General features: G+C 35.9%; 5 protein-coding genes across 5 annotated transcripts; 3 read left to right on the forward strand and 2 right to left on the reverse strand.

The window, feature by feature from the left end:
- Positions 1-7,622: 7,622 nt before the first annotated feature.
- On the reverse strand, positions 7,623-8,417 carry LOC143552765 (NDR1/HIN1-like protein 10). The gene has a single exon (XM_077042907.1). The coding sequence runs from the start codon at positions 8,415-8,417 to the stop codon at positions 7,623-7,625; it is 795 nt and encodes a 264-aa protein (XP_076899022.1).
- Positions 8,418-29,907: 21,490 nt separating this feature from the next.
- Positions 29,908-33,872, forward strand: LOC143552766 (receptor like protein kinase S.2-like). The gene is made up of 6 exons (XM_077042908.1): positions 29,908-30,810; positions 30,907-31,857; positions 31,919-32,038; positions 32,162-32,262; positions 32,362-32,706; positions 33,866-33,872. Exons 1-6 carry the CDS (start codon positions 29,908-29,910, stop codon positions 33,870-33,872), a joined length of 2,427 nt encoding a protein of 808 aa, XP_076899023.1.
- Positions 33,873-34,021: 149 nt separating this feature from the next.
- LOC143552768 (putative serine/threonine-protein kinase PBL25) lies at positions 34,022-35,878 on the forward strand. Its single transcript, XM_077042909.1, has 2 exons — positions 34,022-34,930; positions 35,018-35,878. The coding sequence occupies exons 1-2, from the start codon at positions 34,022-34,024 to the stop codon at positions 35,876-35,878; spliced, it is 1,770 nt and encodes a 589-aa protein (XP_076899024.1).
- Positions 35,879-35,943: 65 nt separating this feature from the next.
- On the forward strand, positions 35,944-38,834 carry LOC143552739 (uncharacterized). Its single transcript, XM_077042883.1, has 4 exons — positions 35,944-36,150; positions 36,254-36,373; positions 36,522-36,619; positions 38,381-38,834. Exons 1-4 carry the CDS (start codon positions 35,950-35,952, stop codon positions 38,736-38,738), a joined length of 777 nt encoding a protein of 258 aa, XP_076898998.1. The 5' UTR covers positions 35,944-35,949; the 3' UTR covers positions 38,739-38,834.
- A 14,966-nt stretch (positions 38,835-53,800) lies between these two features.
- On the reverse strand, positions 53,801-54,764 carry LOC143552769 (uncharacterized). The gene has a single exon (XM_077042910.1). The coding sequence runs from the start codon at positions 54,704-54,706 to the stop codon at positions 53,801-53,803; it is 906 nt and encodes a 301-aa protein (XP_076899025.1). The 5' UTR covers positions 54,707-54,764.
- Positions 54,765-72,089: the final 17,325 nt, after the last annotated feature.

Genomic DNA, 72,089 nt, shown 5'->3' on the forward strand with positions numbered 1-72,089 from the left:
TTCAGTATCACATCCTTTCTCTCATAATCATGATCAGTAACAGATTTCTTGTTGTGCATCGACTAACATATCTTAATAGTATTCTCATCTTCAAGGTTGTTTGAGTCATACAAACATACCTTAAGATTCACCTTCTTCTCTTATTTATCCGAAGAAATTCTTTCTTTTTCTTTAATTTCTAAATCAGCATGGAAAGTTTCTTCGTTCTCTGCAGCTTTCGGAGCTTCCTTCTAACGTGTTTGTTCTTCTTGAACAATGGCATCCAACCTTTCTTTCTTAGCGATCTCATCTAATCTTTCTTTATCAGCAGCTTCTTGAGCTACCATTTCATTTTCTAACTTTCGTACATAATAAATTCCAAAAAATCTCTTCAAAGCATGCCACACTTCCTTAGCATTCATGAGCATGCCAACTTGTACCAAGATGTCCTTTGGTAGGGTTTGACATATGAACCCCAATGCTGCGTACATCTTCCTTTACAGCTACGTCGTCTGTAGCTTCAGTAACTTCCCAAAAGCCATAACCTTTCAGAAAACCCTCCATCTTGGTCGACCATACTTTGTAATTCGATTTCGTTAATACTGGAAGTCCACCAATCACCATCGTGTCTTTCCTATCTGTACTTTATTTTCTGGTTTTCTCTTTCAGTTGGAATTGATTCCCGATACCGAAACCAATCTCAAATCAATAACCAAACACCACAAACTTTTCTTAATCTTTCAACTTGGGGCTATCTTTTCAATCTCGATCAACAAAAACAATAAACAATCGCAAAACCAATTGCAACATTCTTGCAATCTAGATAATGCTCTTGAATATCACAAAGGAATTAAATGTTTTTTATGTTGCTTTTGCATTATCAAACAAAGGAGCACACGATATTGGGGGGACAGCCCACGACTCTTTTCATATAATCAAACGAACTTCATGAAGATACAAGGAAAGATAATTCTTGGCACACAAAAAACAATAACCTAGACCTCTATTTATATATCTATAAACTTACTCTATAAGCCAACTACTTAACTTTTTTTTTAAGATGAAACCTTTCCTAAACCAATTATAATTTAATTAACTAAAATAAAACATAACAAAATAAACCCTCAACTTTAATAATAATTCAAGATTAACCTTCACTTACCGCCTCTAAAGAATTTTTAAAAAAGCATTAGGGTCCCGGGACCCCGACCCACAAAGTGTGGGTCCGCCCTTGATATGCGTACATAACATAGTTTGCCATTGTTTAGAGGAACCCTTCTTCAAAGGTTTGATCTAATGTAACTGATATAGTGATGTTTAACGAGCTTATCAAAAACGCACATAAACTAACTAAAACGTACCAACCTTGCGAGAAAATAAAACAAATGACAAATCGACCCATTATAACTTAATCCCAAAACTTGTTAAATAACATGTCGAGCATAATTTATTATGTGATATTTAGTATTTCAAAATTATTTAGGCAAATTGGAAATAAATAATCCCAACTTTTATGTATTGGCTGATAATAATCTTAACTTTAAAAATCACTACTAACTGTCATAACTTTCAACTATTTTTGTCTCAATGGATCTCCGTTTATAAACACTTAACGCCGTTTAGTTTTTTTCCGAGTTTCAAAACGATGTTTCAGGGCTTATGATCGGAGGAAAAAATACGAGGCAATTGATGCAAAACTTATCTCGAAACGGTGATCCAAGCGACGAAACAATGTTTCAATTCGGGTGTTTGAATTTATAATTAGCAAAAATCAAAGTCACTTGAATCGCCGTTTCGAGATAAGTTTTACATAAGTCGACTCGTATCGTTCCTCTGATCAAAGGCCCTAACACATCGTTTTGAAACTAGGAAAAAAAAATGGCGTTAAGGGTTTTTTAACGGAGGTCCATTTAGACAAAAATAGTTTAAAGTTGGGACCGTGGTAGTGATTTTTAAAGTTGGATAGTTATCGGCCAATACATAAAAGTTGGGATTATTTATTTCCTATTTTCCAATTATTTAATATTAAAAAAATTTACAGGGTTTTTTCACGCTACACAATTAAGCATAAAAATAACCAAAGATAAACCTATACACTACTAGGTCACTAGAGGGAACAACTAACCTTAATGTCATAATAACAATGACTTATACACTATTTACTTAAGGAGGTGTTTGCAATTGCTTATGAAAACTCCTTATAACTTATCAATAAATTAATAAGTTATAAAATTATAACTTATTAACTTATCACTCACACAACAAAAGCAAACGCAAACGCAAACACCTTATTACTTTTCAATAAATTAGTAAGTTATAAGTATGCTAAAATAAGCAATCCCAAACTCTATATATTGAAAATTAAGGCACAATATGTTGCCCTATCTTGCATTTTCCTTACTATGTTAAAAGTTTCATAACTTTTTGTTTTTCTTTTTTTATTTTTTGCAATGCGTCATTTCAATAAAAGGGTTTATATTGTTTTAAGCCCTACAAACTTTTATTACTAAAAAATCTACTTTCTTGTTATTTTATATGGTCTCTTCACCGTCTTTGCACCACCACCGTCATCAATTGACGTCACAATCTAACACAATTTTCGCTACCATCATTGTCAACAACCACCACCTGCTTGTTCATTCTCTTATTCCCTCTAGCTCAAACAATTTTATTAAACTAGTTTTTTAAAATAAAAGGTTAAAAATAAATCAAAAGAAAATTATCAAGTGTTGTGTGGAAAGGGGGTTCAGATAGTTGGGAATGGCTTGGAAACTCATTAGGGTAACTTTCGGTTAGATCGGTCAAGATGTTGATAAATAAGGATTTTTTCAAACAATATGATTTAGATTGGAGTAGGTGGGTGCCAATCAAGTTACGATTCATGCGTGGAAAGCTGAAATGGATAGGTTACCTACCCAGGAGGCGTTGGTGGAGAAAAACATCCCGATTCCGGATCGTTTGCGCTCACTTTGCAGTGAAGGTTGCGACAATGATGTGGGATCACATTAGTATATGGTGTAAAATCCCACCCATTTTCAGTTTTTCGGTTAGAGACACGTTGGAACTTCATAGATCTGTGGGGCTCGGACACAAGGAGAGAAAGGTGTTTCACGGGATCATTATCGTTGTTTGTTGAAGAATTTGGAAGGCGAGTGCGAAAAAAAAATTAATGGTAAAGAGGTTAGGATAAAAGAGTTGATTACAATAGTCGTTAGGCTAACCTTAGTTAAGAAATAGATCCAAAGTAAGTCTATCAATTGGTTGAATTGATGTAAGTTTGTTTTCATGCAGTTTTGTTGGTTGTGGCTCTCTTCCTGATTGTGGAGGGAGCTTTTGTTCCGCGTATGCCGGTTTACAAAAGTATACAATTCGTACAAAAAAATGAAAAACAAAACATAAGATAGAAAAATAGAAAAGGTGTTATCTAACAATTATAGCTTCTTAATAGATGATAAACTCATGATGATTACGATAGCTGGAAGTGCAAAACCAACTAATTTTTTCCCTTTATTTACTTATTTTGGGGCTCACTTGTTACATTTTACCCGGCGAATTATTTATGAACAAGCTATAGATTGATTCAACAATTTGAAAGGAAACTGATTTTCCCATGCATAGATGAACTTAAGGCTATCTCCAGGATTAATCCGTTGACCATCATTGACTATGCATACGTCGCCTTGCTTTAAGATGACTTTAGGATCAATTTCTTTATGGGATTGGAACCCTTTACAATCTAAGTATGCTTTTAGTATGACACAAGGGCTTGAGTTTTCTAGTGTCACGCTCCACTCTCCCGGTGCACCTACTGGCTCTTGATGGATGGTGAGGTTGTAATCTTGACCGTAAATATCTATAAAATTACAAACGATATATCAATGAAAATCCATGATCGAAACAAGAGAAATGAACACAACGTCAGTATTAATCGTAAGTATACCTCTATACATAAGGCAAAATGGTGAAAAGCAAACAAATGTGTTTCATGATGGTTCTCATAGTTCGGTGGATGATCTTTAATACTTATTTGAAGATGATCAAAACAACTAAGAAACTCATCTATATGTACTCAAGAAATTTGAAGGCTGCTTTCTGTTTTAGAAAGTGTATTAAATGTTTTTACGGTTTCAAATAAAAAATTATTTTCGGTTTAAAGTTTGAATTTAATGTTTTTAAGGTTTCAAATGAAGATTTATTGTATGCTTAAATTTTGAATTAAATGTTTTATAGTACATACAATAAATGAGAAAACCTGTTAAATGTCTAGCATAATTTTTAGTACTTAAAAGATACTTAAAAACTAAATTTTTTTACAACTTTTCTTTTCTTATTGAGCATGTTTTAAATAAATATGACAAATAGAACATAAGAAATAAATATATTATGAATGATTCATTTTTTATATATAACGTCAGATGACCATGTTGCTAGCAGGTATGTTACCGTCATGTTTTAATTTATTAAATTATATCAATAAAGAGATATGGAATTATTTTTTTATTATATACATACACCGACAAAATAAATTTTACTTAGATCTCAAAATTGCATAAAATAATTCTCCCACATGTGCTTCATATAATTGTATCATGCCCGAGGAACAATTGCCAAGACAGCATATCTTTCAGAGTCAATGTGTACACATGCACTTTATTTTCAAACCAAAATATTTTGGGATTTTAGAAATTAAACATAACATGATGTTTTCTTTTTGTCGTTCTTTTACCACGCTATTTCTTCATCAATTTATAACCCTTCCCAATCATCCCATGTATGTCACTACAATCAATGAACCAAACCCAGACACATCCATTCTATAGTCTATAGAGACGGGCTATCGCTCTTGATTCCTTGCCCAAAGACATTTGACCCTTGAAATATGAATGACGGTCTCCGCCAATTCATCACCAACAAATTCTCCTTTTCAACTTATCACTTTTAATCAACGCTTTTTCAACAGTTATCTACAACCAACGTTGTTTGACCATTTCATAAAACTTTCTAAGTCGTCTTCAACCAACCTTGTCTGATGTTGTTTTTTAAGTGATTAAATGTGCTTTGTTCTATTTGCAACTACATTGTAAATAGTTTTGTGAAGGTTTGGTGTTTTATACACTAGATATTTACCATGCGCGTTACGCAAGGAATTTTTGCCACGAACTCAAATATCAAAACGCACATACGACATATTATAACAGCTACAAGTCTGACGTAGAACCCAATACATAAATCATACCAAACGAGAGTAATAATATTGACAAAACAAAAGTAAACCCAACATATTTTATACCTAGCAAACATGCCAAATTAATGCAGCTACTCATGTTTTTCCATCTTCGACACATGGCTCGAGTTGTATTTTCGCATTTTCTAACGCATCTATTCGATATTTTGTTTATTTGTCCATGTCCCTTGCTAAGCTAATGTTAAGCGAAAACAAATTGAAAAAGAAAAAAAAAAGAAAAAAAAGTAAGAAAAAGATTGGTGAAAAAGAAATTGTTCCAAATAATATATCTAGAAAATCTGGCAATAAAGAGGTGAATCGATCATGCGCCAATTCAAAGTGTAAGTATAGCAAGCGTGTCAACTGCTGAACTAATCAATAGCCTTAATTACTGACAGAAAAATTAATTTATTTAGCAACATATTATTTTCGGTATAAACTTTAAACAAAACACATGAATAGAGAGACTGAGGGAGTGTTTGGGTGAACTGTTAAAAAATGTTTATTTGAATATTCACATATGAAAACTTCACTGTAGGAATTCATTGTTCAATTATTATATACTAGATTTTATCCCCTGTATTACGGGGGTTGTTTTACATTATGCGTTTTTGGATTTTAATTTTCTTTATTGTAAAAAAGTTAATAATATACTTAGGGTTTGATGATGAAATGGTTTCATACATAAATGATATGTTATAACCCGTTTAAAAACTATCTGGATTTGGTGACCCATGTCCCGTTTATGTTTTTACTATAAAATTGTTTATTAATTATAAATAATATCTTTTTCTTTTTAAATTGGATATAAAATTTTAATGTATCCTTATTTTATAGGATTTTCATATCAAATAATTGGTAAGATTAATTTTTAATTTAATGAGATGTTATAACCCGTTTAAGAGCTATCTGGTTATGGTAAGACCAATACCCATGAATTTGAGTTAAATCAATGAGAGGCCTTCATTTAAAAATCAAGCAATCTGATGGCTTCCATAAAAGGGGGAAGCGACCTCATCACGACACGTAGGATTTTGAGGGTTTCGTTTATATATATTATAGATAGTATAATGTTTCATGAAATTCGACTTATTAGCAAATGCTAATTGTTAATTATGGCTAAAGGTGTTAAATGCTAATTATATGGTGGTTCTTGATCAGGTTGAAGAGGAAGGGTTTTTAATTGAATAATTATCAATGTGGTTACTTTTAAAATATTGAAGGCAAGGCGATCAAAGATAGAAGACATTGTTGGAGGGCTTTTTTTTTTTCTTTTTAATTTACAAATATAGGTTAAATTGTAAGACCACGGTCTGAATTGTGTAAATTCAGTTTAATGTAAGTTCGTTTGGTGTGGCCTCTTGTGAAGAGGGGTGTCTTGTTTATAAAATTCTTACTTTAAGAAAAAGAGTGAACAAAAATAAAACAACGAGAAAGAAATTCATAAGATATTTGTAACTAAAAAAGCATAATTAGTTTATGTAATTCACTAAATATATATGAAAGAAAATAATAATTATCGGACTCTTTTATATTTAATTTTTGCAGTTTAGGAGCCTCTGAGATTAAAGTGAGTTTAAATACATTAAAATGCCATAAACAAATAGGAATGGCATACAAGTGTTAAAGTTGGCAATTAACTTTAATGACCATACTAGATATAAATCATAAGCATCACGTATTCAAATAGTCATACAGGAACGAAAGTCAACTTGGAGGCTGGAGCTGGTCCATTTGATAAAATCACATCTCTCTTACATGATCACACATTCAAACCTGATTATGATTAACAATGACAATAATTTAACATTATTGGTGTTAAGTAACATTAAAAGCATTTGTGAAAAAAAATATAGGAAAGAAAAATATAGCAACATGGCACATGTATATTTTTCTATTTTGAGCAACCAATAGCACACCTACCCAAAATGGAAATTTTAAAAGCAATATCAAACTTTAAAATTATTATAAATCACAGGAAAAAAGCAAGTAAATTGGATTGAAACGGTATGAAAATGAAACATGATGACAGAAATATAAAAAAAAAAATTAATTTTGATGAAAATGACAAAAGTGAGTACGTACTTTTCTTTATATCAAGTATAAAAATACAAACTAAATGGATTTTCTTAAGAAAGAACGTTTGAAGCAAAGAAAAAACAAATAATCATTAATTAATAATAATCATTTACAACGAATATTTCTTAGGTGAAAAAAACACACTCAATCAAATGAAAACAATTACAATAATTTCAGTATCATCACCAACGAGTAACGAAAAATTACATTTCCTTCAATCCTTCTTCTATCATCCTCTTATCTAATCTCATCAAATCATCATCAAGTCAATAATATTAATAACAAAAAAAAAAAAAAAAACAAAACAAATTAACCGTGTAACGAACTAACTAACAAACCCCTAACTCGAAAACGTCCATTTCCAAATCTTAACCCGCAGGTCAACATTACACTTGGCATCATTAACCGAAGCCGCCACCGTCGCATTCCTTCCCCCTTTCGGGACCAAGCTACGAATCCCATCACATTCGATCCGAATCCCAACTTTCTTACTTCTAAACGACTCAATCTTCACTTGGGTTTTCGTATCCAAATAAATCTTCAACCTCACTCCACCTTTCTTCAGATCCGATCTAACCCGATTCACAACACTCGACTCCAGTAACACATTCGCCCCGTTTAATCCAGCCCGAACCACCGTAATATTATTCGGGTCACTAACAAACGAATTCGCCACCGACCCGTTTCCGATCTGGGTATCCTGGGTTTGTAACAGTAACGAGACTGTGATCGGATCGTAGAAGAACGTGACACGTTTGTTGGGGTTTCTGGTGGACAAAGTGAGGTTAAGGTTTGACGTGAGGTGTGTGGTGCCATCGGAGTTTGTGGTGAGGTTGAACTGAGATGTTTTGAGTGATGTGATGGAGAATGTGGGACGGTGGGGCCGGTAGAGGAGGTAGAGGATGCAGCCGGCAATGGTGGCGATGAGTAAGAGGAGGATTATTATTAATATTGTCCAGAAGCAGCAGAGGCAGAAGTAGTTGCGGCGGCGGTTGCGGCGGTAGATGTTGGGGTTTGGACGGTATGGGTAGCGGTTGTAGGGGTTGGATTTGGTGGTGGGTGGTGGTGGTTTTACGGCGGCGGCGGTGGCGGTGGTGGTGGTGGTGGTGGCGGTGGGTTTTGTGGTGTCTGCCATGGGTTATGAAATCAAGGTGAGTAGAGGTGGGTTAAGTAGTTGAAAAAAGTGATTAATTAGTCAGAAAGTGCAAATCTAAAGGTGACAGGTGTAATTATTATTTTAATCATGGATCGTTTTTTATTTTTTTTATGGGAGGTATTGATTTAAAATTATAAATCATTATACATATTCTTTCCTTTTGAATAACGTTTACTCAATTACTCTTCAATTTTTCACCAATATGTGGACACTATGTCATTCGATATTAGTTTTTTCTAATGGCGTTGGAATTATCTAATTGAAACTTCATCTTTAAGTATCATATATTAGGGGAAGCAGACAGTTTACGAATAACTAACCGAACATAATTTTATGTTTGTGCTTGTTCATTAAGGAAATGAACTTGTTTGTAAACTGTGACGAACACATATAAGCACAAACAATGATTTAATAGATTCGGCTAAACGAAAATTGTCAGTGGCAACAGTTCTGTCTGGTTACCAAGTTTGTGTTCGTGTTTTTTTTAATATTCATATTTATATGTTGATTTTACATATAAATTAGTAACATAATGCATATCTATTTTTGGATTGTAAGTTAACATTTTTGTTTAAATGTATATGATAAGATTATAAAAGTCATTAAAGAGTATTAATAATCTTTAATGAACGAACATAAACAAACGTTAATGAATATGGACGAATACATTATCACACGTTTATTGAACGAACAAGGCATGTGTTCATGTTTATTCATTTAGTTTATCGAACGTGCTTCATGCCGAACCATTCATGAACGGTTCGCCAAAAATTTGTTTTGTTTACAACCTTAATCATGATAAAGTTTTAGACACTTTGGAGATCTGCTACAACTAATAATCATCATTCAAGCAATCGTTACTTCTTGAAAGTATTTCCATATCCCGTAAAGCTTTGAGGATATATACAAGTGTCAAAGTGGTCCTCCCTATATATGACCCTATAGTGTGTACATACAACTAGTAGGATTTGGCTGATAATGACGATATCAAGAGGTCATATTCTACATCATTTATCATACCATCCACTTTAGATAATTGACAATTTGACTAGTTAAAAGAGTTTATATGATAGTAGAAATCAAGTCTTTCTTCTAGAGTTCTAGTATCAACAAGCATATATTTATCTGTCTTTAGAGATAGTACATAGATGCTTACAAGTATATCCGGAAGACCCTTAATTCTCTTTAAAAATAAAATATTGTATTTTATTTTCATGAACCTATTTGATAGTACTATAACCATTCTTTTTGAATTATCTTCTAAACACCAATCCCTTTAGGTTATGTCTTGTAAACTTCACTAATGCATTATTGTACTAACACATCTTCAATCACCTTTTATCAACTTGTAAAATCTATCTTCATGTCAAATTCGGGATAAAAAAAAAGCTTTGGCATGTCACTACTCATCTTTTATTAGAGCAAAGTCAACCCCCTATAGCACTAAATGCCTATAAAGTTTTCTAAATTTAAAAAATTAACAAACAACATGAAACTGATAAAAAAAGGGGTCAATTTTGGCGGTGTTTTAGGTAGCGATGTGGTCAATAATGTAGGAATGATGCTCAATTTAACAACCTGAGATACAACGAGGCCAGTGTCATTAATAATTTAATATGATTAAAGAGGATCCTACTTTTTGGCTAAATATTACATCTTTTTGTAGTCAGGTTAGATGAATCTGTACAATGGGCGTAGCTAGGTGGACAACCATAGGTAGGAACTGCCGAACTGGTTCTGGATTTTATCAACAAAGTCAAGGACCGTGCTGGATAACTAGATCTGGGTATGGTTGAGTCTTTAACCGAGTTTTGACCGGTTTTACTGTGTTTTTATTGGGTGTTAACTGGGTCGGGTAAAAAAACGTAAAAGATTAATATGAAAACTTAAGCAAGTCATCAAACCCCGAAATTAGTAAAGGGAGAAAAAAGAAAAAGGCTAGTTAAAAGATAGTTAAGTAAGCAATTTTTTTAGTAAAAACATGAATAAATTAAGCATTTTATTAATTATTAATAATATATATATATTAAGTGTGGGTCCGCCCTTGATATGCGTACACAACAAAGCTTGTCATTGTTTAGAGACCTGAAGAAACACTAACCGGACCCCGGGCAGATTACGGGTAACCTGGGGATTAGATAGATGTTTCCCACGAGGGGTTAGACCCGGCAAAGATGGTTCTTCTAATAACCTGCAAAACAGACCGTGAGCTCGTCACTGAGAAGGGGGGGGGTTCCTCCTTGTGACCACCCTCCGGCGTGAGAATCAGACTAGATTGCTCTTTAAATATAAATGTATATTAAGAGATTGCTAGAGCAGATATCAGGTGTAATATGATGATAATATGATAAGATGAGATGATCATACCATTTGGGGTATTTATAGCCGAAGGTAGGTTTCCAAGGAGGTGTAGCCGGCTGAATAGTATTCCTGTTCTACCAACTGTGGCCTACGCACGTGCCCTGCTGGTAGTTGGTGGGTAGGCAGCGGCTGACAGTGACCAGGCCTGCTGTGTACTATTCCTTTTCCACCAACTGCAGGCTATGCACGTGGTATGACAGGAGTTGGTGAGTAGGCAGCGGCTAATAGTGACATACAGTACAAGAGCATGCTGCTCGCCATACTGTTGTCAATAAGATGTCGTATCTTTAGTCAGATCTTTTGCCCATACCTCGTCAGGTACAGTACAGAAGATCTTCCCGTATCGTACGGACTGGCTTTTGGGCGGGAGTATTCCCCCTCCCGCCTATGTGCGGGATTGTTCCCGGCTTTGCTCATTCCTTCAGGTGACACTGAATGAGAGCTAAGTGCCTTGTGCGTGTAGCCTTGCTGCGCGGGTGGCCTTCCCTGATGGCTTGTATCCGCAGCTGCGGGAACAGGCAGAGTACTTCACCATTGGGAGGCATTTCCTACGGGAACAGCTTGCGTACTGCGCGTAAGGACGTCACGTCTCTGAGCATGGTGGGTCCTGCGTATCCAGTTGGTTTCTGCGCAGACGTCTCTTTTGAAGGTGAGTCTTGCGGGTCCAACTGGGCTCTGCTGGGACCTACCTCTTCAAGTCCCCCCAGTCCAATGTTCTTCTCATGAATGTTTAATAAAGTGAGGTGAACTTTTGGACTTAAGCAAAGGGTTTTGAAAAGGGGTTTTTTAAGGTTTTCCATGGGGATTCTTCCCGCGGAAGTCCTTGTCACTTGCAGAAATTCCCGACTTTCCTGCTTGATCCTTGGGTATGATGCGGGTAGGTCTGTAACCTCCTCGCAAGTCAGGAGCGTTGAGTCCCACTTGTGTGGATTCTCCATGAGGTTTTGGTAGTTTTGAACATAGTGATCAATTATGTTAAAACCACCAATTCCGTCCTGGAGCTTCAAACAATGTAGTTCTCGACATTCCCGCTATGCGGGGATGTTATTTCCGTTTCCGCAAGCATTGCCCAGAAGATCCTTGGTTTCAATTTCCTGCGGAGCGCTAGGTATGTGAAGGGTTTTGCCTTAACACTGTACCCGCGCTCGTCTTACGGTTACTTTACTTCCAAGGTATTCCTGGCGTCAATTCCCTGCGGGTGCTAGGTATGTGAAGGGTTTTGCCTTAACACTGTACCCGTACCCGTCTTATGGTTACTTGGTTGCCAAGGTAAGGGGTATTTTCCCGCTTACTTTTGAATCTTTTTGAATTTTTTTTTTTTTTTTTTGAAATTCGAAGAGTTGGTGAAAGGATAAGAACAGTCCAAACCTCTGAAACGTCGTGCGACGGTTTCTTCTGACTGTGTCAGGACGTGCAGGAAGTTATGGTGACGTGACAGTACATGGTCATTCCAGACGCTTTTTCAGGCGCGTGGGCGCGATTTTTCGGGCGCGTGGCCGCGAAATTAATGGTACGCGTCCTTTCAACAGCTGTTGCCAGCTTGCTTTTTGCCACGTGCCATAGTTTCATTGCACCTTCGATTTCTCTCTCTTCCGCATTAAATTCATCGCATTAATTGCGATTAGTATATAAAGGGGGAGAGGGTTCTTTGTAATCCACACTTTCACTTTTCTCTTCATCTTCAAAACGATTTCCGGCGAATACTCACCTTTTCAGGCAAGCATTCTCTTGAAATCGTTTTTTTCTTTCATCTGCAAGATGTCTTCTCGTGATCTCGAATCTACAGCCCAGGAGGCTGGGGTGTTTGCCGATGACAAGAGTACTGCTGGCGAGTGCCAGTGTGCTCTGCCTGTCGATCTGTATCAGTACATCGTCAGGAAGTTCATGCTCGAGTCTCTCGAGCCTGAGTTTCCTGAACCCCATCAGACGGTGTATGATGCCCCCAGAGGCAAGATCGGGGTATATAATGCATTCTTTGTCTATGGGAATCTTAGGTTCCCGTTGACAGAGTTTGTGTACCGTGTCCTGGAGAGGCACGGCGTGCACCTGACCGAGGTGCATCCGATGGCGATCGCCAAGATTCGCCACTTCGAGTGGGTGTGCCGGATTCTGGGCATTGAGCCCTATGTCGACCGCCTGATGACCTTCTACACTTGGAGGTGCATCCAGGGGTGGTATACCCTGATAACCCGGATTAAGGGTTTGAAGAGTTGCGCAACCGAGCGCAGTCTTCGCTCGTGGAAGCGGGAGTTTTTCTACATCTCCGCTCGGGCCATCCCCCTTGCCATGAAATTCAAGAATGGGCAAGCACTTCCCAGCCTTCACGCCTCCAACTACCAGGAGGCGGAATGGTTTGTGAAGATATCCCGAGTCCAATCTCCGGTTTACCGGTTTGCGGAGTCCGGGATGGTGATGCTGGGGATGAGCCGGGTGTGGAAGGATGCGGATGCGCAAAAGATCCCAATCGTCCTTGAATACGGTTCGAACTCTGTTCCTTACGGTATGCTCTGTTTCTTTTTGTTAATTTAGAATCTCTTCTAACTTCTTTCCTGTTTATTTCAGAGGGGAACGACTTGCAGTCGCTCATGTACCCGCGGGAGGCTGACAGTCCCGCTCGGATGGGTACTCGCGCTCTAGACGAGAACGAGTTGCCCATCCTAGAACAAACGGCGGATCGGTTCGTGGAGGTCTACCCGCTAGGCCACGAGATCCTGAGCGCCAGGCGGCTAGGTAAGGCGCTATTCAACCCTCGACCCCTCAATGTTGAAACCTCTGCTGGAATTCCTCCAATCGTATGTTCTGATGAGGAATCCGCAGATGGTCCTCCGTTGGTGCGGAAGAAGAAGGCTGCCGGCGGGAAGGGGAAGGAGAAGGTGGCCTCCACTGCCGATCCGGTGCCTCGGTCTGATTCGGAGACCGAGAGCGAAGAGGTGGCGGGGAATCCCGGTGGTGATAAGACCACCGCTCCGGAGGCTGCGACAACTGTCACCTCCGGAGAGCCCAGGATGACAATGGTGAGCGGCGTGAAGAGGCCGGCTCCATCGGGTTCATCCCCGCCTGTCCGTACATTTAGGCTCAAGAAAACCCGTAGATGGAACATCCGCCGGGGAACAACCCTTCGCACGCCTGTGGAGTGCGTGGACTGGGCTCGTCACGCAGCTCCCAGTGGTGCGTTGGGGGAAGCCATGGCTAGCTACCAGGAGGGTAGGCTAACCAATAAGCTTCGGGTTCTCCTGGCCCGGATGCAGCCGCGTGTCGAGCTGCTTTGTCGTGAAAACGACAAGTTAAAAGCAGCTCGCATCCAAGAAGTAGCTCAGGCGCGGGCTGTCCGGGAGGAGAACTTAAGGCTTACCGCAGTGGCTGCGGAAAAGGAGAAGGCCTTCAAAGCCCTCGAGGTTGAAGTTCAGGCCCGGCTCGAGGCCCGTTCCAAGGCTGCCCAAGCTGTTAATGAACAGCTTCGGCTGGCTACGGAAACCGCACGGAACGCAACCGAGAGGGCCACCAAGGCTGAAGCTGTTGCTGAGCCTCTACGCGTGGAGAATGAGGAGCTTAAGGCCAAATTAGAGGCTCTCCAGCAGGCTCATGATGCCTTGGCGATGGAAGACGCCAAAAAGCTCCAGGAGATCTTGGACCAGAGGGGGGTGCTTGACCATACTGAGCGGAAGCTAAAGGGCGTCGAAGAGGCTGCGGCTAAAGAAGTGTTGCTTGCCAACCTCAATAAAAGTGAAGCCGAACGCGCCCGTAACGAAGCTCAAGCTGCCATCCAAGAAGCTCTGGTTGCCAAGGAATGGCTTCTTCGAGAAGCGTTGTCTCAGGTAAGCTTTTCATGTCTTTACGCTTTTCTTTGTAAATAGAAAAGGTTCTGATACTTGTATATTTTCTTTTTTGTAGGTTGTGCATCGGGTTTTCACGGAGACGTCTTATGACGATGCTATGAGCGCAGCCCTCAACGCTTCTCACGAGGATGGGGAAAAGGCCGGCTTCCTGCTTGGTCTAGGGTTCGTTGAGAAAGGCATCCCGCCTTCCAACTTCCCTTTGTATAATGTTGATACTGAAGCTGTTTACGACCAAGCAGTGAATCAGTATGCCGCCTTCCCGCATCCGGTGGTGGAGAAGGTGAACCAAGTTGCTACTGCTGATGATGGGCTAGCTATCCTTAAAGCTTTCCTTGAACCGTCACGTTCTACTGATGGTGCGGGTCCAAGTGGAAGTGGCCCTGAAGCTTGATCCTGAAGATCCCTTCCCACTGCTAGGATAGATTTAGCTTGTATAGATTTATATTCTTGTAGGCGGGTAGTTACCCGGCCATTCTTGTAATATTATGAAATATAAATCTTTGTGCGGGTAAGACCGCTACTTTCACTGGATTCCTTGCTTTATAAACGTTATATGACTTGCATACTTTAGTTTAAATTAGCAATTTTCCAAGTGTTTAGAATAAGTTAACCTTTGAACGTGGTAGATAATAGGTTGAAGTTTTGCTTCCTCTTTCGTGATTGTGCGGGTAGGACCGTCACTTGCACTTAGTAGGATGGCTAAACTTTACCTACATCTGACCTGCGTGGAGGTTTTCCTCATCTTTTTTGAAATTTCTAAGTGTTTAGGATAAGTTAACCTTTGAACGTGGTAGATAATAGGTTGAAGTTTTGCTTCCTCTTTCGTGATTGTGCGGGTAGGACCGTCACTTGCACTTAGTAGGATGGCTAAACTTTACCTACATCTGACCTGCGTGTAGGTTTTCCTCATCCTTTTGTTAGAAATTCTGTTTTAAATAAGTTTTCCGTTCGACGCGCGGTTGTCAATAGGTTCGGTTTCCTCTCATGACTTGTGCGGTTAGGACCAGCACTTTCATTTAGTTGACCAAAGTTTACCTATGACTGACCTGCGTGAAGGTTTGCCGTTTTTTGGGTTTATGCGGGTTTTGCTGCCTTCCCCACTCAACGACTTTCCACGTAATTATGCGGTGAAAACCGGCATCAGTGTTGAATTAACCGTTCGACGCGCGGTTGTTAATAGGTTAGTGTTCAGTTTCCTCTATCATGATTCATGCGGATAGACCGGCACTTTCATTTAGTGGGATGACTGAACTTTACCCTTAACTGACCTGCGTGAAAGTTTCCGTTTTTTGGGTTTATGCGGGTTTTGCCGCCTTCCCCACGCAACGACTTTCACACATGTATGCGGTGAAGACCGGCATATCCGTGTGGAAAGTTTAAAAGTATAAATGTAAAATTATCATCGTCGATGTTTTAAGGAGAATCATTTCCATTAGAAGTGGCTCTGGGCCTTTTCTTTACAAATTTGGAATTGATCTACATGCAAACTGTGTAATTGAGCTCCCTTCCACGTTGGGATGGGAGTGCCATCGAGCCGATATGCACCTGGTTCGGGATCTCGTTCTTTACGCAGCATGTAGTCTCCACATTGAAGCTGCAATTTTATTCGTGTTTTCCCCAGCTGGGGTTCTACACGCATCAGCCTGCTCAGCGTTCATTGCGCCACGAGGTGCGCAAGCGTCCCATATCTGAAAAATGCTTCGACCATGTCCTTTACGTCTATGCATTCTTCAGTGTTGTGGCCTTTTGTCCTGTGAAAATCACAGTATTTGCTCCGATCAGCATTGTGACGATGTCGGATTATTGGAGCCTTTGGCCATGGGAGCTCCTCAGTGGCGAATATCTCGGTGACGCTTTTGGTGAGTGGCGTCCATCTGGAGTTCTGGTTTGACTGTACGTTATCCCTTCCGCCTAACCGATGTTGCAAGCCGGATGAGGTGTCAAAGTTTACCCTTGACTGCCAAATGCCTAGCTTCCGCTTTTTGTTTAATCGGGCGGTAAGGACGTTGTCTTCTCTTGTTTTCTTGGTGTAGAGGTTTGTGCTCTGTGGGAGATCTCTACCCAGTTGCTTCTCCGTTTCCGCAAAGCGTTTTGCTGCTGTCATGATGGCGTCCCATGTGGATGGCATGCCATCTTTACCCGTTAAGGTGCGGATGAGCTCTGGGTCGTTCGCGCCCTGGATGAAGGCAGCGCGAACAAGATCTTCGCTGATATTACCCAGACTTAGCTTCTTTGAGTTAAGCGAGTGATGAAGTCTAGCAAAGATTCATCTTCCTCTCTAATGCATTTGAGGATTGTCCATTGCTCTTCGGTATACTTTCGTTGTTGGCTGAAGTGTTGGCTAAACTTCTGTTGGAAGTCTGCCCAGTCGTAGATGTGGTTGACCGGTAGACGATCGAACCACGCTCTAGCTGGCCCAACAAGCGTCATTTGGAACATGTAACACCACGTAGGTTCCGTCCAATTGCTGACGGTTGCCCCCGCTATGAATCTGTTCAAATGATCATCCGGGTCAGATATACCATCATATGTGCCTATGTTGGACATTTGTTTGGCACTTTTTGGGGCAATTGCTTCCGCAATGTCCCTTGCAAATTTGGACGTTCCCGCATTTGCAACAGTTGGTCTAAATGTTTTGGAGAAGTCACGTGGGCTTCCACCTGTGTTTTTTGGTTTGAAGGCTTCTCCAAAACGCCTTCTCGGTTGGTAGTCCGTTTCTTTACGCTTCCCTTTTGCCCTATGGCGAGGGTTCGCGTCGGTGTCGGATTCCTCCGAGTCATCGTCCAAGTATTCTTCGAATTCGTCAGCCTGTTGGACGGAACGCAATCGTTCGTCCAACTCAGCTTGGAATTCCTTCTGACGTGCCTCCGCCCATGCCTTAACTTCATCGAGTGTTTGGCGGGGGAGTCTTGTTCGTTTTTCTAACTGGGTATCGGTGAATCCCAGTGAGCGATTATTTACTGCACTTGCCCCAGCTTGGGTAACTGGGATAGTGTTCGTAAAATTTACTTCACTTGCTCCGGCTTGAGTAACCGGGGTAGTGTTTGTAAAAACTGTGTAGCCGGTATTTCCCCCAGTAGCTGGGGTTGTGGTTACCGGAGTTTCTTTAACCATCTTTCCAGAAGTTTGAAAAAACTGAAGAAATGAAGTTCTAGCTTTTATTCACGGATGGCGCCAATGAAGAAACACTAACCGGACCCCGGGCAGATTACGGGTAACCTGGGGGTTAGATAGATGTTTCCCACGAGGGGTTAGACCCGGCAAAGATGGTTCTTCTGATAACCTGTAAAACAGACCGTGAGCTCGTCACTGAGAAGGGGGGGGGGGGTTCCTCCTTGTGACCACCCTCCGGCGTGAGAATCAGACTAGATTGCTCTTTAAATATAAATGTATATTAAGAGATTGCTAGAGCAGATATCAGGTGTAATATGATGATAATATGATAAGATGAGATGATCATACCATTTGGGGTATTTATAGCCGAAGGTAGGTTTCCAAGGAGGTGTGGCCGGCTGAATAGTATTCCTGTTCTACCAACTGTGGCCTACGCACGTGCCCTGCTGGTAGTTGGTGGGTAGGCAGCGGCTGACAGTGACCAGGCCTGCTGTGTACTATTCCTTTTCCACCAACTGCCGGCTATGCACGTGGTATGACAGGAGTTGGTGAGTAGGCAGCGGCTAATAGTGACATACAGTACAAGAGCATGCTGCTCGCCATACTGTTGTCAATAAGCTGTCGTATCTTTAGTCAGATCTTTTGCCCATACCTCGTCAGGTACAGTACAGAAGATCTTCCCGTATCGTACGGACTGGCTTTTGGGCGGGAGTATTCCCCCTCCCGCCTATGTGCGGGATTGTTCCCGGCTTTGCTCATTCCTTCAGGTGACACTGAATGAGAGCTAAGTGCCTTGTGCGTGTAGCCTTGCTGCGCGGGTGGCCTTCCCTGATGGCTTGTATCCGCAGCTGCGGGAACAGGCAGAGTACTTCACCATTGGGAGGCATTTCCTACGGGAACAGCTTGCGTACTGCGCGTAAGGACGTCACGTCTCTGAGCATGGTGGGTCCTGCGTATCCAGTTGGTTTCTGCGCAGACGTCTCTTTTGAAGGTGAGTCTTGCGGGTCCAACTGGGCTCTGCTGGGACCTACCTCTTCAAGACCCTTCTTAAAAGGTTTGATCTAATGTAATTGACATGTTGACTTTTAATGCGCTTATAAAAAATGCACATAAACTAACTACAACGCACCAACCATGAGAGAAAATAAAACAAATGACAAATCGACTCTCTTTAATTTAATCTTCAAAATCTGTTAAAATAACACGTCGAGCATAATTTATTATGTGATAATTAGTGCTTCAAAATTATTTAAAATTCAAAAAATTTATAGGGTTTTTTTCACGTGACATGATTAAACTTTAAAATAACTAGAGATAAACCTATACACTATTAGGTCACTAGAGGGAAGAACCGACCTTAGTGTCATAATAACACTAGCTTATACGCTATTATTAAGCTATTTAAGAAGGTGTTTGGGATTCTTTATGAAAATTTCTTATAACTTATCAATAAGTTAATAAGTTATAAAATTATAACTTATTAACTTATCACACTCACACTAAAAGCAAACCTAAAAACACCTTATTACTTTTCAATAAATTAATAAGTTATAAGTATGCTAAAATAAGCAATCCAAAACACCCCCAATATTGAAAATTAAGGCACAATATATTGCCTTATCTTGCATTTTCCTTAATATGTTAACAGTTTCATAATTTTTTTTTATTTTTATTTTTTGAAAATGTGGCATTTCAATAAAAGGGTTGATAATGTTTTAAGCCCTTAAAACTTTTATTCATACAAAATCTACTTTCTTATTATTTTGTATGGTTGGATACGAATTCAACTAGACCAATTGTAATGTTGCAAGTGAAAAATATGATCATAGCCCATACAAACCGCTCATGAGATGAATATATGGTCTCTTCACCGTCTATGCACCACCACCGTCATCAATTGACGTCAAGATCCAACCACCACCGCTTGCTTGTTCATTCTCTTATTCTATCTAGCTCAAACAATTTTATTAAATTAGTTTTTTTAAATATAAGGGTTAAAAATAAATTAAAAGAAAATTATTAATTGTTGTGGTGTGGAAAGGGGTTCGGATTGGTGGGAATGGCTTGGAGACTCGTTAGTGGAACTTTCGATTAGCTCGGGCAAGAGGTTGATGCTGATAAATAAGGACTTTTCAAACAATTATGTTTTAGATTGGAGTAAGTGGGTGCCAATAAAGTTTAAGATTCATACGTGGAGAGCTGAAACTAATGTGTTACCTACCTAGGAGGCGTTGGTGGAGAGAAACATCCTGATTCCGGTTCTTTTGTGCTCGCTTTGTAGTGAGGGTTAGGACTTGGTGGTGTGGTTGCGACAATGGTGTGGGATCACATTAGCATATGGTGTAAAATACCACCCATTTTCAGTTTTCTGGTTAGAGACATGTTGGAACTTCTGTGGGGCACGAACACAAGAAGAGAAAGGTATTTCACAGGATCGTTATCGTTGTTTGTTGGAAATTTTGGAAGGCGAGAGACGAAAAAAAGTTGATGGTAAAGAGGTTAAGATAGAAGAGTTGATTACAATAGTCGTTAGGCTAACTTTAGTTCAAAAATAGATCCAAAGTAAGTCTACTAATTGGTTGAATTGGTGTAAGTTTGTTTTCATGCAGTTTTGTTTGTTGTGGCTCTCCTCCAGATTGTGGAGGGAGATTTTGTTCGGCGTGTGCCGGTTTATAAAAGTATACTGTTCGTAAAAAAAATGAAAAGCAAAACCTAAGATAGAAAAATGGTGTAAAATCCCACCCGTTTTCAGTTTTTCGGTTAGAGACATGTTGGAACTTCATAGATCTGTGGGGCTCGAACACAGGAGAGGAAGGTGTTTCACGGGATCATTATTGTTGTTTGTTGGAGAATTTGGAATACGAGAGACGAAAAAAATTGATGATGAAGAGATTAAGATAGAAGAGTTGATTACGATAGTCGTTAGGCTAACTTTAGTTTAAAATAGATTCAAAGTCTATTAATTGGTTGAATTGGTGTAAGTTTGTTTTCATGCAATTTTGTTGGTTGTGGCTCTCCTCCGAATTGTGGAAGGAGCTTTTGTTCGGCGTGTGCGGGTTTATAAAAGTATATTGCTTGTAAAAAAGAAGAAAAACAAAACCTAAGATAGAAAAATAGAGAAGGTATTATCTAAAAACATTCTTATAACTTCTTAATAGATGATAAACTCATGATGATTATAATAGTTGAAGTGCAAAACCAACTAATTTTTTCGCTTTATTTACTTATTTTGGGGCTCACTTGTTACATTTTACCCGGTGAATTATTTATGAACAAGCTATAGATTGATTCAACAATTTGAAAGGAAACTGATTTTCCCACGCATAGATGAATTTAAGACTATCTCCAGGATTAATCCGTTGATCATCATTGACTATGCATACGTCGCCTTGTTTTAAGATGACTTTAGGATCAATTTCTTTATGGGATTGGAACCCTTTACAATCTAAGTATGCTTTCAGTATGACACAAGGGCTTGTGTTTTCTAGTGTCACGCTTCACTCTCCCGGGCACCTACAGCCTCTTGACGGATGGTGAGGTAGTAATCTTGACTGTAAACATCTATAAAATTACAAACGATATATCAATGAACATGCATGATTGAAACGAGAGAAATGAACACAGCGTCAGTATTAATCGTAAGTATACCTCTATACATGAGGCAAATGGTGATAAGTAAACAAATGTGTTTCATGATGGTTCTCATAGTTTGGTGGATGACCTTTGATACTTATTTGAAGATGATCAAAACAACTAAGGTGCTGTTTGTTTTTCCTCAGAAGGACTTCTCCACCTCTTTTGTCTGCACTGAGAAGAGGGCGCGCAGACGTTGAGCTCTGCAGTGTGTTTGTTTTTTCGAAGACGTTTCATTAAAAAACGTCTGCGCGCCCTCTTCTCCCAGAAGTGTTGGTATTATCACTTCTTTAACCTCTTCTACACATTTTAGCTTATAACCGATCATTATCCTCCTCCTAACCCTATTCAACTCCTTCATCCTCACCAAGCCGCCGGTCGCTCCACACCTCCTCCGCTCCAAGCCGGCTAACTCCACTCCTCCTCCTCTCCACTGCCGCCGCCGCTCCATTCACCACGCTGCCGCCACTGCTCCGGCATCTTCTTGAAGGTATGCTTTCTTTCTATTCTTTTCATTTTAGGGTTTCTTTCTATTCTTTTCATTAGGTGAAACTGAAAATGATTTGTTAAGTGATTGTATTGTAGTTAGGTTCTAATTTGTGCTAAATCTTGTTAATCGCATGCTACAGTGTGTTTGTGTTTGTGTATGTATATGTATGTCTGCTTCCGTCGATAACTTGACCCGTCGTGTCGGTACACGGCCGCTGCTACTACTGCTGCTAAAGGTAGTCATTGAGGGATTATTTAGCCTAGTTCTAAACTCAATACCCAAATGCAGCATATTAGAACGAGCAGGGGAGCATAAAATCGGAATTTGTGAGCGTAAACTTGAGAACATAATACAACTTTATGTGTTATTTTTATTTTAGCAGTCTGCAGATGTTAAAAAACAAACAGTCTTCTTGTTGCAGACTGCAGAGTTTTGGTCCACCTCTTCTGCTACAGATGTTGGCAGATGTGGTTTCGCAGTCTTCTGACATTTTACCTCTGAAAAACAAACAGCACCTAAGAAACTCATCTATATATACTCAAGACATTTGAAACCTACTTTCTGTTTTAGAAAGTTAATTAAATGTTTTTACAGTTTCAAATAAAAAATTTACTGTCCTTTTAAAGTTTGAATTTAATGTTTTTGGGGTTTCAAATTAAGATTTGTTGTATATTTAAATTATGAATTAAATGTTTTTATAGTACACACGATAAACGAGAAAACCTCTTATATGTCGATCATAATATGTGATAGTTAGTACTAAAAGATACTTAAAAACTCAATTCTTTTTACATCTTTTTTTTTTCCTTATAGAGTCAACCCCCTATTGCAATGAATGCCTAAAAAGTTTTCCAAGTTAAAAAAATTAACGAACATAAAACTGATAAAAAAAAGATTAATTATGGCGGTGTTTTGGTAGCGATGTGGTCAATAGAAATGTAGAAATGATGCTCAATTTAACAACCGGAGATACGAGTCCAGTGCCATTAATATGATCAAAGATGATCCTAATTTTTGGCTAAATACTTCATATTTTTGTAGTCAGGTTGGATGAATCTGTACAATGGGTGTAGCTAGGTGGACAACCATGGTTTTTTCAGGAATCAAGTACCAGGTAAAAACTGGTTCGGGTTTGGTCAGTAAAGTCAAGGACCGGATCAGGTAGGAACCAAATTCGGGTATGGTCGGGTCTCTAACCGAGTTTTGAGTGTTTTTATCGGGTGTTAGCCGGGCCAGGTAAAAAAAAAGGTAAAAGATTAATATGAAAACTTAAGCAAGTTATCAAAACTCGAAATTAGTAAAAGAAGAGAAAAAAACTAGTTAAAAAATAGTTAAATAAGCAATTTTTACTTTTTTAGTAAAAACATGAGTAAATAGACATTTTATTAATTATTATTAATAAAATATATATTAAGTTCGTTAAATATGAAATATTATCTTATAAAATCATCCACGAGGTTTGGTCACAATAGTAATTTTCATCTAAATTGCAAGATTAGGAAACCTCAAGGGTCTAGCTACAAAAAAAAAATGTACTAGAGTTGCATAACTGATCAAACGGACCTCGTGAATGAAAATGACACTTACTCTATTTGTCAAAAAAAAGTTAATAAGCAAAAGTGAAGGAAAAAAAAACCTAGCTTGGCGGTATCAACTCTGTTTGTTACGACGCTAGCACGGTGTGGTGTCGACACTCAGTCAGGTTTACGACGCGAATAAATGACTTATATCTTATGCAACTATATTCTCATAAAAATTATATCGGAACATTTATTTGGAACGTTGAGAGAAAAACTTAAATACAATTGCATATATATTTTTTCTTATTAGTTAATAAACAAAAGTTATCAAAGAAAAATATTAGGACGACATTTTTATAATGCCGATGATGTCGAAATTCGAAATAGCTTACGACACAAAAAAGTGTATATTACGTCTAGAAATTTATTTATAATGCAACTCTATTTTTAATAAAATTTATATTAAAACGTCTAGAAATAAATATTATTCACTAGCATGTATTTTTATGATATCTCTAATGCAATGGAATTTAAAAGTGTATATTACGTATAAAGGTCAGGTTATTCTGTAAAGGAGGTAAAAATGAGAAGCATGAGAAGAAAATTTGTAGCTACACCCTAAAAAAATCATAACTCAAAATTTAATAAAAAAACGAAAAAAGTGAAAGCAAAAATATTTTTCCACCATTTTTCTCGTTAAAAAAAAGGACACAATATTAAGGAAAAAAAATCATTGTGCCTTACTTTTATCATTGTATTTTTTGTTTATTTTCGCCATTGATTGTGTTTTTTCATTGGCATTGTGTCTTTTTTTTTATATTGTGTTATATTACTCAAACTCATATTGTGTTATATTTTGTGATCTATTGTGTCTTTTGTTAATTTTCGTCAATGTGTATTTTCGTCGTTTTTTGGAACGGGAATGATATGGGAAACATTTTAGTATTTAGATTTTTTCCGTTTTTTATTTAGGAAAAATTCCCAAAATGTCCCATTTTAAGAGATAGATTCCAATTATATCCCTCCAAAATTCAAATTCTTTATTTGTCCCCTTACTAACACGCCATAGCCTTCTATTTTAGGAGTTCGAGACGATATGCTTATTAACTTGCCGTCTCCCCGCCATATTAACTCAAAATTCGTCGTCTCACTGTCATGTTAGCTCAAAACTCGTCGTCTCCCTACCATGTTAGCTAAAAATAATTCTACCTTATCTTACTAAAAACATGGATCCTAAACTAATTTAAAAATATTTAAATATTTTTAATTTTATTGGTTTTTAAATTCTTGTATATAGGATTTTGGATAATAAAACGATTAAGAAAACTAATGCATACCATCAAACTCATTCTATGTGTACCTTGTTTAGATATAATTTTTTAAATAAAAAAATTTATTTAATTTAATGTTTAAGCTAACATGACGGGGAGGAGACGAGTTTTGTGCTAACATGATGGGAAGACAACGAGTTTTGAGCTAGCATGATGGTGAGACGACAAGTTTTGAGCTCACATGGCGGGGTCGCGACGAGTTAAGAAACATGTCGTCTCGAACTCCTAACGTAGAGGCGACGACATGTTAGTAAAGAGATAAAGATGGAATTTGAATTTATGAGAACATATTTGAAATCTATTTATAAAAAATGGACATTCTGAGAATTTTCCCTTTTATTTATATTTTGAGTTATGATTTTTTTTACAATTCTCATTTTTATCCCCCATTTGTATTTTTAATTTTCTCCCTACATATAAAACTAGTTTTAGAGCCCGTGTCACACACAGAATGATTTAAATTATTAAATTACAAATAAAACAAAAAATTACATAACGTATATGAAAAAGTGTATTGCATCCATGTTTGTATCTATGCTATGTGTACATAAACTAATTTTATATATATCACAAAATAATTTTTTTAGATGAACTTAATAAAAAAATGCATGTGTAAAAACGTACCCGATAATGATCTTTCTATCGAAATTTCATTCCCAGTGTCATATATGTATAATTGAAAGAATTTTGGTTATTAACTAATTTCGGGAATAAGACTTCTCATACAATAGTAGTTCTAACCACTTAGCCTAAATATAGAATAAGTGTTACATTTGTTGATATATTTATAAATTTTACCACCCATCGAATGAAAGTAGAACATTAAATTGTAACGACGGATGTTCTTCCAAAACTATATTTTTCTGAGCTACATCATGAAAAATATTTTGATAAATTTCAGGGAGCTTATCGACTTTGTCATAATGACAACATAAAAAATAGCATGTTAACTTATTCGATTTTGTGAACATATTGCTTCATTTGAGCATAGTTTTGCATGACATACTTCCCATACAACGCTCTTAAGCATATATTTACAATTTAATGATTAAAAAATTACTTTGTAAAATGAAAGCATATTCGAGTTTTGTTTTTCTTTACCATCTTCTATAATACATACAGTAAATATGTTAATGATAACATTTGAAATTATATTCTTTTCAATATTTGAGAAACATGGTTTATTGTTGATTTTTGGATTTCACCTTGTATTTTTTAATACATAGTAAATAATATGTTATTATTTATTTTATAAAAATGCATAGATATAATATAAATTGAGTATAAAAGGAAAGCGAATATTTATTGATCTATTACATATATTAGGGTTAATTAAGATATTGGTTTTGAAGGGAAAAGTATTGTGAGAATTAACCAAAAGTTGACAAGTGTACACAATTATTTTACTTTATTAGAATAGGTAGATATTTATATGGAGTGAAGTTAAAACTTAAAAAGAAATATTGTATACAACGTGAAATTAAAACTTAAAAAGTAAAAAATAAAATAAAACAAATAAACCCTACAGATACAACGTAATATCTTTATCTTTACTATATATAAAGGAGGAGTGAATGACCTTTTAAAATTTAAAAGGTACAAATTGTATTACATAAATTACAACACATGATGCATGTCTTAAAGTAGTTAAGGGGGCATAGTGGTCTTTTGAAAGAATCGAAATACGGATGAAAACAACTTACAATAATAACCTTTCATATTTAGTTAACTATTTGTAAATATAAGTAATAGTTTTTAACTTTGGTCCCCATCTTTACCTATATACTTGACAAGTTTATTTAATTTTTTATTTACTTCTATATCTTTAAATAAATTATGATTAAAAAAACGAATTTACTTTTGCGACGTGATTATTTTTGTCAACGTTTTAACATAAAAAATGTTCAATATTGAAATATTAATTAAAATGTACAAGTTATTAATGCATTAATGTACAACTCCTCTTATGATAATAATAATAATAAACACTATTGTAGTTTACTTCAAATTCTGATAACTACAATTAGAATTGGGGCTTAAAAGTTAAACCGTCTTTGCACGTGCGCCGCACAGATTTCACAGGGCTACATTTACATCATCAACCGCCAAATTTAAACTTCCATTCAAGCGCTTCATCCATTTCTATCGTAACCTTTCTCCCTATCTCTTCTTCCAATTCTACGTTGTTAAGCACCGCCAAAATCTGGTACACTAATTCCATTTTAATGATTTTTTATGTTCATGCAATTGATGCAGCGTACAACTTATGGATGGTTTAATTATTAGAATTTCCTATTTTTCAAAATAAATCACTATTTTGTATGAAATCACACTTTGTTTCACTGTCTGGTATGAAATCACACTTCATATAAATTCGATTTTAGTATTGCCGTTGATTGCCATTTAGGGTTTAATATTTATGAAATCAAAGTTCAAATTCAAAACTTTAAAACTCTGTCGTTCTCCTGGTTACATATTTATGCTTAATTAGTTTGTGATAAGTACATAATTTGTTTGAATAGATTTTCAATTTTTAATTTATTGTCAAAATCCATTTTTCTGTTGCTGATTCACAATCCCCTTTTAATTGATGTCAATCTAGACTTTATTTTGTCAAAATTGCATGCTGTGTTCTAATCGACATATATACATTATTTTGTCAAGATGCTAGAAAATTGGGATATTTAAGATTAATGATATTGGAGGAGAGTTTATTTGGTAAATTATATTATGTAGTTTTTCTTTTTTTGGTTCGCCATGTTTTAGGGACTTAATTCTGATCTACTTTTTTTGCTTTATGGATTATGTGCATTGCTTACGCGTATTATAATTTAGAATGTTTAACTGTCCTTCAACAACATATCCAAACTTTGATGCCATTCTTATATCAAAAGCCAGAGGGACAAAAACATGTTGGTTCTCTTAGCAGACTTTAGCATGTTTCTCCACCTTCTTCGTTTCAGCCATTTTCATTGCTTGCCCAGCTACAAACCCATTATCCCTCAAACCAGCTAAGGGAGATACCCCCTGTGAGGTCAACACATGCTTTAGCAAATCTGCCGGTCGTAGAGTGGATCTCCCTTCCATGGGGTCTGTAAGGAAGTTTACGGGGGCTTCCTTTTTAGCTGATATCCCAGCTCGCCTTAAGATGTCCCAAAGAACGTCCCGCACCCAATCATGTCGGTATTTGAACCCAGGCATCTCCTTGCAATGAACCGCATGCTCTCCGAATTTATCCAGGCAGGCCTTACGGCAGATCGGACATGTTTCGTCTTCTGGGTACATTGGGACCATCAAACGGTACTTAAGAATGACCCTATACTCGACCGCAGACATGCTTTGGCCCAAACCATCAATCGGGATAACGGTCAGAAAATCTTGGGCATGAGGACCTTGTAAGCATTCAAAAACCGCCTTCTGTCGGGGGGACAATCCAAAAACTTCTCCCAGGCTCTGAGCGATTTTTCCAAAAAGGGCATTCGCCAAAGTTTTTTGAGGCTTTGGTGGGGCGGTGTCCATATTAGAGAAACCGCCAATGTCAAAGTCTGGGAGAGCGCCATTTAGGCGTTCCAGGGCCTGCATGTAGTCTGGGTCCAGGTCGACAACTCCGCTATTCCTTAAGGTGGAGAAACATGCTAAAGCCTGCGAAGAGAACCAACATGTTTTTGTCCCTCTGGCTTCGATACATTTGGCTCCTTGGCACCGGAAGCTATCCGTTTTCTAACCAGGGTCCAACAGGTTGTGCATAGCAATGTGTCGACTCCAAAGGGGCAGGGGTATGTCTTTAGCATGTTAGGGTTTGCAATTCAGAAAGGGGTGGCGGCGCAGCTTGTTGCCCGCCTACCTGCTATATTGATGTAATATCTATGTTTCTACATATTGGAACCCAATTTTTGACACATCTAAATAAAGAAGATGAGTATATCTGAAAAAAAAAATTCTTATATTAAAAAAACACAAAATAGTTACTATTATCATCATAAGTTGAGAATCACCTTTTATTTTAAATTTACGTACTTTTCACTTTTAATTGCAGAATAATGCTAATGCCTAATGCCATCTAGAAGCATCTCTGCTGTCACCATCGAATGATCGCATGCCCAACTGATGTTAAGGCCATGAAGACTTGGAATGTCATTAGGTTCAAGAATGAATGCAACTATTTGTTTGTTGTCTGGAAAGCAAGTAAATTACCTTACATTTACACACAGTAATGAAAATTTACTATGAGATATTCTATAATACACCATAAGTTAAACTATGAAAAATTATGAATTACATTTAAACTCTTAACACAAATCTTATCAAATGTTGACACATGCAGTTAAAAGAAGACCGACAACAACCCAATCGCCAACACATGCACCCATATCCACCTGAAAATACGACTCATGACCAAAAACTACAAGGTAAATTACTACTTAACGTCAACTTTTCGTTTGCAAGGTGAGAACAAAGTACGACAAAAGAAGCTAAAATCCCATCCAATGAGGGGTAGAACAACTCCTTTTTTATCTAAGCAACAAACAACTTTTAGAATGATATGAAGTATAAATAATAGCATAAACTATCGTACAAATTTACATTTTGACTTTTGTACGAAACACAAATATTATTGCCAACTATTGTAATCTATATTTGAATGTATTAGCTAACAGAACCAAGTATATTATATATATGAGATTTCTAACCTAACACAAAAAAAACACCGCTGCAACGTGCGGGTAAAAATGCTAGTATACGCAAAATAGATGTGTGAGTAGTATTCACTAGCTGTGGTTTGTATTGTAAATTTGTTACAAAGATCATGTTATATAATGTTGAATTTTCTGGAGGACTGATGTTGTCATTCGGAAGTTGCTGAGGAGTGAAATGCCAAGGTTGCAAAGATTAAGGGCCTTTTCCGTTGATGGAATTCTTCTGGATAAAAGTCTACATCTCCTTATTCACACAATTCAAGACATCTTTTTCAACTCCCTTTTCATATTGTTGTTTAGTGCAGTTTCTAACTGCCGACAGATTGTTTGTTGCTTTTCATAACCAGTAAACCTCGTTTTAGAAGGTTAGATTTTCTTCTTCATATGTCATATGAGATACTGTGTTCGGATCTTGGGATTTTCTTGTGTTCTATCTACAATTGCTTCTATTTAATTTCCATATTTGGTAAAAAAAAACATGTCTTACATGGATGATTTTAGACACCTTGAAATCAAACTTGAAGATATAAAGGCAGCTACCAAAAATTTTAGCGATAAGCCTATCGGAACTGGTGGGTTTGGAGCTGTGTACAGAGGAGAACTAGTTCTCCCAAACGGAAAGACAACGGTTGCTTTTAAGCGTTTAAACCGTAAATTTGGACAAGGAGATGTTGAATTCTGGAAGGAGATCACGATGCTTTCTGAATTGAGTCATAAAAATTTGGCCTCCCTCTTACATTTCTGTAGGGAGGGTGATGAGAGAATCCTTGTGTATGAGTATGCATCTCGTCGGAGCCTCGATCGCTATCTTGATAAAGCTAGCCTCACATGGACCCAACGTCTCAACATATGTCTTGGGGCTGCAAGAGGAATCGCCTACCTTCATGATCCAAAGAAGACGCAACAAAGGGTTCTTCACCGTGACATCAAAAGCTCCAATATCCTTCTGGATGATAAATGGACCGCTAAAGTTTCAGATTTTGGCTTATCAAAAATTGGTCCAGCTAACCAACCTCGTACATATCTAGTGTCTCATATTGTAGGCACACCTGGATATTGTGATCCGGCATATTTTGAGACAGGTATTCTTTCTAAGGAGTGTGATGTGTACTCTTTTGGAGTGGTGTTGTTTGAAGTAATGTGCGGAAGATTATGTTGTGAATTTGATAAGGATAAGCTTGTATGCATTTTAGTGCATACTTGGAAAAGTCATTGCGATGAAGATAGACTAGACGATGTTATTTTTGCTGATCTAAATCATCAAATAAATAAGGAATCTTTGTCGACGTTTGCAGCCATCGCAAAACGATGTTTAAATAGAGACCACAAAGAAAGACCTAATATGGTTGAGGTCGTTAAAGAACTTGAGGTCGCACTTCATCAACAAGAAGTAAGTTTTCTATTGTACAAACTACGAAGTATAAGTTACTTATCTAGTTCAATTTTTCAATAGATAGGAGTTGACACAAAATAACATTCTTTGCAGAACTCTAAGCGAAACGAAGTAAGTGTGGCCAAGAAGCAAACTTCATACAGATTCATGAAAAAATTTGATCACCTCAAAATTCGATTGGCCGATGTAGTACTTGCCACCAACAACTTTTCTGTTGACAAACTAATTGGGCGTGGTGGGTCTGGACATGTATACAAAGGAGTACTCTCTCTTCAAGGAAGACAACACATGGTCTGTTTTAAGCGATTTGATCGTAGGCTTGGGCAAGGAAGTCTTGAATTTTGGAAAGAGATCTCATTACTTGCTAAATACAAACATGAAAACTTGGTGTCTCTTTTGAAATTTTGTAGTCAAGGTGATGAGATGATCATTGTGTATAAGTACGCATATAATGGGAGCCTCGATAGATATCTTAGTGACCCTGGTCTCAAGTGGACCCAACGCTTGAAGATATGTGTCGGGATTGCTAATGCATTGAACTACCTTCATGATCCTCAGGACAGAAAACAGAGTGTTTTACATGGGGACATTAAAAGTGCGAACATACTTGTGGGTGAAGATTGGACGGCTAAAGTTTCTGATTTTGGTCAATCGAAATTTGTCCCAGTTAACCAAAGAACCCATTTTGTTCCTAATGCAGCTGGTACACATGGATATAGTGATCCGTTTTATCGTGAGTCAGGTATCCTAACAACTGAGTATGACGTGTACTCTTTTGGAGTGGTGATGTTTGAATTAATGTGTGGGACATTATGCACCGATTATCATAAAGGGAGTTTAACATTGCTAGTGCCTAAATGGATACGATACTACAAGGAGAAGAGATTATATGAGATTATCTTTCCTGATCTAAGGGAACAAATGGACCCGTGTTCTTTGCATACGTTTTCTTCCATTGCTTACCGATGTCTCAAGAAAGTTAGCCAAGAGCGCCCAACCATTGTGGAGGTCATGAAAGAACTTGAGATTGCACTTGAACAACAGGTAAGTTTTCTTTCTTTTATCACCAAAATGCTAAAAGACTTGACACAAAATAATTTTACAGGAGGATTTAGAAGAAGCGCGAAGGATTGAAAATCTTGCCATCTCTCCAATACCAAACACACCCAGTAAAAAAAAATTCATGCTATTTCCGAGAGGAATTCTTATTGGAGATGGAAATACGGTATTAGCTTATTTTTTATAACAGTATGACTGTGCTTTGGGTATTTTATTTTATTCACCACTTGAAGTTAAAAACCAGTGAATGATATAAAAACATGAAGGTTTAACTTTGTTTACATGACAGTGGCTTTCCAAACTTAAGAATGGGAAGGTTTGTGAAGTAATATCTTCAACGAAATGCATCTATGCGGACTCACTTGTACAAGACAACACACAAAATTCAAGGTTAATTGTTTAATGACATTCTCCCATTGATCTCCTTTTATCTCTTACACATAATAACCGCATTAGTGTTTAGATCTAATAATTCTCTGATATTTGCAGGTTTTCAGACGTCATAAAAGGTGGAATGTACAATGGTTTCACGATAAAAGTGACAACTCAATTCTTGTCACCAAAGGTCCGGTACACAATAAGCCTTGTCTTCAAGCATAACGGTACAGATCATGGGACACATATACCCTTTAAATTCAAACGGGATGGGGAGAAATACTACTCCGATTCATGCATGACACATTCGAGAGATGATGGATGGCTGATGATAGAACTGTGCCAATTTACAAGCTACAAAAGAGAATATGATCTCGGGGTTCATTTCTTGCCACTCTTCAATATCGGTACTTCAAGCATCGAGTATTTTATTGAAGGCATTGAATTTTGTCCTGTCCAGTATGTATGTTGACATAATTTGATTTCATCAGATGTAGGTTTTTGTGTGTGTGAATGCTTTTCTACTTACTGAAAATTTTGGAATTATATTGCTGGATATAATGTATGAGGGAATAGTTGGCTTCTTTTTATCTCCCATCTTGAACTTCTTTAACTGATGGGCTTGCATCGATGAGGTTGGGCTTGCTTGTAGCTGCTGGATCAACTCATATGGACTTGGGCTTGTAGATGCTTGTTGCTGTTGATTGGGCTTTGTCTGACCCGTTGGACCGACCCGTTTCTCATGTGCACACCCGTTTTCTCTCTAAGGTGGCGTTCGGTTCACAAAACTTTTAAAAAGGAATTTGAATTTGAATTGGAAGTGTATTTTTTGGAAAATCCGTAACGTGTTTGGTTGGCATACTTGTTGATGGAATTGAAATTCTCCTCCTATCACATCCCAAAACCTCAGTAGCATATACCTACATCCGCTAGTTACCAACATCAATATCTTCCTTGAAACTGGTTTCAATATAGTAGGAATAAGGCTTGAGCCAAAAGCTACAATGTAAGGGTCTGAGAATTCAGATCCGAGATAGAAGCTGCATAATAATAAAAATAATAATATTAATTTTTTTTTCCTTGAACAATAATTAACAGATTGTTTTAAAGAAAATAAAAAACGAATAGCATAAAAGAAGGAGATGTTAGAATTTCTTTTAAAGAGTATCAGATTTTAAATAAAATATGTTTTTCTATGTCAATTATTGAGATTGAGACAGAATATAATGCTCTTACAGGTTGTCCTCTGGTTGACTATAGATTCTCTATGAGAACTTACCTGTTAGCACGATCATAAACACTAGCATTCAGTTGGCCCATTCTCTCCAGGTGAATTTTTGATACAAGATCACCATCTCCGGTCTACCACTACTTGGTTGTGGGCTGTGACCGTTTTACAGGTAAGTTTCTTTCACACGCCGCTGTTTCTGCTCAATCATGCTTCACGCCTTTAACTCACTCATATTTGATAAAGATAACACAGATTCGATTGGTCGAAGTCAAATTGGTCGGTTTTAATTGTTTGGCTGAGAGTTTATTTCTCTGATTTGCCATGATTTTAGTTTATACCAACTATACAAAGATGCTGCTCTTAATTTATGTTTATACCTTTTGGCAGGTGCTGATTTTAAAAAACTAAAATACCTTTTGGTACGTTGGTTTGAAACAAAACTTGCTTACACTTACCAGCTTCTTTAGGGGCCAAACTACCTATCCACAAGTGCTTCTATTTTTCCCTTTATTTTGTCAAATTTACAAGTTCAATCGGCGAATGATGTCGTACTTGGATGATTTTAGACACCTTGAAATCTCACTTGAAGATGCAAAGGCAGCAACCAACAATTTTAGTGACAAGCCTATTGGAACCGGTGGGTTTGGAACCGTGTACAAAGGGGAACTACTTCTCCCAAAGGGACTGACAATGGTTGCATTTAAGCGCTTAGACCGTAAATTTGGACAAGGGGATGCTGAGTTTTGGAAAGAGATCACGATGCTTTCTAAATTGAAGCATCAAAATTTGGCCTCCCTCTTACATTTTTGCAAGGAGGGTGGTGAGAGAATCCTTGTATACGAGTATGTATCCCGTCAGAGCCTCGATGGCTATCTTGATAAAGCTAGCCTCACATGGATCCAACGCCTCCACATATGTATTGGGGCTGCAAGAGGAGTTAGCTACCTTCATGATCCCAAGCAAACACATAGGGTTGTTCACCGTGACATTAAAAGTTCAAACATCCTTTTGGATGATAAATGGACTGCAAAAGTTTCAGATTTTGGTCTATCAAAAACTACTCCGGCCAACCAATCACACTCATATATAGTGTCTAATGTTGCTGGTACCCTTGGATATTGTGATCCGGCATATCATGAGACAGGTGCTCTTTCAAAAGAGTGTGACGTGTACTCTTTTGGAGTGGTATTGTTCGAAGTAATGTGTGGGAGATTATGTTGTCAATTTGATAAGGATAAGCTCATAAGCATTTTAGTGCGTACGTGGAAAAATCGTTACCATGAAAAAAGACTAGATGAAATTGTTTTTCCTGATCTAAGGCAACAAATAGATCAAGAATCTTTGTCGACTTTTGCAGCCATCGCAGTACGATGTTTAGATAGAGATCCTAAAGAAAGACCGAATATGAGCGAGGTCGTCAAAGAACTTGAGATAGCACTTCATCATCAGCAAGTAAGTTTTCTATTTTATGAAGCATTACAGATTCTTATCAAATTTTTCAATAGATGGGAGTTGACACAAAATATCGACCTTTTGCAGAACTTTAAACAGAACAAATACGAAGGATACATAGAACCTTTGCCTAACTCTGAACAAAACAAAGCCAGTGTGGCCAAGACACCAACTCCATATGCAGGATACATGAAACTGTTTGGTCATCTTCAAATTCAATTCGAAGATATACAACATGCCACCAATAACTTCTCTAAAGATCAAGTAATTGGAGTTGGTGGGTTTGGAAAAGTATACAGAGGAGAACTCTCTGTACCGGCAGGACAAATCATGGTCTGTTTTAAGCGATTAGATCGTAGACTTGGGCAAGGAGTTCCTGAATTTTTGAAAGAGATCATGCTCCTTTCTAAATACAAACATGAAAACTTGGTCTCTCTTTTGAAGTTTTGTATGGAAGGTGATGAGATGATCCTTGTGCATAACTATGCATCTCGTGGGAGCCTCGATAGATATCTTAATGACCCTGGCGTCACGTGGAACCAACGCTTGCAGATATGTGTTGGGGCTGCTTGTGCAATGAACTACCTTCATGATCCTGGGGACACAAACCAGAGAGTTATACACCGAGATTTCAAAAGTTCGAGCATACTTTTGGACGAAGATTGGACGGCTAAAGTTTCTGATTTTGGTCTAGCAAAATTGAGCCCAGCAAATCAAGACTTCACATTTCTTGTTTCAAATCTGGCTGGTACGTTTGGATATTGTGATCCGATGTATCTGGAGACAGGTATCCTAACAAAGGAGTCTGATGTTTACTCTTTTGGAGTGGTGTTGCTTGAAATATTGTGTGGGAGATTAGTCAATATCAAGCCAGTCGACATATCATCGTACTCAGTATATCCCACCAATAGCAATGCTATGGTAGGGTCTGAGGAGGGTAAGATGTAGACAGCCTTACCTCTATCCCATAGGGATAGAGAGGCTGCTTCCGGTGAGACCCCCGGCTCAAGCCAGTCGACATGTTGGTGCATAAATGGAAAAGATGCTATGATGAAAAGAGATTAGATGAGATTATCTATTCTGAAATAAAGGAGCAAATGGACTCCTGTTCTTTGAACACATTTTCATCCATTGCTTATAGATGTTTAAAGAGAGATCGTGAAGAACGACCAAAAATGATTGAGGTCATGAAAGAACTTGAGATTGCACTTGAACAACAAGTTCTCTCTTATTTTAGAAGTATCCATGTAACAAGTAAGTTATACTTTACAGAAAATTACTGAACTCATATAAAAAAGACTTGACAAAAAATTAAATATACAGGAAGATTCTGAAGAAACACAGAGGATTCAAAATCTTGTGACGTCTTCTATTCAAAACATATCCGAAAATCAAAATTTCATGCAATTTCCGAATGGAGTTCTTGTTGGGGATGGCAATACGGTAATAGCTCAATTATAACAATAAATCAATAATATGATTGTGCTTTGGATATTTAAATTTTTGGTTACTTAAAGTTAAAAACCATGGACGATAAAAAAAATGGAGTTCATTTTGTTTTATTTATTATCTGAATATGTTTAACCTACAGTGGCTTGCAATACTTAAGGGAAAAGTCTGTGAAGTAATATCTGCAACAAAATGCATCTCCGCTGACTCGTTTGTACATGACGACACACAAAATTTAAGGTTAATCAATACGTCTTGAATTAATTTTTTGTTAGACGATTATAGTCTAGGGGGATAATTTGAGAAAGAAATCTTCAGGGGAGGGATAATTTGAGAACCTTATTGAGTTTTAAGAACTTAAGAACTTCATTTTTTACCACACATTTAATTAAATAGATTAGATTATGTGGTTGAGATTAAATGCGATTAAAAAATTAAAGTAGGAGTGAGAATAAAGATTTACAGTAATTACACTAATTTAAACGTCTGTTATAAGTTAAAACTTAAGGTGGTTCTCAAAAGAAATCCCCCCATATATATATATATATATAGGGGCATTTACATATCTCCCCTTCTTAAGATCCTTAATTACATATATACCCAACCCAAAATATCAATTACATATTTCCCCATACTAAAACATATATATTACATATTTATCTATTTTTTTTTAAAATTAACTTAATTAATGACTATTTTACCCTTGTTTCAATAAAGAATTTTTATATATTTCAATAAGTTCAAGCCTCTTCTTTATAAACAAAAGCATCAAAATTGCATCTCCAACTACAAAAACATCATCCTCTCCAAAAATTAGAGTACTCGAATATTTAAATACAGTTGAACAATTAAAGTCACTTACTGTGATATTTTTATTAAAGCAAACCGAAGCCACTTACGTCTAATATATCATTTTCAATATTATGCTACTGTGTAATCAACTCTTTTGTGATTCAAAAAAACAAAGCTGCCGCATTGTAATAATCCAAAGCAGAATGAAGTAGCACCTCTGAAAATCTTGATACAAATTATTGTTATAACTACAATGTATTTTTATATAATTTACTATAAAACGATTACAATAAAGTGGCAGGCAAACGGGCAACAAGTTGCGCCGCAACCCCCTTTTGAACTACAATTGATCAATCAAAATCCCCATAATCACATACTATAATCCAGAATCGCAAAAGCATAATCGAAGAACATCGGTGTTAATTAAATCAAACCTGTGAGTAAAATCACCATGATGGTAAAGTAAAATGCTGTTAATTAAACCGAATCGCCGAGAAGAGAAGAGAAATTGAAGAATAAACAACATCGAATCGCCAAGAATCGAACATGGTTCTCAATGATCGGTAGAAACAATTCCAGAAGAACAATTAATGAAGCAGAACATGAATAATGGTTTGGTTGGATAGATGGCTGAAGCGTCACAACTGGCAAGTGAGGAGGAGCTAGGGCTGCAAATTAGGGATGGGTAAAAGAGTAATTTGGTATGAGAATGGGGAAATATGTAATTTGATCTTAGAGTTGGGGAAATATGTAATTATTAGTGTTAGGAGAGGGATATATGTAAAAACCCATATATATATTAGATTTCTTTCGAGAACCATTTTGAGTTTTAAGAACTGAAAGAATTCAAGGTAACAAATTTTTTTTTGAATTTTTTTACATACACGTAATATATGTAGGTTATATGTATGTAAAAAAATTGCAGAATTTTTTACGCACCGAGTCGACTTATTACATAGGTGTAACGGATGTTTAAATTAGTGTAATCAATGTACATGTTAATTTTCTCTTCCTACTCTAATTTTTTAATCACGTTTAATCTCAACCACATAATCTAATCTATTTAATTAAATGTGTTATTAAAAATGAATTTCTTAAGTTCTTAAAACTCAACAAGGTTCTCAAATTATCCATTCCCTATATATATATGTGTGTGTGTGAATAAATGAATCACGATAGTTGAGATATATGTGATTGTGATCTTTGCAGGTTTCCAAACGTCATAAAGGGTGGAATGTACAACGGTTTTACAGTAAAGGTGACAACTCAATTCTTGAAACCAAAGGCAACGTACACCGTAAACCTTGTCTTCAAACATAGTGGTACGGATCGTGGGGCACATATACCCTTTAAATTCAAAGTGGAAGGGGAGAGATACTACTCCAATTCATGCATACCAATCGTGAGAGATGATGGATGGCTAATGATAGAACTATACCAATTTACAAGCTACAAAAGAGAACATGTTCTTGGTATACACTTCTTGCCACTCTTCGATATCACATCCTCGAGAATTAAGTATCTTTTTGAAGGAATTGAATTTCGTCCCGTCCAGTATGCAAGTTGACAATATATACATTTACTTCTGTATATTAGTTCCATGTTTTAACATTAGATTTCATTGAATGTATGGTTGTGAGTGTATCGAAAGCTTTTCTATCTTATGAAATTATATACGTATAAATTTTAGTATGAGTAATGTCTTGACAAGTAGATTAATATTCAAGATTTCACTACTCAACTTGAGTGGGTGTTAGAAATATATATATATGTATATATATATATATATATATATATAAAATATATATGTATGTATGTATTTGGAAAAGTTATAAGATCAACCAAATACATGAACTCCATCTTTGTGAATCATGAAAGCTAGCCATTGAAGATGCCAATTAAGGACCGTTGCATATCAATCAAGAGGATTTCCAGCATTATTAGTTTTCCTCTAATATTTTTTGTATTCAAGTATTCAACTATTTATTCTTAACATTTTCTACTGTAATAATAATAATAAGCCAACATCTACAATTTTTGAACCTTTCAATTCTTAAGAGTTCTTTGAAAACGTTTTCATTCATTACGTATCGATGTTTGAAGATAGCTCGTACAAAACGACCAATAATAGCCAAGGTCATGAAAGAACTTGAGATTGCACTTGAGCAACAAGTAAGCTTCCTGCCTCTTACTGTAAAAGTATCCCATGTAACAAGTGTACTTGTAAATTCCTAAACTGGTAGAAAAGAGTGTTGGAATTATGGACCGGTTCGGGTAAGTCAATACGGCCAACCGGGTTATGACCTGTGAGAGTTACACCGTGAGGTAACGAACATTAACCCGCTTAAGTTAGTTAGCCGGGTTAGACACTATAACGAGATAAAAATACATGGAACTCGCTTTGGAGCAAGAAATGGACTTATTAGCCCATTGAGTTTATTACTAATTAGATTAGTTTAAACGTAGCTAAGGGGTTATATAAATATGAGATATTTCATAACCTTAGCCTTAACCTGAATCCAAGTAACAAGTTCATCTCCTTCTTCCTCCACCCTAGCCGCCGACCACTTGTACCACCACCGCCACCCAACCGCCGGTCGCTACCCAGCCACCGTTGCCTGTCCATCCACCGCGGCTCATCCGCCGCCGCCGCCAGTTGCCGCACACCACCACCGCTACCGGGTTGCTGTCGTGCACCGCCACTGTTGGCGTTGATCTTGTTGTGTCACCTAGCTCGGTTCGTTAGCCTTCGATGTCTCAGCCGGTTGATTATTAACCAAGGTAAACTTAAACATATTGTTACTTTACAATTATATATTTGTTGTTTGACTCGTACTCGTATTGTCTGTAACCGGATCCTGTCGGGTTTAGTTTTCGGTGCTGATTAATTGTATACATTCCGCTGCGTATAATTATTAATTAATGTGATTAATTATTATTTGCCACGTTTATTGAACCAGATTTAATAAACAAAATTTTAACTGATCACCACTGAAACCCAACAGTGGTATCAGAGCCTTGGTTACAACATACGAGTCGAATCCGGTAATTTTATCGGTTCTACATCATAAACTTCAAGGTAGTTGACGCTTTTGATCTAGATAAAATATTAGGGCAATTTTAGTTTGGTCAAAATTTTATTTATTTTATTTGACCAAAATATTGCCCGACTTATTTTTCGTTGAATATGTAAATCTGACCCGACCTTGTTTGTGTGGTTGAATGATTTTTATTTTGGCCATATGGATGGTTCAAAAGTTGTATTTAGTTTTCGGTTTTATTTTATGTTTTTGGCCACCTTGATGGTTCAAAATTGTAATAGATATGGTTTAGTTTTTCATTACTTGTATTAGTGTAATTTTGTAATGAAGAAGACCCGAAGGAAAACCGAGGACGAGCTCATGGAGTTCTTGAAGTCAGTGGGAGTTACCAAAGATGACGGGATGCACAAAGAGTCCATCCTTGTGGTTGTTTTGTGTTGTGACCCCTTGACCCGATTGATCTTGCTAATAGGCTCTAGCAAGATCAATCACTAATCTTGGCCATTTAAGATTTACATATTCTGTTTGCTATTTTGGTTGCTTGCTTGATTATAATAGGACCATCAACCTAATACAAAATATATTAAAATAAATTAACCAATCAAGTTTTGCAAAATTAAACTAAATTTAATTTTTCATAACTAATAACTTAATACGTAAAACTATTAACTTAAAATTGGTTGGTATTATCGCTGTAAACTTAGTTTTAATATGTTATATAAAGCTAAGTGTCCTGAGAGATGAAATAGTTCATTAAGTTGTCTCGATCAATAAAGTAAAACTGGACTTTTACTCTATTCGGTAATATTTAAAATTAATCCCAATTTAAATCAATAGTCTATTTCATCCTACTATAAGTCACACTTGAGGCATACTGCGAAATTTCAAGTGTTTTGAGCTACAGCACCGCACTTGATTTCTAGCCTATCCCTTCAAAGTGAAAGGGGTTCGTTGACACATCCGGCTCTTTTACAAGTGACTATACTAGGGCGACTATTACTTTACTCTCTTGTTACGTGCTACAGCTGTCTGGAGACTAAGGTGGGCATAGATGAGGCTAAACGTATCTACTTAGACAAATGTTGCCTTGATAGGCCTAATAAACGAGAGTTGTGCTCTATTCACAATTGGCAAGCGTTGTCTGTCTGCCTAACAACTTACTAATGTTGTGTGCTACAGCTGCCATTAGTAACTAGAAGCCAGATTCTCAAATTCCTATTTACTAATGTTATTAGGTCATTAATAATAGGATTAAAACATCAAAATACAAATAAAATTTACTTTTGCTTATTTAAACAAATGTCTACTGATAATAACTCCTCATTCACCCTCAAGGCTATCCTTGAGAAAGAAAAGTTGAATGGCACCAACTTTCTAGAGTGGCACAGCAACTTGGGACTTGTTCTCAAGATGGCAAAGAAGCACTATGTTCTCGATGGACCTGTTCCAACCGAGCCTGAAAACAATACTGCTGATGCCAAGAGGGTTCTTGACAAGCATATGGATGACTCGGCTGAAGTTGCCTGTATCATGCTAGCCACCATGTCTTACGATCTTGCTAAAGGCTTGGAAGATTTTGGTGCCTATGAGATGCTTGAGCAACTCAAGGGCATGTTCCAGAAACAAGCCCGTCAAGAACGCTATGACACCATGAAGCAGCTTATCAGCTGCAGAATGGAACAGGGATGAAACCTTCTCGCCCGTTGCTATGACTAAGTCGATAAGGATATTACTTGCCATAACCGCGTACTATGACTGCGAGATATGACAAATGGACGTCAAAACTGTTTTTCTTAATGGACATCTTTCTGAAGATGTCTATATGGTTCAGCCCGAAGGTTTTGTCGATCCTAAATATCCAAACATGGTATGCAAACTGAATAAGTCCATTTATGGACTTAAACAGGCATCTCGCAGCTGGAATCTTCATTTTGATGAGAAAATCAAAGAGTTTGGTTTTATCAAAAATGAACATGAGCCTTGTGTTTACAGAAAGGCTAGTGGGAGCACTATATCATTCATCATCTTGTATGTGGATGATATACTGATTATTGGAAACAACATCCCTATGCTTAAGGAAGTTAAGAACTAGTTGGGATCTTGTTTCGCAATGAAAGATCTTGGTGAAGCTACGTGTATTCTAGGAATTAAGATCTACCGAGATAGGTCTAAGCGGCTTCTAGGGCTGAGTCAAAGTACATACATAGACAAAGTAATGGCACGCTTCTCTATGGATAACTCCAAGAAAGGAGCTCTCCCTATGGCTAAAGGAACCGTGTTTAACAAATCACAATCTCCGGCAACGAACATTGAAACTAAGCACATGCAAGCAATTCCATATGCTTCAGCAATTGGTTCTATCATGTATGCTATGTTATGTACTAGACCTGACGTCTCATATGCACTGAGCATGACTAGTCGTTTTCAGCAGAACCCTGGCATTGCCCACTGGACTGCTGTGAAGAACATTCTGAGGTACCTAAAAAGGATAAAGGACATGTTCTTAGTGTTTGGAGGAGTGGAAGAAGAGCTCACTGTAAGGTGTTACACTGATGCTAGCTTCCAAACTGACCGAGATGATTCTCGCTCACATTCAGCATATGTATTCACTCTCAATGGAGGAGCTGTTTACTGGAAAATCTCTAAGCAGAGTGTTGTGGCGGATTCTACCACAGAATCAGAATACATAGCTGCATCAGATGCTGCTAAAGAAGCTGCTTGGATGAAGAAGTTCATCGCTGATCTCGATATGGTTTCGAGTATTCATAAACCAATCGAGGTGTTCTGTGATAACACAGGTGTTGTTGCTTAGGCCAAAGAGCCCAGGTCTCATCACTGAGCCAAGCACATTCTAAGGAAGTTCCATCTCATTCGGGAAATAATGGAATGAGGAGACATCATAATAAGCAAAGTAGACACAGATCAAAACCTGGCTGACCCGTTCACTAAACCGATGACTCAGGACAAGCATGATCATCACAGAGATGCTATCGGTCTTAGATTATCTAGTAATTTGTTTTGATTTAGTATTTGGATGTGTGAACATTTCAAACAGTTATACTTTAAGTTCTCTTTTGATTTAATGGTTAAATGCAAATGTTGAATAATATAACCGTGTTGGGTTTTAATACGTTTAATCCATGAATATTGTATTCTAAATTATCCGTAGTCGGTCAGACTCGTGGGAATTACTCTGAATTAAGACTATTCTGACTTTGGACTCAAAAAGTTGACTTCCAAACTCACAGACCTCATTAAGAATGATGTTGGATGTAACTCGTGTCAAATCATTTTCATGGATCTTAGTCATAAGATGTTTTGATACTGGTATACTCATTTAGTATCCTTAGACCTGAGATACATATTAGAGCTTTCGTTTACTAAAGGTTATTCTTTGATCATTGTCAACAGCTGTCACGTAATTTCCAGCTATAAAGGCATTGGTTGGGAATGATCTGAAGTTCAGTGGGAGTTGTATGTAATTAAGATGGGATTCTGTACTCTTACATGATATGTAACAGTTAGACATTTTGGCGCCCTCGTTGATTCAAACTGGTAAAGTGTGAGGCCTCACCCAAACTAACTGTGTGTTTGATTGGACCACTTTGATTCTATATCGAGAACTATAATGATTGAACGCCATATGATATTGAACCTGATCCATGTCTCATTGTTCAATTGATATCTTATACAGAAAGGATATATGACAACGATTACCATAAATTCGTTATCTTGCAATAGTGTATTCCAAGATGGCTTTGGTTAATGAATTTTAAATGTTATAACCTGTTGGGGGCAGCTATGTGTAGCTAGAGCACCGCTGGCTGTCAGTATTGAGTAGCATAACTGGAAACCGTCCAAGTGGGAGACCGTTGGAATTATGGACCGATTCGGGTAAGTCAATACAGTCAACCGGGTTATGACCCGTGAGACTTACACCGTGAGGTAACGAACATTAACCCGCTTTAGTTAGTTAACCGGGTTAGACACTTTAACGAGATAAAAATACATGGAACGGGCTTTGGAGCAAGACATGGACTTATTGGCCCATTGGGTTTATTACTAACTAGCCTTCTACCCGGTGCGTTGCGCCGGGCATGTCGGATCTGTTTATATACCCGTCGACGCGACAATGAGTCGACGCGAATTTGGATAGTTTCGGTTGTGTTCTATACGGTACGATCTTAAAAACATTGGTAAAATCCAAGCGTTAGAGTCAGAAATAAATTTGTCAAAGTCAAATATAAAAAATAAATTTAAAATGACGTTTTTCGGTCGATAAAACCCAGATGTTGGTAAAACCAAGCGTTGCCATTCCCAAGCATGGTGACGGTGAGTTGGTAAATCCCGGGCGTTTGTAAAACCCAAGCGTTGTTAGTCCCGGGCATCACGGCGGTGAGTCAACACGAATTCGGTTGGTTCAGTCACGTACGTTATGTTGGCAGAACTAAAACAAAAAAGGTCAGTAAAATCCAAACGTTGTCGGTATCGGACGTTGGATTGGTAAAACCTGTGCATTGGTAAAATGTAGGTCAGTCTCAGTTACGTTCTTAACGACATCGGATCTAAAATAAAATGTTTAGTAAACCCGAGCATTGTCGGTCCCGGGCGTTTCGGAGATGAGTCAACGTGAATTTGGTTGGTCTCGGTTACGTTCTTAATGACAAAGGAACTAAAACAAAAGGGTTAATAAACCCGAGCATTGTCGGTACCGGCCGTTGTGGTTGTGAATCGGCGCGAATTTGGACGCAGGTTACATTCATTACGGTCTGGAACTAAATATAAAAAGTCGGTAAAATCCGGGCGTTACGGCGGTGAGTCGGTAAAACTTAAGTGTTGTCAGTTTCAGGTGTTGTGGCGGCGAGTCGACACTAATTCAATTGGTTTCAATTACGTTCGTCACGATAACGAAACTAAATAACAATAAAATAAAAAGCAAAAAAGAAAACAAAAACCACCGTGGGCCAATATCAGACCGCCACTTGGCCCAATGGGATGCCAAGCGGCACCAAACATCTAATTTATATATATTAGATAATTAGATTAGTTTAAACCTAGTTAAGGGGTTATATAAATATGAGATATTTCATAACCTTAACCTGAATCCAAGTAACAATTCCATCTCCTTTTTTCTCCACCTTAGCCGCCGGCCACTTGTACCGCCGCCGCCGGCCACTTGTACCGCCGGTCGCTGCCCAGCCACCGCCGCTCATCCACCGCTGCCTGCCGGTGCCGCTGCCGCCATTTGTCGTTGTCCAGCCGCTGCCGCACACCGCCGCTGCCGGGTTGCCGTCATGCACTACCACCGCTGGTCGTTGATCTCGTTGTGTCACCTAGCTTGGTTCGTTAGCCTTCGGTATCTCAACCGGTTTATTAACCGAGGTAAACCAATTATATATTTATTGTTTGACTCGTACTCGTATTGTCTGTAACCGGATCCTGTCGGGTTTAGTTTTCGGTACTGATTAATTGTATACATTCCGCTGCGTAAAATTATTAATTAATGTGATAAATTATTATTTGTCACGTTTATTGAACTGGATTTAATAAACAAAATTTTCACTGATCACCACTAAAACCCAACAAAGAGTTGACACCAAATATTTTTACGGGAGGATTTTGAAGAGACTGTGAGATTTACAAATCTTGGTATATCTCCAATAACAAACACGTCCCGAAATCAAATGTGTTTTCCGAATGGAGTTCTCGTTGGAGATGGCAATGCGGTAATAGCTAATTTTAATGAGAATACAACTGTGAATTGGGTTTTTTTTATCAGAAAGTTAATTGAAATATTAATAAAGTGGAAGTTTACTTGACAGTGGCTTTCAGTGTTTAAGAATGGAAAAGTTTGTGAAGTAATATCTGCAACAAGATGCATCAATGGGGACTCGCTTGAACATGAAATGAAAGAAAAATCAAGGTTAGTTTTCTTTCTTTTTTTTAACAGTAAAGTTACACAACCCGAAATCTGCTCTAAATAAATCTACAACATTTGTCCAAGACGGGAATCCTAATTGGTACCATTATGCACTTTTTGGTAAAAAATCAAAGGTTGGTTAAGTTAATGACTTTTTTAACAAATATCTTTATTTAATTCTCTCGCTCAATCTTATCTCATCATCTATTGTATAATAACTGTATTTGTAGCATTCTCGCACATCTGTGCTGAACATCTTGATAATGGAGATCTCATAAACTAACTTAATGTTATCAGCTTATAAGGAATTTATTACTATCTTAACTTATATAAAACTTTTACCATCTCAACTTTCATAAATACAAAGGTTCGCTGAAACTAAAAGGGCATTTGGTGTACTGGTAATCTGGTATTTAGTGTTGGATAAGATTTTGTCTTTCCAGTGATGAGAGATCGGTAAAAATAAGGTTCAACTTTACATTTTGGATTGGAAGAAATATGAAAGTTGATATATACTAGGCCTGACAATCACAACCCGTGCCAATATTATTAACGGGATCTTCTAGGTGCGTCTAAACTCAAGAACGGGTCAAGCTAGGCACAATTAGAAAGTCTTGACATGAAAGAGCAGGTCAGAATGGGCCGTGGCAGGTTACTTAGCGGGTAATTAAGAATGGGCAAAGGCATGTTACTAATTAATGTCTAACTTTTCGGTTTGAAACTCTAGCCTAATAGTCATAGTCAGATGTTTCAACCAAAGAGGTCAAAGAGAGCATCAAACAAGTGATTGGCAAACCATTATTTTGTCTTTGAATAATGATGATTTGCCCCGTTTTGACCCGAACCAAAAATACCCTTTTTTTAAACTGACAAGCCGGTCCTAGCTTGCCGTCCGACACAACTGCTTCGCCAGGTTTAATATATACATATCTATATATATATATAGGGGAGGGATATTTTGAGAACCATGGTGAGTTTTAAGAACTTAAAAACTTCAATTCTATGTCACACATTTAATTAAATGGATTGGAATATGTGGTTGAGATTAAATCTGGCAAAAAAGTCAAAGTAGGAGAGAGAATAAATATGTAAGTGGTTACACTAACTTTTACGTCCGTTACACATGTGTAAAAAGTCGACTCGGTGCGTAAAAAATTGTGTAATTTTTTTACGTGTATGTAACTTACATATATTACGCATGTGTAAAAAAAAATTCGAAAAAAAAATCGTTACACTGAGTTCTTTCGAGTTCTTAAAACTCAAATGGGTTTTTTATTGAAATCTCCCCTATATATATATACATACACTTGATCGATTTTGATATTTGCAGGTTTTCAAACATTGTAAAAGGTTGAATGTACAACGGTTTCACAGTACAAGTGGCAGCTCAATTCTTGTAACCAAAGGCTACATACACCGTAAGGGTCGTCTTCAAACACAATGGTACCGATCATGGGAGACATATACCCTTTTAATTCAAAGTGGACGAGGAGAGATACTACAATTCATGCATGACACATGCGAGAGATGATGGATGGCTAATGATAGAACTCTTACCAATTTACAAGCAGCAAAAGAGAACATGATCTTGGGATTCACTTCTTGCCACTCTTCAATATTGCTTCCTCAAGCATTGAGTATTTTATTGAAGGCATTGAATTTAGTCCGGTCAAGTATGTAAGTTGGCTAGCTATGTAACCACATAAACCAAATAAAAGCTCTACTACAATTCTAATTGCTATTAAAATCAGTGATTGTTTAGGGATTAGGAATTCTAATAAAATGGGCTTGAGATAAAAGTAAAGAGGCTAAGAGAGTGGGATGAGTGGTGTATTTGGGTCATTGGATGGTTTGATATAATATAAAAATAAAACTAAACTAAACTTAATGCGTATTTGGGTTATTTAGGTTAACTAATAAGTTTATCAAACCAACTTAAATACTTTATTCACAATGTATAGTTATATATACTACAGAAAAGACTAAGATCAAGGCATAATAATAGGCCAAGATCAAGCAAATTAAAGACAGCTAATTAATATGGAAGTTACAAATCAATAAGTTACAAAATTCAAATTATGTTTTGGTGGAACCGATTCTTAATATGCTCTCTAATAAACTGAACCAAGAATTTGAGAAATTGAAAACCGATTTGGCTTATACAATTTTGGTTTCAGACCTAACCAAAAAGCAAGAATTTTAGCAACCGAAAACCGATTTGGCTTATACGATTTCGGTTTCACACTTTAGGTCTCAAAACTGGATCCGACAAACGAACGAATTTTGTTCTTGAAAACCGATTGAGACGGGTGCGGTGAAATCAAACGATCGAACGAAAACAAATAAAGATAATATAAACGAACAATCTCGTTATCCGATTAAAGATTTATAATATTAAGCGAACCGATCCCACCCAAGGCGAGCTCCCCTTGGGTGGGTGAAACACCACACAAAACACACACATAAACATGAAATACAAGTCCTATGTATAGCTAAAACTATTTCTTCTAGAAGATCTCATCCCCGTTAAAGCTAAACGCGTGCACCGAAGCTCTCTTCTCGTATCCGGATTTCTCGCCTACTTTAATTATTTTCTTGACCATAATATATTTAACGGGTTTCGTTCTTTTGATATCATAAGTCACATTTTTGGCCTTACAATCACCCCCCTTGACTTGTGATATCATTTTTTTTTCGACGAAAAACCCGATCAATATTGACTTTCTTCAGTTTGGTCAATCCGAAAAACACTCGGCCAAAAATAATCGTTGGACCAGAATCATGACCAGCCCAAAGCATGAAAATCCCAACACAACCCATTTGTTTTTTTTTTTTGTTCAGAACCCTCACAACAAAGCCTAGAAGACATATCAGCCACCATCATCACAGCCTCCCGTGACATCCAACCGAAAAATCGGTTCCGTTCAGCCTGCATCTCAACGGAAAACCATGCTCCAGCGTTGACCATTCAAACATCTTCATTGTCATCTCTGAAAGTTGCAAATCGTTCATCACTATTATCCATTACCTGCTGCCATGTTGGTTCACCGGAGAACCGTCGTCACGAGTACTCCCACGCGCTTCCCAGCGGGCACCCACCATTGTACTCACAATTCACCAACGATATATTTGGGCGGAAAAAATATTCCAGCAGCCATCCACCGCCGCCATTCAAATTCAACATCACCAAGTCCACCGGAAAACCAAATCCGGCAACACCACCACCCTGGAGATATAACAGACGCCGGACACATCCATCCAGATCCAGCCCTTCTCTGCCGAAAAACCGAAAACCTCATCATTCACCGGAACTCGTTTTTCCGTTAACTCTACCTAGCAGCTGTTGTTCTTAGCCCACCGGTGACTCATTATCTGGCCTCCCGAAATACCAACCTCCATCAGCAAACAGAAATAACCGACACTCAACAAACCGAGTATCGGAGTTTGATTTGTACATCTCCAATCTCTGTAATCATCGCCGTAGAAGAACCGTAGGCCCGCAGGAATTTCGGCGCATGGCTGAACCGTCCCAAAATATCGGATCTACAAAGACGAACTTCTAGCACGATTATTTTCAACTTTATTTCCAAGATCTTCAAACTTTATTTTCTAAACTTCAATGGGTCTTCAAGAAATTAACGTCTCGGTTCGGGTAATCGCGGAAATAGAACCCGAATATCAAGAACAAAGTTGAATCAGTTGATTCGACCCGCTCTGATACCAGGTGTAGGTCCCGAAACTGGATCCGACAAACGAACAGATTTTGTTCTTGATAAGCGATCGAGACGGGTGCGGTGAAATCAAACGATCGAACGAAACAAATAAAGATAATATAAATGAACGATCTCATTATCGGATAAAAGATTTATAATATTAAACGAACCGATCCCACCCAAGGTAAGCTCTAGGTGAAAACACCATACAAAACACACAAATAAACATGACATACAAGTCCTATTTATAGGTAAAACTATTTCTTCTAGAAGATCTCATCTTCGTAAAAGCTAAGCGCGTGCACCGAAGCTCTCTTTGCGTCACCTGATTTCTCGCTTACTTTAGGTATTTTCTTGACCACAATATATTTAACGGGTTTCGTTCTTTTGATATCATAAGTCACATTTTTTGCCTTATACAAACTGAACCGAAAACCGAATTGGTTATTCGGTTCGATTTATTCGGTTTCGGTTCAATATTCAATTTAATTGGTTTTGAATCGAATCATGAAGACCACTACCTCTTTGCAACCACAGGCTTTACCATGTCTTAGAACCCCTATCATTCATTACGACCGTTGGAAACTCACTAATTGACGTAAGTAGTCAGGAATACACGGCGGTGACGGCTAAGGTATGTTCTGAGAGCCTTAATTATGATGCCATGTAAAAAATCCAGAAAATAAACCTTGGAAAAACTTAGCTAATTCAAGCTCGTGGACTAAACATAAATGAACCCTATTTAATATTTATAGAAAACTATCCATTTATCAAAGAGAAAAAAACAAAATAAAACAAAAGTACACAGACTGATCTATGTATTTATATAGATGGATCTTAGAGCCTTCCCAACAGTAATTCTATGTTCATCTTTATAATTACACTAAAAAAATACATTTTTTAGTTTTCTACTTTGCAATTAAATAATATTTTTATATGTTTTTATCATTACATTTTTTCTCTCCTACATTCACAACCACTTTAGAAATTATTAAAAAATTATAGAGGATGAACATTATTTTTCCAAGTCTATTCATGAACAAAAGTTTCTCTATCTCTTTTATTCACAATCACTTAGAATTACTCTATATAACATAAAGAACCCACTCACAATAATATGAAGGATATGTTGAGAAAGCTCTAAATTAGTGTGTGTGTGTGTGTGTGTGTGTGGGGTGGGGGGAAGAGAGAATGAGAGAGATGAATCTTAAGTAATACATGAAAAGGGAAAATTCCCTTAATATAGTATTTTTAGAGAGATAAGCCCCAAATGGCCCATATTATTGAAATATTCTAGAACTATATAAATGTTGATCTAAAACCGTAGGAAATGACAAGTTTTGAACCAAATACGTCTTCGTCGAAGGGTTTTGTTTGAGCTAATCAAAACCACCATGTGTTCTAAATCCGTTGGCTCGGACAACTGTAAAACAAAACCTGACGTTTTTGAAATCCGTGGAAGACAAGTTTGCACCAAATCCGGCTTGTGAAAACTTGTCTCTCTCAACACCCACCATTACTCTTCAAGCTCCTCCGGTGACACCATTTTTTCCGACCACTTGCAACTTCCTGCTACACCATTTTTTTCCGGCAACACAACCTGCAACTTCCGCCGACACCATTTAATCTCAAATTCAGAAGCACGAGGACGTATACTCAGCATTTTATACGGATCTGACATAACCGGACTGGTTGAAACACACTAACCTCATATTCATAAGCATCATACTCAATGTTTTATGTCGTTCGCCGAAAGTTGCAAATGGTCGGAAAAAATGGTGTCGCACAGAGGAGCTTTAATAGGAATGACAAAGAGTTGGCGGGTGTTGAGGGAGACAAGTTTTCATAAGACGGATTTGGTGCAAACTTTGTCTTCCACGAATATCAAAAGCGACATGTTTGGTTCAAAAGTTGTCAAAACCGATGGATTTGGAACATGTGGCTGGTTTTGATGGGCTCAATCGAAACCCATCGACAAAGACGGATTTGTTTCAAATCTTGTTTTTTCCAACAGTTTTGGATGGACATGTATAAAATACTTCAATAATTTGAGTCATTTGTGATTTTCCTTTTCAAAAATAGGCTATTTAGAGAATTTTTGTATTGTTTCTATTGTTGGAAAGCAAGCAAATGAGACATGAATATTGGCTTTTTGGTGCCCCATCCCGCCGTTCCCTGTAGAAAGGTATAAACCAATGGTTGGAAGACTCCTCTTAACTGCCCATTTCCCAGCTCCCACCACTAATAACATATTTGCCCCACGAGTCACAACATCCCTATCATAAACATTATTGATATTTAAAAATAAACGTAATAATATTTATTTAAATATAATTTTTACTTTCAAGTTACGTGTAATTTCAATAACCAATACAATTTAGGGGAGTAGAGTCGTCACTCCAAGACTTGATTTCATCTAAAATTTGCAAAATACGCAAATTTAATTCGTAAAAAAAAAGTGAATATTACTAGATTGCGAGAAAAGTGAACCCCGGATCCAGGGGATTGGTGGTCTTTGATGGGAAAATTTTTCATCAGGTTTGGTGAATTGTTTTCCATGCTTCACTCCATGTGGCCTTGGTAAAAACTAAATTTAGTTAAAGAGTGAAAGTAACAACATAATTTAGAAGCATATATAACTAAAATGTATAACCATATAACCAAATCTGAAGTATATAAGATTAAACATCATGCCCAACAACTTATTAGTTTTTTTTTTATTTTTTATTTTTGTTTTTTTAACCATTCTATTTTATATTTGGCGCATACATCGTAACAACTTCAACGATACTGACCCACCACCGAAACACGAAGAGTTTTATTGCCTAGTTTTAAATTAAATGCTGAACCATTTACAAGAAGGGCTAACTAAAGTTCGTTCTTTTCGTCAATACAACCATACAAAATTACAAATAATTCGAATTTAACTAAAAAGTTGTTACTTCATACATATAAAAAGGTCATTCATGTTATCGGAAAAATCCTCAAAATAGCCCATCTATAAAATAAGATTCTAAATTTGTCCATTCAAATTCTAGATTCCAAATTTGTTCCATAGCTATCTCGTCGTTGTCGACATGTTAGGGAATACCGACGATGTGTTACTAAACGAACCGGAGAACGACACGTGGCCGGAATCTGGCCGGAATAGGTCGTCTACGATGTGTTATCGAGGCCATTTCATCGCAGACGATTTGTTATACATGTTCTTGTTCACGACGTCAACGCCGGACTGCCATACCTGACGCCCGTTTTCACATCGTCGGCGACGGCTTACCGGATCTTTTTGGCAAAACATAGGGTTGAAGATGCATTTCTGGTGCTAACGCAAGGTTGAAGATGCATTTCCGGTGCTAACGTAGGGTCGACGATGCGTTTCCGGTGCTAACATAGGGTCGACGATGCGTTTCCGGTGCTAACGTAGGGTCGACGATGCATTACGTATAACTTGTCGTGCGTTACATGCTTTTTATTAACACGTCGTGTGTTTTCCTCTTCCCCGCCAACATGTCACTGAAGACGAGATAACTATGTGAGAAAACTGAAACCTTAAATGTGAAGGGATAAATTGAAATCTTATTTTTACCCCCAACATGTCGGCAAAATCAGCATCCTTGCCACTAGTGGCAACCATGGAGTACACAGTCAACATCAGCACGTGTATCCAGACAATCATCACAATACCGACCAGTCACTACGTAAAAATGCAAGTTACACCAACCGATAACTTTATGATAAATTAACCTCTCATTACGCTAACCCAGTAAAACCCCTCCACATTCACCAAAATACCCCACCTTAAATTAAAACTTAAACCTAATTAAATTCATTCAACATCTTTAAAGTTTTAAAGGTTAAAACCACTTTTTGCAAAATAATACTCCAACTTTCCAAATGTTACCAAATTGTCACCAAAATGTTACAAAAACCACCCTGTAAAACCAAACAATTACTCTCAAGTCCCTCTATTCCTGGCCTCCTTTGTTTTCATAATCGACTCAATCCTCTGCAGTTTCAGATCGTTCTTGAACTTGTTGATGAAGTCATCCGCTTTGGAATCAACCTCCACGTCGTCGTCATCATTAGCATTAACAACCCTAACCGCTTTCACCGTCGCCGGCCGCCGTGCCTCAACGATCTCCTCCGCCTCGTGATGGGTAAACCCTACCTTCAAGCTAGCCGACTTCTTCATCTTCGCCGGAGCCTTCGTCGGAATGCTGCCGTCGGACTTCGTCCGGTCGTGTCCGCCGCTCTTCAGCCGGCTGTACAGCTCGTCCAAACTCTCGAACTCGTCGGCGTTATCTTCTCCGGCGGGATTTGAATCGAACTCGTCGGAATCGTAACGGCTGGTCTGGGTTTCAACGGGAAACCGGTTACCGTCGTGAATTGGATCTGGGTTTGTGGGTTCGTAGCCGTTCGTCGGAGTTTGACCGGAAAACTGGTTTCCGGCGGCGGAGGTGGCGGCGGAGTTAATTGGATCTGGGTTTATGGAATCGAAGTCGAAATGTTGGTAATCGAGAGGCTGATTGAATACATACTGTGTAGCAGCTACTTCTAATGGATGCTGGTGGTAGTGAGTCTCGGACGACTCGTTGTGTGCTTTTTGAGGGTTAAAGTTGAAGGATTTGAGACGGTGGAGTATAGACGGAGATCTGGCGATTGGCGGTTGACTCTTGTTGGTCTTCTGGTCATCTTCTTGTTCTTGTTGCTGTTGTTGATTATTATTATTGTTTGGTAGATTGGATGTGAAAACAATGGTGGCAATCATGAGGTTGAGGAGGACGAAGAAGACGGTGGAAGTGAACCAGCTGTTGAGTGAAGCCCAGAGTGATGACGTCACGGAAGTTGCAGGGTCCTCCATTGTTGTCGAGAGCAAGGTGAAGATTTGGATAGGGAGAGTAGTTTGTGTATGTGTGTGTTTGGGGTTGGGTGTGGTTTGTCCTTATCATCAATGAATCTATGAATTTCAAGTTCCACATAAATGGTACCCAACCACAATAGATTTATATATCACAAATATAAAGTACTATTTAGTATAATAAAAACTAGGATAGTAACCCGTCTATGCAAATGTCATATTTATTAATAATAAAAAAGAGGATAATTTACTTGCATTATCTTTAAATACATGTGTATGAAAGATGTAGGAAATATATATGTTTCATTCTGAAATTATATAACTTCACAAGCATCAATTTCAAAATGAAACACAAAAGTAAAGTATAAATCTAGAACTTCATTATAAAAAAATAATTACTTATCTTATTTTATGCATAAACACAAGGTTTAGAAAAGATAGGCACAAATGGTTATGAATGAGAAATTTTATATATATACAAACCATTGAAATGCAGAATTAATGGCATGAGAAAAAAATTGCTACAATACTGATCATCATTTAAAAGGAAAAATAAAATAAGTTTGAAAAGATTTAATTGTAGGTTAAATCGGTTAGTAAAACATGTGAAATTAAAGTTTGTTATGGTCAAACATTGTGATAGTTGAAAAGTTTACGAAATTCATGGGTAAAATGCCCTTCTTAATATATTTGGAATATTAATAACGTCAATGATGAAAAAACTTTATAAGAACCTGTAATAAATTTCAAATAACAAATTTTAGAAGCTATTAAAATCTACAATTCTTTGGTGAGAACACAGCTCATTAAAGAGAAATGGTAGCAAAAAAATCACAAATTGGTGAAATATGATTCTGATATAAAAAGAAATAGTAGCAGAAAATGCATAGTATTATTTATACTTCTCTGGTACTTGTAATAATTAAAAAGTAAGTAAAGGACGTTAAAATTGGACGAAACAAAATACATTAATTCCTAAATTTAATATTAATATAATACAAAGTTACACATATGACAAATAAAGTACAAACTCTTGAAAATCATCATGCAAGAACCCAATCTCATCATACAACTCATGTCCTTGCTAACCTGGAAACAGATTTAATATTCAGTTCTTTCATCGATATAAATTTACAATTTCCAATGATGTATATACAAGTGGATAACAGGATAAACATAAACACATATGTGAAGAAATAGTCCTGTCTCCCGTACGTGAAGAAAAGAAATAGTCTTGTCGAGGAGACAATGATCGAATGGCATTGCTTCTTGAACTTAAATCAAGCAAATCCTCAAGGCTTGATGGTCTTAGAGGTCTCTTGGCTTCTTCCACCCTAAAAGAACAAATTTGTGATAATAATAATTGTTTCAACAAGTATAAATGATATTATTCAAGTCTTTTCAAGCATATATGAATTGTAATGCTATGAAACATAAGCAATCTAGTCATTTAAAAAACTTAACTAAGTCTTCATTTTTGTGATCATATTCAAGGCAATTAAATATTATTATCTTTTAACTAACACAAATATGAGACTCTTAATCAAGTGTAACATTGTTAACCTACACCACTAGCCATTTACCATTTACTAATATAATAAGTCCGTAACTAACAAAGTTGACTTTATAAAAGTCAAATGTAAATTACTTTTTGAAATACTTAAAAAAAGAAATAGAGATGCATTTGTCGGTTTGTGCAAAAGGAACTGCCCATCACCTTTATTTAAAATGTCTAGGTGACTTTTTTCCTTCCAACGATCAATTTTGTATAAATGTATGTCCATAATGAGCTAAAAAGCTAGTGGTATAAAAATTATGACAATTTAGTATTTACATAGAGGTATGTTAGTTATTGACATTTGAAATAAAATATATTACAAGTTCAGATAATGATGGTACACAAATTATAACAACGGTTAGATATAAAGAAGAAAGTTTATTTAATTTTGATACACCTCTTCTAAGCATATATGAATCATTTGATCCTAAGAGAAAATTTACCAGTTACCTCTTAAAATTTTCATTACATTCAATAGAGATCCATTTCCATCAAGATGAATATTGTAATAAAACTTCATCATATATAGCAGGAGGATGTTGCATTACAAGAAGTGCAAGTTCCATCAGTAATTACAATTTAAATTTTGGATGAAACATTTAAAAACCTCAATGATGCAGAACAATATTATAGAATCATCCTGGCAGTTAATCTTCTATGCACAATAGTTATAATCTTAAATCACTATTTCCTTACCGGATGGAGAGGTTTTAAGAACATAAATTTCATTAATCATTGTAAAACTCTGAACCTACATTGAAAGTTGTAAATAATAAAATAATAACAACCATCAGATTTATAACTACATTTGAATGTGAAATTTATAAACACCGGATGAAGAAGTTACATTTATTATAGACAAAAGCTTCAAAGGCAAACGGTGGATGGAATCTGGAGAACACATCTTGGAATGCATGTTATATAGTAAACCCACAGACGTTTATTTTTGTAAAAACTCTTAAGTTTATAAACCATTTTAACTTGATATTAATTAGAAGAATGAATCAAATTATTGGCATGAGGAATGGAATGAATGTTTTATAAAATAAACTGACGCTTGATTTTGGCACTGCCAAATCTAGTCTAAATATGTTAAACAGACAACATAATTATCGAGAATTCCAAAAATACTATAATTATAGTCAAAACTAAACGACATCAAATTTTAAAAAATCTTAAATAAACTAATTATAGCCAATTCCAAATGTTGTTTAATTATAGTCAAAACATATGTTTGAAAATTTAAAAATTTCATAACAAAATGATGTATATTACGTTTTATAAATCAAGTTTCTGTTTATTATGAAAACCTCAATTAATAGACTAATAAAATTAAGAAATCGAAAACTTGAAAGATGGCTTACAGAGTTGATGAAGAAGACAGAACGCATTGACCTCCATCAATCAATTGATTATTGAAGATCAATTTCTCAAATCTTAAACAAATCAATCCGTTATTGTTCATCATTTAACGTGTCTTTCCAAATATGGTTCCAATCAAATAAAAAAAACCTAAATTAATAGACTAACATTAAAATGGGGAGAAATTGGAAGTTGGCTTACGGATTTGATAAATACGAAACGCGTGGATATGTGAATCAATTGATTATTGTCGTTCGACTTCTCAACACATAATACAAACCAATCCTTTAGCGTTCCAATCGGCGGTGGGAATGCACAAACCTTTTTCATCTGAGGATGTATGGTATACCTGAACATAATGATTGAAGGGAGGATTTTTGTGATACATGAACATAATGATTGAAGGAAGACATCAGATATAATGATGAATAATTCAGATATCAGGATTTAGAATTGATTTTAACAAACCTAATGAATAGGTTAGTGAATTAAATGGATCATAATTGGGTTAAAAAACGCTCGTGTGTATTCATTTAGAAGTTATGGATTTAGAATTGATTTTTTATTTAAATTAATTAGTGATTGATGTGGCAACAATATATATGGAAATTGTATTATGTGGAAGCTTAGATGGACAGCCTAGAAAAGTGACATGTGGACAAAATGATTTTGCTTTAATATATTAGTTAGATTAGATTTATTAATTGAGGTTAGGTTTAGAGAAATAGTAAGTTAAGCATTACATAATTAAGCGTTACAATAATTAAACAATAGAAGTATAGAATCATCGTTGTCTTGTTTACGGGTTGATAGGTTTTAGGTTAATAGGTTGAATTGCTCAATATGAACATGAGTCGTGTGGTTTGGACTTTGATACAGTCATGAGTTAAACTTCCATGCACAGGAAATTTTGACTTATTAGAAGTTATTTTGGAACATCTTTGCAAGCAAAAGATGAACACTGAGATGTGAAGTCATTCAAGCTATTACTGGTGTAAAATGTTATATGATTTTGAAGATGGGAAATGACCTAATGCTCAATAACCAAACATTGCTCGATCTCGAAGTTAGTGAGTGACATTGAGACGATGTCATTTCTTTGGATAAAGCATAGAAGCAAGTTACCTAGATTGAATAGGGAGGCATTGACTTCTTTTAGTTTTGTTTAATCATTTGCAGTTTCTTCTTTCCTTTTTGTATGGTTTGTAATTTTTTTTGTTGTTCTTGGGTTCTTAGTTTCTTATTAGGTTTCCTTTTATTTTTTGTTGGTGGTGCGACGACGATGGGGTAAGCCGATTGAGGTGAAGGTGGTTAGATGGGTGGTGGTGATTATGTATCTAGGTTAGAGTTTTATGGAGAAGAAATATGAAGTGGTGATGTGAGAGTCGCAACTTTTTTTTAAGTCACATAATCAAGCCACTTCACTAAAATGACACATCATAAAAAAATAATGAAGTTAATGTCCAATTAGTTTGGGAGTGCCAGCAAAAGTAAGGTGAAATTGTAAGTGGTGGGAAAATTTCATTAGTTCCAAGTGTTTCCAACCAAAAAAATGAAAGTTTAAAATATTTAAATTCAATAATTATATCTATTAACAAATAAAACTATTTTCATGGTGTAGATTAGATCGTGTGTGGTAAATCAACATGTCTACATGTATATATGAGTTACTTATGATAAATATGAAAGGACAAATCAATTAGTGTGAGATACTTCTGAAATAATTTTGAAGAAACGTATATGTAGTCAGGCCCTCAGAATTCTCGTGTCCTCGTTGAGATGGAAAAAAATATGTCCGTTGGGCCTTAACAAACTTAATAATGTAAACTAATTTTTTTCTTTTCTAAATAACGATTAAAGTTATAGAAATAAAAATAACAATTAGCAAATCATGGTATCAAAATAAATTTATCATATCAGTGCCCTTATAAGCATTTTGATATTCTAAACACACACACACACACACACACACACACACACACACACACATACACATATAGTAGAAGTATAGTTTGAAAACTCATTTGAGTTGAGAAAATCCGTGAAAACCTTATGTAACATCGTTTTTTTTACATTGCAATACATGTTGTTACATTTAATACAAAATATCAAAAAATAAAAAAAAATTGTTACGTATTTTTATATATTTTTTAACTTTTAAACATAGTTTTTAGGAGAGAGAAAATATAAATATTTTTATTAACTTTAATTGTGAATCAAAAGTTTCAAACTTTAGTTAAAAACATGTGGTTAAGAATTAGCTAACTCAAGTAGGTTTTTATTTTAACCTAACCATATATATATATATATATATATATATATATATATAGGATTAGGTTTATTTCAGAAGTGATTCTTATAACAAGAAGTGCAAGAAGTGATCTTAACCATTAGATTGTTAATCAATGGTTGAAACATTGTTGCATTTATTGTAATTAATAAAATTTGAAAGACATTAAAATAAATATGAAAAGGTTAGTTTAGGTAGAATAAAATAATTAATTATTTAATTTATCTCATCTATCCCTAAATAAAAGCTCAAAGCATAAATATCCAAAAGTTATGATTTGTAAGTTACAATTTATTTATTTCATTATATGTTAGTGTGAGATCTAACTTTGTTCTTTTTTCACCAATAAACAACTTTTAATTTATAAGATTTAAGCAAAATAGTATCTTCATCATTGATTACTCTTTTGAAAAAAAAAATAATATATTGAATATTAGTAAGACGGAAAAAAATGTGTACAAAGAAATTGAAAATGTGTAGGAAAAAAATATAAGATGTGTATGAGAAAATTAAAGATGTGTAGGAAAAATTTGAAGATGTATAGGAAGAAATTAAATATGCATATGAAAAAATTGAAGATGTCTAGGACAAAAAAAAAGTGTATGACGAATGTAGACGTGTAGGAAAAAAATATGTTGTGTATTAGAAAATTAAATATGTGTAGTAAAAAAATTAAGATGTGTATGAGAAAATTAATGTTATGTAGGAAGAAATTGAATATGCGTAGGAAACAATTGAAGATAATGTAGTTGTGTAGGAAAAAAATATGTTGTGTATGAGACAATAAAATGTGTGTAGGAAAAAAATTAAGATGTGTATGAGAAAATTAATATTGTGTAGGAAGAAGTTGAATATGCTTAGAAAACAATTGAAGATAATGTAGTTGTGTAGGAAAAAAATATGTTGTGTATGAGAAAATAAAATGCGTGTAGGAAAAAAATTAAGATGTGTATGACAAAATTAATGATGTGTAGGAAGAAATTGAATATGCGTAGGAAACAATTGAAGAAGTGTAGGACGAAAAGCATAGGTACGAAAAAATTGGAAAATGTGTATAAAAAAAAATTAAGACGTGTATGAAAAAATTAAAGATATGTATGAAAATTTTGAAGAGGTGTAGGAAAATTTATAGTTGTATAGGGTGAACTCAAGAGATAGGATAAAAAAAACAAATTTATTGTATTATAGATTTATTGATTTTTTTAATCTTTTAGTTATTGTTATTAGATTAATATATTAGTTAGAAATGTAACTCATGTGTTTTAATTATATATATTAATTAGAGAGAGAACACATTTATATTACTTTAGTACCCTTTTTATATATTTTTAATGATGAAAGATTGAAAATTAGATTAGTGGCCAAAATTGACTTCTCGCACTTTTCACTGTAACTTGACTTCTCGCAAGATCCATCCCCTATATATATATATAGGGTAAGCATCCTAAGAGAACCATTGGCAAATTGAGAACTTTGTGAACTATTTTGGACCACTAAAAAAACCCTCTAAAAATATTAAAAAAATTATAAAACAAACAAAACCGAAAATTTTAAAAAAGTAAAAAAACCAAAATTCTTATATTTCATTCCGGTTTCATTAAAAAAAACCGAAATTTTTTTTTCTTTTTAATTCATATTATACCTATACACATATGTATACTTTCATTTAATCTCTAGTTACGTAATATACACATATGTACATTATCATTTACCTTAAATTATACATATGTGTATAGGAAAAAACATGTGTATACATATTATACATATATGTATAATAAAAAAAACTGATTTTTTTTCTTTTTAATTCGCATTATACCTATACATATATGTATACTTTCATTTAATCTCTAGTTATGTAATGTACACATACGTACATTATCATTTACCTTAAATTATACATATGTGTATAGGAAAAAACATGTGGTACATATATGTATATGTATAATTTAGCTAAACCGAGAAATTTTTTTTACGTTGTATTTTTTTTTAGAAACTAGGATGATAAATAAGAACTTTGGTTTTTTTACTTTTTTTATTTTTGTGTTTTTTTTTGTTTTATGATTTTTTTTATTTTTGGGTTTTTTTTGTGATTCAAAATAGTTCTCATAGTTCTCAATTCTCAAAAAATTCTCACATGATCCTGATCCTATATATATATATATATATATATATATATATGAGCATTAATTTTTTTGTGCCCAAAGAAAAAACATGCCTCCACCGGGCAGCCACATTGCCCCTCCCGAATGCCTCCCATGCGTACATGCTAAAGAGGGAAAATGCATCATTATTCATTCGCATATTCCCCTCATAGTACTTGTTCACTAATGAGAGGAGCATCCTCATTTATTTAGGGTATCCAAATCAGGTGGTATAATAGACTCAACGAGTGCTAGTACCCAGTGGCGGACCCAGGATTTTTTGCCAATGGGGTCCCAATTTTTCCGGTTTACAAAATTTTTGGGTCGGTCGTTATTCGGGTCGGGTCGAGACGAGGAACATAATAAAACACGAAAATATGGTGTCATTGGAAACGAGTAAGTAGAAAGAATATAGATTAGAAACTAGATAGAACATACACTTTTAATTCATTTTTATTCATACCCGAAGAACATAAGCGTAAGCTATATATATATATGGTCTTACATGAATAACCAAGACATGAAAAACTAACTCTTACACAAATAAATGATTAATTATAATATACATACACAAGATAAATAATTTAAGTATATGTAAAACTCATGTTGTCATTATATATGTTGCATGGTGATAATGGTTATATGGGATAAACTAAAGTGATAATGGTTATATGGGATAAACTAAAGAAAAAACACAAATACCCTAACTAAATAACTAATATTGACTAGAATATTAAAAAAACAACAAAAATTGGGTATGGTGAGGCTTGAACCTGCAACCTCTCAAAGAAAAAACAAGGGACTTTCCACTAGACTAGTTCAGCCTTTATAGTATGGGTTCCAAGTATTAATTTTTATGGGGTCCTTACAAAATTTAATATATCGTCTCTAAGTAATTTTTAAAAAACATTGGTGTCCCGGGACCCCGATGGGAACTATGTGGGTCCGCCCCTACTAGTACCCTAATTAGATCAAACGTAGTGGAACATTTTGGCCGGTGTTTTGGTCCAAAACGCTAGGGAACACCGCCTCCTCCAATGTTTTGGCTTGTTTTTGGCTTCAAAAACTCTTCTAACGTTGTGTAAAAAACACTGGATAAGTAAAATGGTTAGACCAAGGTGAGCAACCATCCAATAGAATGAGAGTAAGGGGTGTTATGGACAGCGTCCACTACGCACAATCTTAGTGAAAATGAGTGAATATGTGTGAGCCGGCAATCAATATTTACCTACCCGTCATCCATCATTTTCATAATTATTAAAAGAATAGCTTTGGGATCGTTGAAAGGAATTTTGCTAGTAATTAAGATATTTTAGAGTAATTAAGATTACAAATAACATAAAAGGGCAAGATTTATAAAACTTGGGATACATGATAGGAGCATCCTCCCCCTTTAAGCATTTAACTCAATTTTTTTATTAGGTTTTATACTTTTACACGTGTAGTCTCCCTTATAATATGATATAGCTAGCTCAACTATTTTCAAAACACCTACTAATAATTAAAATCGATCTAGGTACCTATCATTAACCAGCTTGCTGACCTTTAGATATTTATCAAACAGTAAATACCAAATTTTGGTAGGCTCATAAATTCAAAGTTGTAGAAAAATTGATGCTTGGTGCGATCATGCACGTTTCTATAACACTCACGTTAACTAGTCGCAAATAATCATTTGTCAGAGGTAGGTATTTCAACATATTAGGTTTAAAAAGAATATGGAGAAAAGGTATATTATAAATACAACAATTATATCCAGTAAAATTTTTAAATAACAAAGTTATTGGTATGAAATGAAAAGGATGAGATGTAAAGGTAAATCGCAAATTTAACTTTAAAGACAGCTAGATGTACTTAAGGAGGACGGTGCCTCTAATATCTCCCTAACGAGGTGAATCCGTGAATATACTATTTTGAACAAAGATTTCACCTTCTCTCAAATAATTTTCGTGAAAAAGCACGACACAAAGCAAGTGTTTTGTTGCTCTGCTTCTACATCGCAGCTTGTATTGGGCCCTGGTCAACCGACCACCCCTCCCCCTCTCTGGGATAGGCCATGCTTGCAACACCAACCCGTCTCTCACTTTGCTTTTTTATGTGCTTCTAATTTGAAAAGAATGGGTTAGATATCTTTAATCCGAAGGAAATTGCATCCAAAACTTTGGAAAAAAAAAAGAACTACTTGTTGAGGGGCTTTGAAAATTATTAACAAATAAATTGGGAGGTTACCAAAAAACGCCTTGCCGAGTGTTACTTTGCCACAAAACGACCGGTTGGCTTTCCAACTCAAAAGTTTCCTTTTGAATTTATCTATCATCAGATTCCAACTTGCGATACGATTTATGTTTGCACAAGCCCTAGAGAGGTGAACATGAATGATTTCACTTGACATCAAAGAATACTAGCCATGTAACTGATTTGCCCCAGATCTACGTACCTCTACATCGTAGCAATCTATCAAGATTTAGGAAATATGATGGTTTGTGTTTAAAAGGTTATATTTTTTTGGTTTACAGGTGTTCCGGAAATGACATTTACGGAAGTGTCCTGCATGACGCCACATGTCAGGTTCCGTGAATGGGATTTATGGATACGATACGTAAATGACATTTGCGGATCTAAGTTTGCCGTTAATAATTACTAATGTCGGTTTATTGGTTACCATAGTGTTGTTTTAATCAACGTTAGTAATTGTTAATGAAAAACTAAGATACACAAATGCCATTTATGGATCCCCAAATCCCATTCACGAAACTTAGCATTGAATCTGAAATGTGTCATCGCACATGACACTTCCATAAATGCCACTTAGAAACAACCATAAAGCAAAAAATCTCACATCTTAGCATCTTACCCATAGAACATAAAATGCCAAAACTCTCCATCACTGAGGTAAAAAAAAATGAGAGCAATGGATTGATAACTGTATGCCTTGTAAAATATCGACCAATAATTTGAAAGACGTGTATTTACTAGCATGCAACTATTAACTATAATATATTAAATTTACTTATAGTCTCCGATAGGCATGTACAGTACAATATGAAAATCAAACTATGGAATTAATTATTTATTAATTACAAAGAAGTTAATCAATTAGATAAACTTAATCATAATCATCCTCTTAAGTCTTAACTCTGAACAACCAATTTGATGTATACTTTGGTAAAAATTAGGTACCCACCATGATTATTTAATACTTACATATAGCCAAGTCCTTGTCCAACTATAGACTATTCAGTATGTCAACCCAACTCAATTAGTGTGTTTTGTTGCTTACGCACAATCAATAACCTATTCATTTATTGATTAGACTAGGATAATAACCCGTGTTATAAATAGGTGGAAAACATATCAACAGACAATATAAAATATAAACTACGTATTCAGTCAACACAAATATTTGACGTAAAATTTTTACCCTCAAATGTTACAAAAGATGTTAAACTATGTCTATAACATAAAAGACAATACTTTATAAATAAAAAATGCAATGAATAAAAAATAATATAACATAAATGAACCATTAGGCCTGAAAAAAAATGAAAAACACATATTAGTAAAAGATTGTGTAATATTAATTGAAAACTAAGTTTACAAATATATACCAGCTTTAAACTATCATTTTCGAAAATCTATTTGTAAACCATTATTTAATTTTTTTTAAATGCTCCTAATTGTTCTAAAGAATGTTTTTTTCTTTTTTTCTTTTAGAGTATTTTTTATAAATAATTTTCAGAGATATCTCTATCTTTATAGCATTTTTCATGTCATTTCCTAATAAATAAATAAAACTTAAAGAACATTCGGTTTGATCATTATTTACCGGCTCTTCTTCTTTCCTCAAGAGTAAATTAAATCATTGACAAGGTGGTTATTAATTGAAATAAATAGACTTAATAATGATGAAGTTAATTGCATTAATTTGAATAAATAGATTTAAATGAAATAGAAACTTAAAAAGAAAGATATATCTGACAAGGTGGTTATTAATTGAAATAAATAGATTTAATCATGGAGTTAATTACATTAATTTGAATGAATAGATTTAATTATAGAATTAATTGAATTAAATTGGAATGTTGATTTTAATTTAGTGGAATAAAAATAATTGTGAATATGCGGAAATTATTGATATGGAAATGTGATTACATGTAATCCTATACGAATAGGCTAGAATAAGGACATCTGAAGAATCATCTTGTTTTAATATATTACTAAGATTTACATATAGTCTCCAATAGGCATGTTGCTTTAATTAGGACCCACCTGGTTGCATTCTAATGTTCACACACAATTAATTCAAGTATAATTGATCGTTTTAAGTAGGAGATATTGGAATGATATTCTTTTATTTGATTCTGTTATCTATTACTTGTTTTTGTGGGTATGTAGCAAAGATAGTAAATTTATTGCTTACTTAGTACTTGGTTGGAATGGATTAAACATGCATCAGAGCAATGGGTATTAGCGTGGGCGTGCCAAGGTAGCTCACTCTCTCATGCACACCACACCCTACTCATGAGCGTGGCGTGAAGCTAAATTATGTGAGCACACCAAAGGGCGTAAGATCCAAATTATTTTTGTTCCAGCCAGTCATATCACAACTCTACATATGCATTGCCTTTTTAAATTGTAAATTGTTAATGTTTTATAGCTAAAATGTCAAATTACCATTCACTTGCAATGATTTGAACTATCATAATTGTGTGGAGCAAACAGCATACCACTAGACCAATACGTCATAATTTTTTTTATTTTTATATTATACTATTTAATTTACAACTCACACTCACATATGTATTACCTTTTTTTTAATTAAAAAAACACCCTATTCAACACTTACAAGGTACGCCATGCATATGAGTGTTAGTGGTTATATTCTTTTGCATATCAGACGCCTACTACATCACATTGTCGACACTCAAACTCACTGCAAATGTTCCACAAGCTCTTATTGCTAACATTATCATTATTTTCGTTATCGTCATTTGTATGATAAGTATGATAAGTTTAAAATATACTACTTAAACTAAGTCACAATAGCACAACGAGCATAATCCTTTCAAGCTCAACCAACGAAAATGGAGGCAGGAGGGGCAACACCCAATGTACATCACCATCCTCTCATGGTCAAGAATCAAACAATTAAACGTACACATGAAAACACCAAACAACCCCCCACCAAGATACGAGCTATTGATGTCAATGAAAATAAAAATATATATTTTGTAAATATCCACTCAATTATATCATTAAAAAGTATAGAAGTACAATAAAACATGGTTCGTTTTGCCTTTTTATTGCAGTACAAATTGGATCGCAAGGTACAATCTATACACGCTTTCACATATAATTAAAAGGTAATAAAATTAAAAAATTATATATTTTAACACTGGATATTGAGTTACAACCTTTTAAATATTTTCACCCTAATTCTATAACAGTTGTTAATATATAGAAACTAGATGGATTCCCAGCGTGTTGCACCGGGTCGATGCTATTGATAGTAATACTCGTACAACTTATCAAACCATGCGGTGGGACTGCAAGTAGAGGTGAATTCGATCAGTCCCGGATTACGAAACCAAAAACAAACCCCAAGAAAACTTTGTTAACGCCCAAATATAACAAACTAACATAACAAAAATGCACATTGTGGTTGCGAACCTACGAAAGTTATTGGTGCTGAAAGTAAGGCAAAACATAGATTCTTCCGCACCTAAATACAATAATTTAACATATTTAAAATATAAAAAACCCATCGAACAAAAAAAACACACACGTTGCAGTTGCGAACTGATACGAATGTGTTGATTCTTGAATCGTCGAACAACAAAAACGTGATAAATAACTCACGTGTTGCGCTTGCGAATTAACACAAATTCGGTCAGAATCGACGTTCCTACAAAGAAACCATGTGTTGTGGTGGCGAATCGACACGAGTTCGGTCGGTATCGGGTTACGACACCAAAACTAAAGCGATAAGTTAATTCGTCCACACTCATAATACAACAAATTAATGTATTTAAATAAAAAAGACCGTGACGAAAACAAAAAATATATGCATGTTGTGGCCGCAAACTGTCTCAGATTCGTCTGGAATCAACAGACAAAAAATGTCGCAGCGAAAAAACCATGTGTTGCGACGCAAGCTAACACGAATTCGATATTAAAAACCCTCGTTTTACAAATTAGAAACAAAAAATAAATAAAAATAAAAAAACCAACAAACCACGTAATTAAATAAAAAAGACCGTGACGAAAACAAAAAATATATGCGTGTTGTGGCCACGAACTGTCTCGGATTCGTCTGGAATCAACAGACAAAAAATGTCACAACGAAAAAACCACGTGTTGCGACGCAAGCTAACACGAATTCGATATTTAAAAACCCTCGTTTCACAAATTAGAAACAAAAAATAAATAAAAATAAAAAACCGACAAACCACGTAGTTAAATAAAAAAGACCGTGACGAAAACAAAAAATATATGCATGTTGTGGCCGCGAACTGTCTTGGATTCGTCTGGAATCTACCGACAAAAAATGTCGCAGCGAAAAAACCACGTTTTGCGACGCAAGCTAACACGAATTCGATATTAAAAACCCTCGTTTTACAAATTAGAAACAAAAAATAAATAAAAATAAAAAAACCGACAAACCACGTAATTACATAAAAAAGACCGTGACGAAATCAAAAAATATATGCATGTTGTGGCCGCGAACTGTCTCGGATTCGTCTGAAATCAACAGACAAAAAATGTCGCAGCGAAAAAACCACGTGTTGTGACGCAAGCTAACACGAATTCGATATTAAAATCCCTTGTTTTACAAATCAGAAATTTAAACAAAAAATAAATAAAAATAAAAAAAAAACCGACAAACCACGTAAGGCCACGTGAACCAATCACGTGGTTACGTCGCCAAACTTCTCAATTGTTAAATATAAATATAATAATTCCTTTTACTTTTGCAAGTTTGATAAGACTTAAATGTTAATTGTGAAATATCCATTTAACAATTTAAACCATTGTTAAAACATAATAAAAGATCGAAGTTTATATAATTTACTATAAAACGATTACAATAAAGTGGCAGGCAAACGGGCAACAAGCTGCGCCGCAACCCCCTTTTGAACAGCAAAGCCAATCCTGCTAAAAACGAAGCTTTGAGACCTAGAAGCTGAAGAGGTTCCGTGTATGACGCGCTGAACCCTACTCAAAAATTTCACAGCCTCTGGAGCCAGAAAACCAAATGTATCAAAGGCAAATGGTAGAAAGACATGTTGATTATCTAAACAAGCTTTCTCGTGTTTAACAACTTTGCCCGATTCAGCCTTCAACGCAGCCTGACCCACAACAAACCCACGGTCCCTGAGCCCAACAAGAGGAGACACTCCTGTAAGATCCACACAGGCGTGTTTCCCCCCTGCCCACCCGAACACAAGAATATCAGCTGGTCGTAAAGTAGACCTCCCTTCAATAGGATCCGTGAGAAAGTTAACAGGGGCCTCCTTTTTAGCAGAAATCCCTGCCCGTTTAAGAACATCACACAGAACATCCCTAACCAGATCATGTCTGTATTTAAAGCCAGGCAATTCTTTGCAATGCACCGCATGGTCACCAAAAGAATCCAAACAGATCTTGCGAATTAAATTTCAAATTATCAAAACTATAAACTTCATAACCTAAATTCTTATATAAGAGAATATAATTATGTTGTACATAAAAAATGGATATATACGTCATATTATGATTTCTTTTAAAATAAGAGAAAATACTTATGATATAAAATTATAAATTAGAAAATGGAGATATATTTGATCTTAGGATTTTTTTTAAAATACATACGATTTTGTGTTACTTTCTAGAGAGATGTATGATACTATCTCTTTCTAACGTGTTTGCTGCTTCTTTAAATGATTAAAATGCTATTCATATTAGTTTTAGTTTTAGTAAATTTGAAAGTTATAAGTGAATTAAACTCTTCATGAGTTATTCGAAATGAACTTGCTACGAGCTAAGCTTAAACAAGCTAGAGATTCACATATTGAACTTGATGCTTGCGACCAATTATTTACATAACTTTTATTTAATATATTAAGGGCAAATGCTATGAAAAACCAACCTATTTTTTGTATTTAATCATAAAAGTCCCTCCACTTTTTTTTGCACATAAAAGTCCTTGTACTTAGTAATTTTGTACAAAAATGTGAAATAACATGTAATAGCCTGTTAATTAATTATTAAATTAAAACAATATCATGTTTTTAATTATATCTTCTCTGTCTCCTGTAAACACACCACCATACACTCTGTGATAGGTAGCCTTTTGTAGTAGGCAAACACTCCCAAAAAACAAGATAAAGAAGCTAGATATTGAAACAACTTTTTATTATAATTTTCATTACTTCAATTCTAATATAAACAACCTTTTATGGGCAAAAGAAGTAAATAAGGAAACTACCCACTTCCTAATAATTAGATCATTACCTAGAATATGAAATAATAAAACAAACAAAAGAAACTAGAATTAAAACTAGTGGTGCATGCATGAGAACATGGAGTTGAGTTGTTGCATGAGCTAGGAACATGGGTATTGCCATATGTATCATGCACGTATCACTCTGATTGCTCGGGTTGTAATGGAGTGAATGCAAAACGTTTTGGAGATCACTAATCACTATATCCTAAATTCCTAATATGTTTAAAGGTGAGACAATGTCCTTTTACAAAGAGAATTAAAAGGGATCCAGTAATATATTTGAATAGTAGAGGGGTTGGAACTTGGAAGAGAAAACTAAAATATGGCATATAGACAATAGAATTAAATGAATCTCTCGTCGTTAATAGACACCAGACATATTTCTTCTCCATGATTCTTCATCGATTGAACACCTTCGTCTTCAGCCGCCGTCGCCGGCATAAGTGAATTTTCCGGTGAAACCTGTTTAGGTTTCGTTCTGCCATAACTAAGCATATCATTGTCAACGTTCGACTCTTACATCAGTTCCAACGATTGACGATTGCAATCCAGTTTTTTCCTATTTAAATCTTACTTTCTTCAAATAGCCCCAATTTTTCACTATCAACCGCATTCAAATTAAACCCTAGCTAAAATGTATATGCAATTTGGCTATTTTTGCATTCAATTTCTAGATATATGTATATATCTTTGAATTATTTTGCCAGCTTTCGTAGCATCAAACAAACAGAAACATCAAAATGGAAATGAAAGGAATCTACAGTTTATTCTAAAAAAGTGACAATTTGAAAATGAAAAAGAAGGCTGAAACACTTAGATTGGAGAAACGGATATGGTAGGGAGGCAGGCGAGGTAGAGATGGTGATGCAGATGCCAGATGATCAGAGATAGAGATGATAAAATGAAATGATTATTTTCTAATTTAATAATTAGTTAACACTTAACAGGCTATTACAGGTTAATTTCACATTCTTGTTTAAAAATACTAAGTACAGGGACTTTTATGTGCAAAATAAAGCGGAGGGACTTTTGTAATTAAAAAAAGAAAATAGGTTGGCTTTTTATGGTATTTTCCCATATATTAAATATAAATTTACAACTATATTTAAAATTTTAACAAGCTAACAATAATATAACTTTATGTAAGTCACTAAAACATAATACCGAACTACTTCATCACGAACGCGATTTGAACTTTTATATGAGCCAAATAGCTTGACCTGAACAACAAGCTAGTAGCGAGGCGATAACGGGCTAGTTGGAGGGTCATATTCGCACTCCAAGTGAAGAAACATATGAATGTATATTTTATAGAATAGAGACACTCAGACAAGCATAAAGAATCTTCAATTAAGACGTACGTGTAACTCGGAATAGAATCTTTAATTTGAATATTACAGAAAGAATCATAAGAAAACAAGTTGGGATTTAACCTGTAATTTCTTAAGAACATAAAATACAACTATCAAACATATAACTAATATATACTTCCAAGAAGAGATTCTCATTGGGTACAGAAGAGGTAGGGTCTCACCCACATAATAAACAAC

Source organism: Bidens hawaiensis, unplaced genomic scaffold (assembly GCF_021521415.1).
Source record: "Bidens hawaiensis isolate Kalapana, Puna unplaced genomic scaffold, B.hawaiensis_p1.1 tig00017033_1, whole genome shotgun sequence".
Lineage (NCBI taxonomy): Eukaryota > Viridiplantae > Streptophyta > Magnoliopsida > Asterales > Asteraceae > Bidens > Bidens hawaiensis.

What these genes read in the sequence shown, in the direction of transcription:
- LOC143552765 (XM_077042907.1), bottom strand. Translation starts at nt 8,417, where the DNA reads ATGGCAGACACCACAAAACCCACCGCCACCACCACCACCACCACCGCC.
- LOC143552766 (XM_077042908.1), top strand. Translation starts at nt 29,908, where the DNA reads ATGGATGATTTTAGACACCTTGAAATCAAACTTGAAGATATAAAGGCA. An exon ending in AGATTGCACTTGAACAACAG is followed by an intron (nt 31,858 to 31,918) that starts GTAAGTTTTCTT and finishes ATAATTTTACAG; the next exon opens with GAGGATTTAGAAGAAGCGCG. An exon ending in GACAACACACAAAATTCAAG is followed by an intron (nt 32,263 to 32,361) that starts GTTAATTGTTTA and finishes TGATATTTGCAG; the next exon opens with GTTTTCAGACGTCATAAAAG.
- LOC143552768 (XM_077042909.1), top strand. Translation starts at nt 34,022, where the DNA reads ATGTCGTACTTGGATGATTTTAGACACCTTGAAATCTCACTTGAAGAT. An exon ending in TAGCACTTCATCATCAGCAA is followed by an intron (nt 34,931 to 35,017) that starts GTAAGTTTTCTA and finishes GACCTTTTGCAG; the next exon opens with AACTTTAAACAGAACAAATA.
- LOC143552739 (XM_077042883.1), top strand. Translation starts at nt 35,950, where the DNA reads ATGTTGGTGCATAAATGGAAAAGATGCTATGATGAAAAGAGATTAGAT. An exon ending in AGATTGCACTTGAACAACAA is followed by an intron (nt 36,151 to 36,253) that starts GTTCTCTCTTAT and finishes TTAAATATACAG; the next exon opens with GAAGATTCTGAAGAAACACA. An exon ending in TTGTTGGGGATGGCAATACG is followed by an intron (nt 36,374 to 36,521) that starts GTAATAGCTCAA and finishes TTTAACCTACAG; the next exon opens with TGGCTTGCAATACTTAAGGG.
- LOC143552769 (XM_077042910.1), bottom strand. Translation starts at nt 54,706, where the DNA reads ATGGAGGACCCTGCAACTTCCGTGACGTCATCACTCTGGGCTTCACTC.